Raw genomic sequence first — 72,089 nt, 5'->3', positions numbered from 1 at the left:
TGTTGAAGTGAGAGATAGAGATGGTCGTAGGGTAAGGAGTTTTTATTTACAACAAGAAAATGGTCTCTAAAATGTCTAGTAAAAAGGAATTTTATTTAGAATAAAATCGATTATAGAAACTCCAGGATTTAGTTTTAGTAACGCATATTAATTGTAAAATCTAAGAGCAAATTATAAAATCTAAATTTTTCGAAACTTCCTAAATAATTTTCTCTAAGAATTTTTATTAATTAAAACAAAAAACACAGGTTAGTTTGTTTTAGTATAGATTTCCGGGATACTGCCCCAGATAGAGAAAATGGTCCGAAGCAAAGTTCAGAATAGAGAAAAGGAGGAAAGAGAAGAATAAAATAACTTAGTTTATAGTAAATAAGCAGTTGTTTTCATTTATCAATTAGAAAGTATAATTTAAATAAAAAGGAGCTTAACCCATTAGAAAGAAGCCTGGAAGTATCTTAAGACCACATTTGAATGTCCTTCAAATTAAGAAGCTTCGTATTCGTTTGTTATTAGCAGGAAGTAGAAAGTTTGAACTTAAGTAGTCCAAGTTCAGAATAATATAACACTCCTCTTATTAAATAAAAATAAATAAATAATGTGTTAAAATGAGAGCTTTAAAAAACAAATTTCAATTTATTATATTAATGTCCTTTTATACAAAAGGATAAAAAGATGAGACAGTTTTTTAATTATGAATTAAATATCTTAAATTTATCAAGTGGTCAAAGTGTTGTTCCTCATCTATGCTTGACAATTACTACTCTAACAGATACAGTTTAAATATATTTGTTTATCCAATCTATATGCATTGAAATATTTGTAAAAACAAGGATATTCCTATGAGACTTTATGTATGATAATATGCCCACAACAACACATCTTGTCGAATTTTGACATACGGTTAATGGTCCTCCCTCATTATGGTCATCCCTTACTGAGTTTCTCGTTGTGCATAGGAAACCCTCATTTTTGCAAACCTTGTCCAAATAATCCGGCACTGTTTTGACTATAGAATAGTGAATACGACTTATTTTATAGTCATTTTGTACAATATTTGATCCAGTAACTGAAAAATACAAGGAATGTATTCATACTTATTCAAAATAATTATTATTTCACTTACAAGTCGCTTTTTTCCCCTCCTCTACTGGAAAGTTATCGCTGGAAAAGCAAATGGGAAGAACTTTATCATTCCATACTAAATTATTATTAAGGAAAATTATGGCAATGTTGTTTTCACGTGTAGTCATGTTGTAATTTTCATGTTGAATATACTTTTGAATTGATACTGCCTGATAACCATTTGATGGAAAGCGTCCACCTGATCCAGCATATACCTATTATCAAAATAAAAAGGCTATTAATGATTCTTTGAAGCAATATAATATATCATCATTAGAGCTACGTTCATCTAAAATATTACACTTACATCAATTACTTTTGAATGATAATATTGTGCACAATTAGCTGTAGTTAGCAGACGATTATGAGTTAATATAATTCCGTTACATAATTTTTCTTGTTCAGCTCTCCCTACTATAAACACATGCCAAGGGAATGCATCGTTTTCCAAATCTCCCTCTTCGCCCTGCCATTGCTTATTACATGAGATTGTTATGTTATTGGATACTCCACATTCTTGGTGAAATAATAATTATTTGTTGATATACTATTTCAATGATTACATGACACATACCGAAACAATTTTCTGGGCAATAGTCCCACTTACTATCACTATCAGATCCCTGGTAACACCAAGGTCTAGGTTCATCCTTTGAACCACTTTGAGTACAAATACTATGCGTCCCAGAATAAACGAACGGAAATTCACATTTGCCAGAAGACGTTCTACATTCTAATAATATTTAAAAATTAATTTGTGATAAATGTTTATTAAAATTATGTCATTGAACCTTTTTCACCATATGCTGCAGAAGTTACTGAGAGTATACAGATCCATGAAATAATCAGCTTCATGTTGCAGTCCTAGATTAGTTTTTAATGTTTGCTATAAAAATATTGGAAACTTTGAATTGAAATCGAAATACATATTTAGAAATATTTGAACCGTTTATAATTTGATAATGCTTAAGTGTTTACTGTAAAAATGACCTGATTGAAAAGTAATTATCTTATCATTAGACAATATAAGTATGACTAAACACACACTAAGAATATTTTATGAAGTTATATTATCTATTTTTCAATTTTTTTTATTTAAATACCTCATTCTGAACTTATTTAGCTCTATGACTCATTTACAGAATTTCAATAATGGCATTCCGTCCTCATTTATTTTTATTTTTTTAAGTATTTCATATTTTTTCTCATAATGTAATACAGGATGCCAAAGGCAGCGAGCCCTCCTTGGAATCAACTAAAGGAGATAACTTCACAATTATTTTAACTCTGGGACTGAGTGAAACGTTCGTTCTCAAGGTTAGTGTCAATGAGAACCCAGTGAAGTCCATCGGGGCAATTGCTCTAGAAAAGTGCTGTTCAGAGTCAGTTAGCTGTCTTTTAATTCAAAACCCTCATAACTACTTATACATGATGATGTAGGGCCGATTTTCACACAAAAAAATGCAAATAAAGCACTCCTAAATGCCTCTGATCAACCTCAAACACTCCCAAAAGCTCTTCAACCGCCTCGAGCACACACTTTGCCCAGACATACTCGGTTACTTCTGGGACATATATTATGGGCAGAAGTATCCAGGAAAATATTTGATTTAAAAAAAAAATCTTTCTTAGCTCTAACTTCATCCGAACGTATTGTCAATAGATAACCACTTTTGTTTTTATCCTTTATACGTTCAGTTTCACCATTAAGCAGCAAGAGGATAAACATGTATTTGCAATTTTTTGAGGCCTTCAAGGATGCTAAGAAATCAAAAAGTCAAAAAATATACCAGGAGCACCATCTTTAACGTCTATAAGGAACTGAAGAGTGGTTAAGGGGCTTTTCCATTCCTCATGTGGTTCACACGAATATAAAGGGTTCCATTCCCTTGAGTTAGGAAGCCGCCAAGAACTCGGCGAGACGAACATCAAGAAAAGCAAGAATTCTTTTGCTACTGTGACAGGGTGTTCCATCTTGGTCCGGATTCAAAGTCGGTCTTCATGATGCTATTGCATACCCAGGAGAACACTTTGGTATGCCGAAAACTGATTTAAGCTTTGGTGTTAACCTTCTGGCCCTCCTTGAAGATGAAGGGGGGTATGGCGTGACAAATGATTTAAATTTTTTTAAATCATAAATAAAAAGTTTACTAGAATAACTTTGTAAATTAAACACTGACATCACTTAGTCATTGGAGGCCTTTGACTATACTAAATGAATTATATAGAATCTTAACAGGGGTTTTAGCTAAACAAATCGAGGTCATACTTAAGAAAAGGTTGGGTTCAGAACAAAACCTTTTTTTTTTTAAATGACATATTGCCGATACTTTACAAAATATTCATGCAACTATTAATGCCTTTAAAATGAGAAAATAAATTGGTACAATCATTACCATTGACTTCAGCAAAGCTTTTGACTCTGTAAGTCATAATTTTGTCCTACAGATTGTAAAGAAATAGCTTCCAACAAGTTTTTTAATCCAATTTGTGATCTCCTGTTCAATGGAACTTGAATTATTGTTATTGATGAATTACAGAGTAACCAAAGAGTCTTATGAAAAAGCTGTCGACAAGGATGCCCCGTATCTTTCAAAATATGTACTTCAAAATGTTAGTTATACTATGGCACTATTTGCCTTTACGGAACAGATTAAATTCTCATAAGTGTTCATTTGAATTGCAGCAATCCAAGACGAATTAGCTAGAAGCGCAACCGACAAAGTCAAACTGAGACCAGAAGAGAGACTGCAATATATATTTTCTATCGCCTCGGTTCTTGTGCTTTTGTGCGAAAATAGAATAAATAAAGAAAATACAAAATGTGCTATAAACAATAAATTAGCTTTAATCAATTAGTAAATTTTCTGAGATTTATAGTGCAATTGCAGCGTTTTTCAATGATTTTTTAACGTTGCAAGGGTGAAACAGTTGTATCTGAAATCCAAATAGTAAATAACATCTGTAAAAGTAAATAAAAGAGGGAAGAGGTGGTGTAAATTATGGATCCAGGTATGCTACTAAGCTTGTCGGGGACCTATAATATGATATCTATAATATTTCTTAAGCCAGGTGATGTGTATTTACTATTTACCTATTTAAGAGTAATAAACAACTTATCAATTATAATTCTCGTCGCTGAGAGGGGTAGGCCCAAAAAGGCACCATGCACGCTAGTGACACACGAAGGAGGATGAGGGGTTCCCAATGGGAAACACAGGAACACCGAATGGAGGATAATAAACGATGATTAAATGCCTTACAACAATAGATTCCCATCTAGAACTGATTACGAGTTACTTTATCCAAATATATATATTTACAATATAAATAAAGGAACCAGTGAACAAGTAAGGGTTAGTGCGACTACTTAAGTAATAAAATATATAACACGGCGAGAACGGAGTTGATTGATGTGACGTTTTATGATCTTGCCGTCAACTTGTACTCTGAAAAGTATGCTTCCAATTGTATCCACAACCTTTCCAATCTTTCATCAATTTGTTGCACGTCGATTCATGAGGGAGCAATTGGGATAAAATAGTACCAAGGCCCAAGGGATAAGCATCCGTTGACAAGAATAGAGGCAAGGAAGGATTGAATTAAGCCTGGAGTATTATCGTCAGAACCCTTTTTCTTTACGAAGCTATCATTGGGTTGATTAGACCATAAAAAATCCACTTCTTTTTTTCAGGAGCTCAAGATGAGGCGCAGCACCACTCGAAAAAGTTAAGAATGAAATGTCCATAAAATTGGACATGTACCAAGAATGATTTGACATCAGAGACATTTGAAGGTAGAGGGAAATTTAGGACAGTGTTTACCAATTCAGGATCCAAAGACCTTCCTTCTTCGGATATTTGGAAACCGAGATAAGTGAGTTGCATTGGAAACAAAGAGCTTTTACTAGTTTTTAAATGAACACCAACAATTTTGATTTTTGAATAGACTACTCTCAACGTATTCCTTAGTTTTAGAAAAAAACCAAGACGTTGTCAATGTAGATTTTGAACGAAATCACAATATGGATTGGTTGACGGCAGTGCAAATGAAGTTTAAATTTTGTGACTTCGAGTCATCAAATTTGACATCAAGAGAAACTTCGGCATAAGTTGGAACTTTGCGTTCTTCAGAAACCTTTACAAAAGAAGACTTTTTTCGATTGCCTCCATCAGGAGTCATAGATAGGGCACGAGATTAGCATTACCCCCCCAAGTTTAGAAGAAATCTGGCTCTCTTCCCATGTATGGTCAAATATATGTGTGCTCGATCGTCATCATCTCGTTTAGAAAGGCTTAAGACAGTTGAGCAGGAAGGAGTAGGAATCCCCTAACAACAGGAACTAAAATGGTTCGCCTTCCTGCATTTAAGGCACTGCTTACCCCAAGCAGTACAAGCTCCGTTCACGAATTGGTGTGAAGTGTTGCAGAACTTACAAATTTGGGAGGGCTTGTTTGATATCTTGATATTCTTTTTTCCTCGTTGCAGGCCTTTAGTGACTTTGTACTCCGACATCGAAGCAGAAGCAAGAGTTTCAAAGGGACATGACGTCGTCAAAGTCACGGAGACCTTCCTAGAAAGCAGTTTGGCGGAGCTTGGAATATGAGGTACCCTTCAAAAGGGAGCCGAGGACCATGTCATCTTCATAAGACGCTTCAAACCCACGACAAAAAAAATTACAGAAGTGTGACTGCTTTCTAAAGCGAATAACGATGTCATCCAGGGACTCACCCGCACTTTGCTAGATTTCAGACAGGAGATGATGCTCACAAAAAACCAGCTCGACTGAAGAGAATGTATTGGTCATACACCTTACCAGAGCTGAATATGAGTACTCATTTGGTTTTTCCTCAATTTGCAAGGTCTTCCTCCACTGTTGAAACTCAGGACCGGCACAATGCAATAGGAAAGTTGACTTCCTATCCTGGGACATCTCACCCATTAACGACGCGTTGTTGTTAAACTCTGCGAGCCAGGATACCCACTGATGACCTCTATGTGGACCAGACATCTCGAAAAAAAGTGGTTGAGTCACTCCCAATGGCAAAACTGACGGTTCAACGACTCCGGGGCAGTCAACAAATAGATAAGATTTAGGATCAGAGCCACACTCAATAAGAACATCCGTTATCAAAATAATGAGTTCGCCTTTCTTAAGCTTAAGAAGCTACTCCTCACTAGAAACGAGCTCTATTGAGGTACATTCCTCTCAATTCTTTCAGTGTCAATCTGGGTAGCGTCTTCATCCTCGTCTTCAGATGATGTTTATTTACTATTTAAGAGTAATAAACAACTTATCAATTATAATTCTCGTCGCTGAGAGGGGTAGGCCCAAAAGGCACCATGCACGCTAGTGACACACGAAGGAGGATGAGGATAAACGATGATTAAATGTCTTACAACAATAGATTCCCATCTACAACTGATTACGAGTTACTTTATCCAAATATATATATATTTACAATGTAAATAAAGGAACCAGTGAACAAGTAAGGGTTAGTGCGACTACTTAAGTAATAAACACCAGGGTTTCCCAAACTTTACTATGCCAAGGCCTCCCTACAAATATACATTTTCTGGTAATATACGAAACATGTGTACTATGTAATGACTAAAAGCAATCCTCAATTCTACATCTTCCTGCCCCCCCGCTGCAAGCCTCCCTCACGCCCCCAACTTTGAAAACCAAATTTTTAAGCAACCTTATTTCTTCGGGCTATATGTACTGCGTGTATATCTACGGTAGAAACGGCCCTGTTTGTTCTTATATCATTTATTGGGCCCGAATTTCAAGCATTGTCTCTTGCTTCTTGTCTGTTACCAAACTGAGCCTGTATCAAATTTAAAAAAATTAGTTTCCAAACTTCCATTAGAAATCAAAGGTTCGAAAGCTTGTCCAAAAAAAATATCATTTCAGCAATATTTACCTGTTAAAAGGAATCTTATAGCTTAGTTATAAAGAAATTTGTCGTACACTTAAATATTTTGCAGAAGCGTCTACAGGATTATAAATAAATATGTTGTTTTTTTTTTTTTTTTTTTTTTTGGGGGGGCTCGGTTTTTTATTTTTATTTTTTTTTAAAGTGTTCAAAAAGTACAATATTTTGGGAAATTTTTTGAAAAATAAACCTTTCTAAAAAAATATATTGAAAAATTAAATTTAAAAACAAAATCAAATGAAAATTTTTTGGGAAAAAATTTCAAAAATACTCACTTATATACAAAAAAAAATTAATTTTCAATAAAAATTTCAAAAACCCATAGCTATTCTCAAAAATTAATTTTTTTGAAAAGTGAGATGTGTGGTATGGAATTCCTTGTGAACTGTCCCTGGAAACTAGGCTTTAATTTGGTGCGGGTCTGTCCAGACCCTGTCCTAAGTCGTCTTTTGGAATCCCTCACTCACTACAGGCCTACAACAAGGTATCTTGTGTCTACGAAACTTGAAATAAAGATGGGTGAGAGCATGGATCTAAGAAATTTTCCAGATTAATGAAGAGTCCATAGACTTTTTTATAGTTTCCATAACTTTTATAGTAGTTCATTAATTGATTTTAATGGAGCAATTGGGTCGCCTGATAAGATAACTGTATAGACAAAGAATTTAAGGGTCAATTATTTATCCATGAATCTTTTTATTGAATTATTACTATAGATTTATTCATACAGGCTCTTTATTGTTTGCAAGAACAGAGTCAGCATTAAAATATCACCCTGTCTAACTTCTCTTCAGGTATTAAATTATGAGCTGAACCCCGGTATATCAATAGAAGCTTTTCTCATAGTACAAGATATAATCAATATCTCAATGAAATAAAAAGGAGTTTTATACTTGGTTAGTTGCATTGAAGTAACTCATATCATACAATATCAAATACGTTACCAACGTTTATGAATAACGCTGCATAATTGAATGATTTTTTCTTGGAATTAGTAATAAAGAAATAAATAGTAATTGAATATTTCTAGAAATGTTTTCGGCTAGTATATTTTTAACGAAACCTTTCTGGTTTTTATTAACGATTATTTGTATCCCGAGGTATCTGGAGATTTTAATTTTATCCTAATAAACGTTAAAATTAATTCTCTTAATATAGTAGTCCTTATCATTTTACAATAATTTAGTAATCTAGGTTTGTGTGAACATGTCTCACAATGAAATATTATTAAGTCGATTATTTGACTAATTGTAATTCTCAATCTCCATTTTAGAGGCCGAAAAACTTCAGGAATTAAATATAAATTGGTCACTTATATTATTTACATGTAATCAATAAATAGTAATAAAGTAAATTGGATATGAAAGATATTAAAATTGGAATTAATTTTCCTGCATTTAAAATATTATTTAATCATTACAATAAGTATAGTAATGGACTTAATAACATTTAAATTTGAAACATTTTCACACAATCTTAAATTGCTAATTTAATAAATACTCTATAAGAAATTATAAAGTTGATCTAAAAAAAATCAATCAAAATCAAACTTTTTTTTTAACAATAAATCTTCTGAAATTGTAATATAAGTTTTAAAGGTCTACTGGATATAAAATTCATCAACTCAACAAATTTCAATTATATGTTATCATATTTCGATGTTCTCTCAAGTGGCTTTCACTCCTTAAAGGAGTTTGAGAAACCATCTGAGTCTATTATCGTATTAATATTGATGGTTCAACTTTTGAATAATAGGTCATTATTTCCTTTTACGCCACTGATCTTGCAGACAAACAAGTAGTATTCATTGGATATATATTTAAGGCAAAAAGTGAGAAAGCCCAAAAACGTTACAAGGCTAGAAAGAAGGTCAATAATGGCTCACTACCAAGAAAATAGGAATCCAAAATAGTGGGACTTACTTTTTGATAAAACGAAGATGGTATGTATTCACCTTTTATCTGTTTTCATCAATTGACTTTTGTATGGCTTAAAGCAGCTGACTCTACTTATTATAAACTCAGCTAGAGTACTACTTATGATTATTTTTTCCATATAAGTGAAGGACTTTGTGCTGTTTTTGAGTATGAAATAGAAGAATATACCGCTGGTTTTTCATTACTCCGCAAATCACTAATTAATTATTTGCTTGAGATACAGGTATTTCTAATTTAGCTTATTTTATAGTTTCACTCGTCTACTAATACTAATTAATCTGCAACAAATGTTGCTGACTAAAGGATCCAAGCTATGCTACAAGTTTTTCCGCACTCAGTCTCGAGGAGGGGGCTCTAACTGGCTCTCTTTACAAAAACAATTATTAAAAAAATTGGTCATTTATATTTTACACTTTGGTTAGCGCAGTTACAGAGAGAACTTACAGAAAAACTAGAATGGGCACTTGGTAAAGCACAAAAACTTTACTTAAAATCCTATTCCCTAACAATTAACAATAATTTCAGGTATCTATATCTTAATTTGTTCAAAAATTACTATTTTGAATTCACTATTCAAAATATATCATTTTGTATCACGCAACGTTTATAAATTATAATCACGCAACCTCCATATATTTTCTTCAATTATGGACTCAAGAAAATCTTTAACATAATCGACCTTACATTATAATTTTGGACTGACCATAAAAAAAATTAAAGACAGCATAAAATGTTCGATAACAAATATTTGAGACCAATTGCTTAAAACTGGACTTTAACGTTAGATTAGTTTTATTTTTAACTTTTTTCGAATTTCTGTTTTTGGTATCGCGGAAAAGCTTACAAAAAATGAAAATTACCTATGCAAAATTGCATTGTCCTGGGTTGTCATTTTTAGGTCGCACATCTCAATCAAGTTATGAAATAAGACAAAAACTCTTTTCTTAGCGAATATAAATACTAAAATATATTCTTAGTTATTTTGTATAAAATAGTTTTTATAGATCTCTAAAAGTGTAATTAAGTTTTTTTTTTTTTTTTTTAAATCATCTTCTTAAGCACAAAAAAGAGAACTTTTTAAAAAATTTCAATGATCCACATTTAGTGCACATCATTTTTGTAGAATAACTCCTATGGCCATCATTTTTTTTTTTTTACATTTTCAGAAAAGAAAGATCAATTTTTTGATGAAATTTTTTCTCCATATGGTAGCTTTAGAAAAAAACTTACTAAATATTTGTTATAGGTTGGAATAACTCCTATGGTCATGCATAAATGTAAATTAAGAATAAAAGCTGTATTTAAATCTTTATTGACGCAGTAAAAAACTTTTTTTCTCCTTTCAAACTTGGAACGAGATGTGTTAACAAAAGATAACATACTATAAAAATAAAATTTTGAATAGATTATTCCCTTAAAAAAATCCAAACGTTTCCAAACTATCCGTAATCCAAATTTGAAAAAAGTAGAAAACAAACTGGCATATTTTATTTGCAGTATAAGGACTTTTTCTAATTTCGACTTATCACTGCACGATAAAATTTACCTATTATAGAAAGCTGGCTTGTGCATATAGGCAAATGCTAAAGGCGCGTGACTCCTACGGGCGCAGAAATTGGGGAGGAAAGAAAATCCACTATTCTAAATAGTGGTTGGTTTTATTATGTTAGAAGAAGTTTTTTCCCCTTCAACAATTTTACTCGCACGCTTAGCTTGTTTTTTACTTCTTTTTATATATACGTATATATAGGCAAGGAATACTAAAACTATTGGAAAGGAAACAAAAATATCGTGCTCACACAAGAAGGCTGACTCTCTCTTTTCCTGTAACTACAAAAAGGAGATATGTCTAGGTTGATTTATGAACATTGATAAATTTATCCAACTCGTAACAGTTTATCATAATCTTAAATTAATCCATTTCTTAACTTATCCTAAATTATATTACTCCTTCAACTTAATCATTTCATTTTATACCCAGACAAATTAAAACATAATTTGCTTTTTACATTTATTTAGCATATATGTTTTTTTACATAATTATAAAAATAGTTTTTGTTTCGTATGTAATAATAAAAATATAATATTAGATGAAATACAGGGGAAACACTCAATTACAGGATTTATAAAAAAGACTTAAACGAAGAATTCAGTTTTTGCACTAGCTAGAATCATTTTTTCAAATAAAAATTTTACATTTCAGTAGTATCTGATATTTTAAATTTTGATTTTTATAAAAAGAGAAGAATTAAGCTAGAATCATTTTTTTAAATTTTACAGGCTGATATCTTAAATTGATTTATGTAACATGCTCACTATTTTTTCAAAAGGTCATTTCTTTTGTTGTAAGTCATAAAACCGTTTTATAAGTTTGGTTTGTCTTTCCGTAGAATTTTCCATTGGGGTATAAAAGTAATTGTGATATATATAAAATAATATTCCTTTCTTGTGTTGAAGATCCTCTAGATAAAGTACTAGATATTAAGGGGAAATTTCATATTGATCTACTTTCAGACATAAGGGATTTGATTTCCTGTATACTCAAATCAAGCTACTAAGGATCTCAATCTTATCTTTTTTCGGCTTTCTATAGGTGGACTTGAAGATGTGAATTGTGTCAAATAAGGAAAAGATTAATGTGAAACTAATATCCTTTAGACATTTGTTAAATAAAAAGTTTTTCACTGCACTACAACTCGGTACATACAATAAATTCATATTGTTAGGATGGGAAGAATTTCTCTGATGTGGCCAAAGTTGGGGCGCAGAGGGGGTGATCCAGGAAGGTAAATATTTGGACATACCAAGTTTCTGAAAACAATTATAAAGGTTTTTAAAATTGTAGACCGCTTCGATGAGAATGAAATGAACTCGCATTGAAATATCGCGAGGGGGATGAATTGAGGTCTGAAGATTACCTCCACACAGATTATGGATGCATAATTTTGGATTTACTGTATAATTCTCAACAGATAATGCCACAAAGAGTCCTCATGATGGGATTATACTGATTAAACAGGAACTCCGCTGTTAAGTTTACCACTGGGATGAGGGCAACACTGTATTTACTCGAGGCTGACTTGATCATGAAGGTGAGGACAGTTTTAGAAGTTTGATTATTCGTAGTTCCCACAAATTTTCCTCCAACAACCTCTACTCTTTGTACTAGTCATCAGCAAGGCAACTTCCCCTTATTGCTCTCTCACGTGCGTCATCATCATACCGAAGAAAACGTGCCTTTTTTCATGGGTTTCTAGCAACAGAGGTACTGATGCGTTGAATTATGATTTGGAAAATAAAAGTATATCTTGCCGTTTTTGCGATTTTTCGTTCTTATCTTGTTCTTTATGGAAAGTTATCCGCCACTCCAAAACCTCCCATCACAACAAAAGCTTAAAAGTCGTCAAGAAACACAAGATTAAAGGAAAAAAATTCTGGAGGACGATGGGTCGTTAACAACTTGATTGGGGTAGTATACCAAGGAGTTTTGAATAGAATAAAAAAATAGGTGAAAGAAAAAGATATTTTGGTTGGACTAGATGAGACAAAAGATCATCAAGGAAGGTCGATTACGTCAATTTTGATTGGACTTTTGGACGGGAATTCTGTGGGAGACCTTACCTTATTGACTTGATTGAAATTATAAACGCAAACAATGTCAAAAACATCGTCATAAGCTCAGTTTATAAGTTATTGGGAGAAGATTTTGTCCAGTGTAGACTTAAAGTTTTCATCTCTGATGCTGCCTCATATTGACTCAAAGCAGGAGAAGATCTTCGAAAAAAATTGATTCACATTACATGTATTGCTCATGGATTACACAGAGTTGCAGATATAGTTCAACAAAAGATTGCCTAACGAACGAACTTATTTCCAATGTGAAGAAGATGTTGTTAAATTCTGAAAGAAGAAAGAGAGTATTTACTGCTTCGTACAAAATTTCTCTACCTCAATTACCAATTATAAGAAGATAAGGAACTTGGTTAAAATCAGTGGAGTGCTGATTTGTCAGCAACCAGAATAGCACAATAAATAATTAATAATGGTTCGTTAAGAGAAGAAGTCGTATTTATATAGGAAATTTTTTGTCCTTTGGCAAACACGGCACTTGAGGAAAGATTGTCTCTTCTTATCAGCCTAACCATAGTAGAAAATCTGACTCAAGATTGGAAGAAGAGCCATTCAAGACCCAGTTAAAAGAAGTGCTTCAAAAGAATCCTGGCTATACAAAACTAAAGGAACTCTCAACAAGTGAAAACCTTGTGTACAAAAATACTCAATTGTGATGCTGAGAGTCTTTAGTATGATGAATATCATCAATACAAAAAGGAAAACCAAACTAAGTACTCAGAAATTGAGAGAATTGTTGATCACTAAATGGAATGATGAATGTTTTGTTATTATTTAATTTATGTCAACAAGTAAATATTAACAATATTTTTTAATAATTTGATACTTTATTGCATCATTTCTATTCTTTAGATTTCGTGCCAAGGTTATTTATTCATCCTTTATGGTCAGTGGTCACTAAGAAGTTATGAGTACACTTCCTGTAATGATGGGTTTGGCGTTCTCTAACTAACAATATATTTTGTCGTGCATAAATTTACAGAATATAGTATACATTTATAAAGTTATTTATAGGGAAGTTATATATTAATAATATACAACAATCCCTCTTCCTTCATGTGTAAATAAATAAATAATTTATGTCAAATATATATTCTAAACACTATTCTTTCAATTGGGTTAGAATCGATATTTACTTTGAACTCTTGATCCAGCGACAGATACAATTCCACCACTATCATATTTTTGACGTAATTTCCATGGACATTCAATGCATCGATGGGCAATTTATTCATTTGAAAATTTTGAATAGAGTTGATGATCAAATTTGAGTTTTCTTTTAGACGACACCTGCATACTCTTACATAGTGACCTCTCTTACCACATCTTGTGTATTCGATGTTTTTTTGCAGGGCAAACTTTCCCATTCTTATGAGGAAATTGGAAACCACACTCACTGTCTTCATAATATTCTATCTTAGCTCTTGTTCCACAATCGCCAACAGCTTTGACTTTTACGATATATATTGAATTCACATACCTTTGCATTTGCGTTAACACCCTTTGATACCAAATCATTTAACAGATTTTGATTATTCTTGGCCGTTTCTACTATTCTACATTAATATATACTTCAAATATTTTATTTGCATCATCAAATAATCTTAATTGTGCTTCTCTATACTTACAGACTCTGTTCAATTTATTAGACGTCATCCTTGAATGTTATTTCAAATAGAAGTTATATACTTGTATACCAGGTCTAACGTTGATTAGATATACTTTTTGAGCACTACCGAATGCACGATGTACTGATGGGCTTAATGTTCTCTAATTAGGTTTGGTCTTACGAGTACTAAGGAAATTGGGAGTTAGGCTTGAGGTATTCAAGATGTATTATTGTCCATATTTGTAGTACAGCACGAATTCAAACTTATTAATGGAAGGGATATTTGTAATAGTAACTAGCCATAGTAGTGATTCGTGTGTTATAGGCATTAAGGACACTAAAGGACTCTTAGCAAGAAAAGGGTTTACTTAAAGTAGGGCTTGACTAAAGGAGGATTGAACACGAAGTGTTTCAATGAACGATTTTCGGGGGCATAATATATTTTTCGTACAATATATTTTGTCTTACATAATTTACAGAATATAATATGTATTTATATATAGTTATTTATACGGAAATTATATATTAATAATAGGAGGATTTCTATTCTAGGGGCTCACACACTACCATTGCGGCATTGCATAATATGATACTCAACTTCTTCTTCGAGAAGTATAATTTGTTATATCCACCTTGGGTATTGATATCCCTAACCAAATTTTTATATTAAGACAATTAATATTTAATACTTTTGGTATCATACAATAACATTTAGACATTGTCTTGATAATATTATTTTGATTAAATAGTACTAAGTAAAGGTATAGTTTGGTGAAGGAAAGCTTCTAAATGTAGTAAATCTTCAAATAAGTTATAATGTTAAAAAAATCATAATTGCGATATCTTATAAGTAGGTTCGAAACTACCCATCACCCATCAAGTATGATTTATGAATAAAGGTTTGTTTATATCCGAAAGAAAACAGAGGCACCGGATAGTCGAAGTTATACATAAACACGATTCCCAAAACCCTACGTATATATGAATAAAGCTGATAATTTTGGTAAGAATACAAAAGCGTGCGAGGAGAAGGGAAGAAATACTTATGGCCTCATTGATCAAATAATATACATCTTCTATCAAGAACTTTATCAATTCCCGCCTTTATTATTCAATATTAATATAATATTAGATACTGATAGTCGATAGAGAACTGAATAAAATCCCTAAAATAACGTCTGGATTTCGAGAAATGGAGATCCAGGAATTTGGAAATACTTACCGGATGAGAAACAGATGGCTTGTCGGATTTGTGTATATAAATGTGCCTTCAGTCCCCTCTCTAGAATTAAACGCTACTCATTATCCTCATTTCATATCAAAAGGATGGATATTCATCTATAAAATCAAGTAAACGATGAATACATCAAGTCAGACTTTAACTTTGATATCACAAAAATGCTTATTGCATGTAATATAACCTTATCCATTGTTAATCATCCAACTTTCAAAAAATTTATGGAGAAATAAACGAGGAACCATCATTAAATTAATGGAGGATGTTGGTAATGATGTCATTTATAGAAATACCCCCATTGTAAATTGGGAAATTAAGATAACTTTCAGCATGCTTAGAGTCATCCACGCCAAATTACAAAATGGAACTTTGAATTTTGTACCCTCTACCAGTAAGTATTCATTTTTTTAAAAATATAATCATAAAATAGGATTCTATTTTAGCCAAAAATGTCAAGAATTATGACACACAACTCATGAAATAGCAAAAACAAGTGCCTAAATGGTCACAAAAAAAGGAGTAGTAGCTTTGGATGGTTCGCAGCTAGTTTGTCTGACATTAGTTTCTTCATTTAAAGACCTGGATATGATCATTAGGTTTTCCAATATTACATAGTCAATAAATATTACTTTTTTATCACTTAAGGATTAGCTATGGTTGATTAACTCCAAGAAAAGGTGTTCAGATAACTAATAAAAGGCAAAAATAACTGTTTAAATGGTCACAACAACGGGGGTAGTTACATTGGGTGTAGCATTATAATAAGCAATTATGTATATCCTTCATGATAATAGTATGTTGTTATATACGCATAAATAACAGGGGTGGGGGGGTATTCTTTGATGCCCTTAATAAGGAGTAATATCGACGATAGATATATCTATCCTGTACACAATTGTATATAGCAACTTCCACATTAGGAAAAAAGGGTGATGTTCTTTTTGATTAAACTCCACGTCTGGCCTGTGTTTAGCAACTAAAAGTTATGACATATTTAACTGAATTCATGTCAGAACAAGAAAATATTATTTGGATTAAGCAATTATTTCAATATTTTGTATTTATAATTTATTGTTATTATCAGTTATATGATTACAATTGTTTAGTTTTGTATATTTATCATAAATGTATGATGGTTTATTTTTTAGTATGTAGATTATATTTAATTTAAGCCTTTTTTTTATACTTGGAACTTCAAATATATTTTGAAATACTCTACTTTGTCGTTTCATTAGTTATTATTCTGAGAATATGGTTCATCATGAATTACAATTTCATGGATTGTGACGTTTTCAAATCTACTGTAACGGATAAAAAACGTTGTAGTATATCTTCATTAAACATTTTGCTAATAAATACTTTCGTTATACCCTCAAAAATCATAATAAAACAGGCAGCTGATAATCACATCAGTATTTTAAACAATGATAGCATAAGTCTTTCTCCCCCCCCCCCTTCTCCTTCCACGCATTTTTCTCTACAGAATTATCAACGGATTTATTACAGTTTTTTCTTTTTGGCAGAACAGTTTCTGAAGAATTGAGCTATTGTTTTTATTCCCTGAGTTCGCACGCTTTGTTTTTATTTTTGTACACTGTATAGTAGACGTAGTGTGACTATATTTTAAGTATGGCAAGGTTTATAGAAATACAGGTTTTTTAATCACAGTATAGACACAACATATTCGATTTAAAAAATTATATTTTACAAATATATTTTTAAATAAATTTAAAAAACTTCACACATCTATTTATTGTAATATTTTTCAAATGGAAAATTAGTTTATTCTCAAAACAAACTTATACGTTCCACTCATTTCAAAGATTTTTAAGCAAAACCTGCCTATCTTTCCAAGCAGTTGTTACGATATATCAAATTGAAAATTCTAGTAAGCCCGATTACATGATGGTATTTGTATTAAACTTGTACATGTTAAATTTTGGAGGGAGAAAAAGAATTACTCCTGTAAAAAATTTATTTATTTTCTTCATTTACATATTCCTTGTTGAAGTACAAGTCACCCAAATAAAAAGTATGTATTATTTTCAAAAATACCATTTCATATCCAGTTAAAAAGTTCTGATAGATTATATTGCCAATTGAGGGTAAAGATATACGTTTACAATAGGTCCATTATATCATTTTGCTATAAAATTTTGTAGACTGACTGATATTTTAATATGTTTTTGTGATTGGCAGGCTACATTCAATCTAAAACGTAAATAAAGAACATTTGTTCACATGTTTTGCTAAGGGCTTCTACATACACGACTGACTACATGCAAATATTAACCTAACATATACCTAAGGGAGTAAAGTAATATTGTTATTTTTAACGTCAATAAATAAAATAATACAAATTTGAAAAAGGGAATTTGAATTTTAAATACACATCTCACGTACCAGAGGCAATATGTCGTTTACACCTCTAGTTCTGTTACTTTTTATTGGAGTTGATATCAATGGGGAGTGTAAGTATAATTTAGTTCGCATTTTCTCTTCTTGTCCTTTTAATATTATGGTATAATCTTTCATTATTTTTTAATAAATCTTTTTACCTATATACGATTTACAAAATTGAAGAATTTTCAAATGCTCTTTATAATCCTTTAAAATACTATAGATTCTGGAATCTTTTTTTCCTTCTTAGTTAGTTGAAGTAGAATGTAAACCAATTAATTTTTTATATTTTTTGGGTATTATTTTGTTTATTTAGTAGGTAAGTGAAGAGACTTAATTTCGGGGTGCGTGAAATCAAGAGACTGGTTTGAATCAGAATACTATTATAATTGTAATGGAACGTGTGGATGTACAGGTAAATATGATAATAGTATATGTTCCTATTACATTAATAAAATCGTATTAGATGGTCATTGTAAAGATAGGATCGATACATGCAAAGAAACTCTCACTTATTGTTTTAATGAAGAAGATCAAGGTTATTGTGAACGGTCCTGTGGTTATTGTTTATGTAAGTTTTCATCTTCTTACTCGTAAATATAACATACGAGTATATACATTTAAATAATGATACTGATATTTTATGTCCTTTTTAGTAAAGAATTGTAAGGACTTACTTCACCCTAACCTTTGTAATTCGTATAAATACAATTGTGATGAAGAAAATGTCCGATACTTTTGTTCTAAAACCTGTGGAGTGTGTGATAGTAGGCATACATTCTTTCATTATGTTATAACAGTTTTAATTAATGTATCTATTTTTTTATTAGAAATATGCCAAAATGTGATGATATATGATAAACAGTGTTATCTTTTCAAGGCTCGGGGATATTGCGAGAACTATCATCCATATTGTAGTACAATGTGAAAACTTTGCCACAAGACATGCTCACCAGATTGCTCAGAATCAGGAAAAACAGCTTGTTATAGGGGTTATGGTCCTATGCCTGATGAATAAAACCAAGAATAGTTATATCGCCTTCCTTAAAATATAAGAATAAATCATTTGTAGTGTGCTTTCTCCTTTTTAATTTATCAAATACATAGTATAATTTCAGAATCCTTTATCGCAACGATTACTTAATAAAGCATTTACTTGTATAAAAATACGGTAATTTTGAATAAGAAGCTATTAAATAAATATAAATTATAAAATTATAAATGGTGCCCCGTACGTTTGCTTAAAATTATTTTGCCTCAAGAATAAATAAGGACGATTTCTTTTTCTTTTGACCTTGTCAGATATTTGTTGGGATTGTAATAAACATATTAAGTTACAATTATTTTTTTTGTCAGAGTTATAAGCAAAGGTATGTCTATTCGGCATTAAAAAGAAAAAAAAACCTGCTTGTGTATCCAAAGAGTACAGTCTACGACGAGGAGGGGTATACAGGAGAAAAGCCCACAAGCCCAAGAGTGATAAAAATGCAGTCCCAGATTCCTTTTAGGACTGAAATAGTCCTTAAAGGCATCTTCTTGGACTCCGAATAACGCTCTTTCCAAAAAACGCCAAGCAAGCCATCCAACTGTCTCCTGGGCCATAAACACTGATCTGAGGATGAAGACATATCGCCTCCGCAAAAGACATATCTTTACAGATAAAATGAAAGCCACTCAGGCTGTCCAACAAAGAAAATTGTTTAATGATTTCAAGTCCCATGGTAAACCAATTATCTTTTATTCGGATGAGAAACAATGGACGGTCGACAGAACCCAAAACATCCAGAACGACAGATACTAGGGCACATAGAGAGCTAATGCCTCCCATATTTTTAAAATCAAGTCTCCAGTCATCATCAGAACCCCTGGAGTCATTGGGAATAACAGTGGTAACATACCCCACATCTTCTTTGAGGCCCAAGATATTTGTTGTTATTATTTAAGGTATCTAAATGTGGAACGTAAACAATTGATTTGAAAGAGTTTGGAGACAGGCTATTAGAGTACAGAGCTAAACCACGTCAGTGTGGATACTCTTCGAATCAAATAGTCTATGGAAAAATATACGGTCAAAATCAATCTCCTTTAAGGATGACATTACAGAGTGAACCCGACTTGAGAGAACATCGAACTATGATATCATATATTTGAAATATGTTGAGTTGATGCATTTTATATCCAACAAACCTTTAATAACTTATATTACAACTTCAGAAGATTTATTGTAAAAAAAAAGTTTGATGTTGATTGATTTTTTTAGATCAACTTTATTATTTCTTATAGAGTTATATGTTTCAAATTGAATTATTGATGATAATAATTCTCTTATAGGTCCCGCTGTTTCACTTATCTTTAATGAAAATGGACTCAGTTGATTGACTAAGCCCAAGAAACTCCTAAAATCCCTAATATTTTTTGGATTCGGAAATTTACTTATTACACGCAATTTATCAGGATCAACTTCCGTGCCTTCTTTAGATATGTAATATCCACAAAACCCATTGGTGCTCTATTAAAAACATATCTACCACAAGGAGTAAAAAAAACAAGTGAGTCTTGATTTCTCTGCTAATTCCATTTGCTAATAGCCTGGTTTTGCATCCATTGTCGTAAAAAATCTTCCTTGTGTTAGTAAACTCAAAACAACATCTCTTGGATTCCTCATTGTATGAATTTGTCGATAAACTTGATCATTCAATTTTTTTAAATCAACGCAAAGTCTAACTTTCCCATTTGGTTTTGGAACTAACATTAATAGGTGACACCATACAACAGCCTTGTCCCCTACTTCACTTATCACTACCATTTTGTCCATGTGATCAATTTCTTTCTTTACATCATCTCTATAAGCAAATAGTATGGGTCTTGCAGAATGAACTGCATGAAGTAAATAACCATCCTTTAACAATATTTTAATTGGTTCTCTATCCATTGGTTCTAAGTTTTGTCCATTATAAAAAACATCATCGAATTCCCTCATCACTGACTTTTTAATTTGCTCCACATCTCAATTCATTTCATTTTTTAATGTTGCTATTCAAATCTGATTGGAGACATCCGCCGGAATTCACCAAAACTCTTTGCAAAATCTTCTTGACAAATATACTTCAGTAACATTTTACATACAATAACAGTTTCTTCTACTCGCATATTATTTAACACAAATGTGTTGAAGTTTGATTTGACCAAGTTGACCACTTCTCCTTTTTCTTATTGTTATTATTAATCTAGAATATATTCAGTAGATATTTGAACATTCAATACTTTACATTGGTGATCCCGAATTGACTAGAAAAATGCCCCGAAAGCAAACTTCACCGCCAACTTCAAAAACAGGCATGGTCGATTGAAACAGAAGAGGTGAATTTCGTAATGGCCGTTGCGGAACTCCGCCTTATTAGGTTCTGTTCTTAGGATGTTGTGAACTGGTTCTAGAGAATTGAACTTGATTTTGTGTGGTGGGGGATTTGTCATACCAAAGTTAAATGCAGTCTTATGTCGTCAGCATTGCCAGGTGAGGTTTTCAATATTATTCCTATTAGTGAGGAGAATCTATGAGGGAGCGAAGAAATGCATATTAGTCCGATTTGGGCATCATCTTCCACAAAGATAAAAATAATAGTCGACATGATGGTTGATACTTCTGGGCTCTTCTGGATGAGGAAGACCTAAACGATTTACGTGAAAGTTTGATGAAAGAGGTACTAATAAGGAATACTCTAAAGGAACAATAGGGATATTTGAGAGCACAATCAATATTTACGACAAAGAATTTAACAGATATGTGTACGGCTGCAAAGGAAGTCACAAATACTTCCATTTCTACTGTCGAGGATCCATCTTCTTCTCCCACTGTCGCTTCTTTGATTAAGAAGAGACCTAGTGAAGCATTTTCGAAGTCCTCAACATCTGCAAAATTTAAAAAAGTATGTTATTATCATTCAAAATTTGATTTGAATGCAACTGTGTGCTCTGGTCCTGATTGTCATTTTAATTAATTGATTAAAAAAAAAACTAAATTGTCCTCGGTTGTATGGGACCGAGGCATTAAATAAACCTTCAAATTTTTTATGAATAAAAGACCATATAAATTCCATTAATTTTCTTGTAGATACGGTTGCCCAGGTATCCGTTATGTCCCTGACGAATTGTAAAGATTGCATTTGTGTTGAAATGCCTCATATCCTTGGTTAGAGAGGGAATCCAGTTGAAGCTCTCTGTACTAAAACTCTAAGGGTACAAATAGAAAATCTAGGAATTTTCCAATGGAAATTTAATTTTGTATCTAGAGGACGCCCTATTTCAGGGGGCGATTTTCTTCATTTCTACAAAATTAATATTGGCCTATTCAACAAGAACATATTTCTTAATGGTCCATGTGTCATTCCAGAATTATCAGAAGTCCAATGGGGTCAATTTCAATACCCTGAAGTTTTAAATGATAAAATATCGCTGAATCTTATCCATATCATGGAATCGAATATCACATCGAAACTAAGGGTCCTCCCCGCTAAAAACGAAATTGATGGACTTCTAGAGAAGGGAATAATTCGTCCATTGCTTCAAATTTTTCATCAACAATTCATATGGTAACTAAAGCCGAAGGAGGCTGGTGAGTGTGTGGTGATTAACGTCAATTAAATAACATGACGGATGTAGATCATTATCCTCTTCCAAATTTAAAGGATTTCGTGGCCAACCTAAGAGGGTTAAAAATTTTTAGGAAAGAGGACATGCACAGAGCCTACAATCAAATACCCATTAGTGAAGACTCCATCAGTAAACATTGGCAGTCCATAAATGCAGTTTTGTTGCAGCTTAAAACTTCCGGTTCGATACTTTCTTTCGAAAAATGCGAGTTTTTAAGGGACTCTTTTGAGTTCCTTGGGCATTCTATTTCACCAAAGGGTTTTAAACCTCTTAAATCGAAAGTTGAAGAGATTGCTAAAATTTCATCTCCAAAATTGAAAGATGATTTACAGAGACTTTTAGGCAATACTCAATTCATCAAAAATTTGTCAAAATGGACAAATCCAGTTTTAGAAAAAAAAAATTATATGGAATGATGAATGTGAAAGAGCTTCACAAGGTAAAAAACACCGTTTATCCTCAAGTACTCAACTTTCATTTCGGGACAACTCGCTACCTTTGGCCCTTACAACAGATGTGTCTGATACTGGAATGGGAGCCGTTCGGGAACAGAAAGTGAATGGGCGCTGGTAACCACTAGCACTTGTCTAAAGCCTTATCTGAAACTGTCTGATACTGGAATGGGAGCCGTTCGGGAACAGAAAGTGAATGGGCGCTGGTAACCACTAGCATTTGTCTAATGCCTTATCTGAAACACGAAAGAAATATTCAACTTTTGATAGGGAATAACTTGCTATTAAGGAAAGCATTCAACCTGTTCTGTGGGCATTAGATGGACCAAATTTTAGAGTATTCGCTGATCATAAAGCTTTAGTGCTAGCGATAGACATCCGCAATCCCTCCTGGACTCCAACACCTTTTAAAATACTGAAAAATACGATCGTTATTTTCAATTGGACTTGGGAGCCTAAGTCGACAATGTCCCCAAATATAGGCTCTGTCCTGCCTTTGGAATCGCCATGATTCTACCAGAATCTCCCATTGTGCACTGTATAAGATCCATTTTATTGTTTTTATGTTTAAATCGTTTGTGTGATCTATTGTTTATTTTCTTTTGTAATAGATGATCAGAAAAAAAGAGAAAGGGAATTTTTCTTTCTTTTTCTTTTGTCCAAGGGGAGGGGGATTACTGTTGAAATTTGATTTGATAACCTTCCTTTTTCTTCTTGTTATTATCACTATTAATCTAGAATAAAATCAGTAGTTATTTTGACATTAAATACTTTACAAAATGTTAGTTGTATTATAATTCTCAACTTCGACCCATTGAAAATTCATAATTGTTCTTCAACATTGTTATCTAGCATTTTGGAAAATAATCCCATACTCTTCAGATTATCAATACCGGCAGCAGGTATTGATAACCCAGTATACGGCACAGCTCTTATCCTTTAAATTTTTGATTTTGATTTTTTGATTTATACATTAATTTGAATGACCTATTTTTTGACAGGGATTACATTTCTTCCACAATAAGAACATCTTTGAGTTTTTCTTATCGGCTCCTTTTTATGATTAGTTTTTAAACTTTATATCGAACAAGATTTTATTTACCAAATCTTCCTCCTGAATTTTACCTTTTTATTCGCTCCTGCAAATAGATGTAACCTCTAAAAGTGATTTAGACAACAAGTATTTTTTTCGTTTCTTCACTATTTATTCTAATTATAATTAGTGTTGATATCGAGTTTCAAATGTCATCTCACCATATCCAGTATTTTTTGTTTCCCAACATAAAGCCGTGTAAAATGAATCAAAGCACTCATCTTTACTCTGCTTCTTTCCCACTAACTTGACCCTTTCCAATACTACATTAATTTATTTCTTAGGGTCATTTTCAATAAGATCCATAATTTCTTTCAAATAACTTTTTCCATCCATTTCAATTGACATGGCATGCTCTATCTTATCCAGCATTTCCGGACAACAAAATGAATTAAGAACTGCCTTTTTCTTTATTCGAACTAGGCTCCTCTGTCCGTAAATACGTACAAAAGAATTCTAAATCGCGAAATTCAGGGTCCCACAAACATATGCACAGGTTTCAATGATAAACAACGGAACTGCCTCCATCCATCTTTTTGTTCTATCGATACAACTCAAGAAACAGCTCCAATTATGACTGTCCAGAAACTAGGCACTAGGTTCTACGATGTCGATGTGGCCTGTTGAAACCTCTACCCGGAGTCAAATGATTTCAATTCAACTTCTGTGTGACCATTGACCAGAATAGCAACACTCGCATAGGGTGACCAATTCTGTTATTTGTTGATCAATTCAGGGTTAAAAATATCTCTATTTGATAACTCTGACAGAAACCTTCGAACCAGGATGATATATAGAGTAAAATGAATTGAACACTTCTCTCCTTAAATACGTAGGAACATAAGCATGCTTCGATTGCATCGATGCCTTGCATATCAATTTAATACCTTTATCGAGCTTAATCTCCTTAAAATGACAAGAATCACTGAGATATTTAATCTGGCTATCGAACTCCTTTTCAAATTCTTGGACTCATTTTAACACCACCTACATACACTTGATACTACACGAGTAAAACAATCTGCTACCCCATTATCATTTCACCTGATGTATTGAATGTCTTGCACATTTTCAGTAATTATACTCAGATAACTTTGTTGTCGATCCGATATCGCTTCCTTAGAGCTTCAAAAATCTTCAGTCAACGGACGATGGTCTGTGAAAATTGTGACCACTTGACACTCAATGGCACTCAAATATGCCACAAGTAATTCAAGTTCATAAGTGGAATACTTCCTTTGAGCCCCACTATATTTGCTTAGAATAAAATCCTACCAGAACAGGTTTACCGTTAATAATTTGGTGAAGAGCTGCTCCTATAGGTAAGGCTGGGTATGTTTGGTAATAAATTACTGTTTTGTGATTAGCAAAGGAAAAAAGTTGTTCTTTCTTCTTTTTTATTCAACATCTATTAAAAATTGTTATGATAGCATCTTCCTTTGAATAAAAATATAGTTTGCCGCTTACCTTAGTGCAATATTGAATATAATTAATTTCAATTATCAAATGCCTTAAAAAAGTTCCCCCTCCGCCTGGATTGAATTTACTTGGTTCTCTATCTATACATTTTCCCTCGGAGTTCGTATTTTTTCGTTTTGATATCCTAGCAACTCGCCTTCTGATCCTCTCTTCATGTTCTGTTCAAGGGATCTAGTCTCTGTGTGCCTCATTCGGTAAACCTTATACTCTTTCATGGAAGATCACTCATTGTGCAGATGCCCCTTCCCATCCAGGTAAGCTATAGTGACTTCTGACCTCGTGAATCATTGCCTATATGCTCGAAAATACATAAATTCCTTCGAATCTTCTACGGAATAATCGTATACTGCTTTAAAAACTAATGAGTTCAATTAAAAGACAGAATAATCGACTGATCCATATCTGATATATATATTTATAAACCTGCGAACGCTTCTGCAAAATATTTAACTGTACGACAAATTTGTTATATCTAAACTAAAAGATTCCTTTTAATAGGTAAATATTGCTCAAATGATATTATTTCAGACTAGCATACCAGACCTTAGGAAGATTTTAAACAAAAAAAATGTCAGTTTTAAAGTTGAAAGTATACACAGTATACACTAAAAAAGAAAAGGAACCCTGCCCCAAGATGTTACTGGTTTTCCTTGAGTACTTTTTCAAGGGACATCTTGTCTTTAATATTTATTTGCCAAGCAAATTGAGATTAACGATTATGAAAGTTTGACATGAATAATTATGATTCAAACTTTTTATAGATGAGTGAACACATTGAAAATGTTGGAGATCCATCCTTATCTTTGGAGTTTTTTCAAATATCGTAGGGGGTGAATGTTGATCGGTGATGACTTCAAACTGCGGTAATCCACCAAGGTAAATGTGACACTCCTTTATTTACCATTTGATAGCACGAGACTCCAGCTCTACCATTGCATATCTTGACTCTGTGTCTTCACAAATCTCGAACCGTATTCAACGAATTTCTATCTCTCTACAGGTTTTTGTAGCAAAACGAATCTAAGTCCTTTAGTCCCTGAGGTATCCACTTCGAGGATCAAAAATTGCAAGAACAGATGTATTCATCAACAAGTCCTTCACTTCATTCGTGGCTTTGGTACGTACATTTTCCAAAACAAATTCATTTTTTGACTTTATCAGACCCCTTAGAGGTTCTGCTACTTTCATAAATTTCTATGAGAAACTTGCGAGCTAATTCGCTAAACAATAAATGATCTCAACTTTATTTTATTAGCAGGAATAGGGATCCCTTTTAACTCCTTTACGTCACATGCAATACCATCCTTATAAATCTTGTAACCGAGAAAATTGATATCTTCATATGCAAATTGGAACTTTTCTTTGAATAAGGTAATACGGTATTCTCGACTTCTTAACAAAATCTTCCGAACACTCTCCACGTCCTCCTCAAAATTTTCATCATTAACAACTGTATGAGTGCTACGAATTTCTTCTAAGGCTTAGTCGCACCTACGATTGTATGCATCACCAGTGGATATGAAACCCATATAAACACCATATTTGTTTAGGTATCTTCAATATGGTGTTATGAAAGTAGTGACCTTTTGTCTCTCTTCATGAAGAGCCATCATCCAGTATCCATTAACTTCATCAAATTTGGTAAAATATTTAGATTTTGGGCTAATTTCAGAGACTGTCTCTTTTGGCAATTACATGGAGTGAACTAATTTTCTTCCTTGAGAGTTCAATTTAGTTAAGGCTATTGTTGAAACTATCTTTCTATTAGATTTTGGTAGAACGACGATCGGATGACAGCACTATGTCAATTCATCCTCAATTTTCTCTATCACGTCCTTCTTCGCCATCGTCACCTCTTGACTTCCTCTTTGTAGCAAAAAGGGATTTGCCTCGATCCATGAAATACAAACTGCTTTGCTCCTCCCAATAGTTTTATTCTCTTTGGGGAAACTTCATTGTTTTAAATTCTTACATTTGAAAGCTCATCTTTCAAGTCATAGAAGAAATTTCTTTTAACTTCCTTGGATATTTTGGAATCTACGGTTCATTTGACATTGGCATTGACTAACGACCGATTTATCTATTCTTATTTCAGAGGTCGAGGGAAATATGGATACAAAAATTACATTCCCATGCATGCTTAGGGATAAACATCTCATCTTTGTCAAATCATTGACAAAATAAACAATATCCTTGTGCTGACGATTTCCAAGTCTAAATATCAACACAGCACCTTCTCCAACTTCCAATCTCGAGCCGTTCACACTGACAATTTTGGAGGTAGCTGATGAGTTCCTAGGTTCGCTCGATGGTAAGTCTAAGTCTTTAGACACTCGTAGGCGAGCAATAGAAAACTGTCTTACACAAGGTAATTGTGTCTTTCAAATTGAGCTGCAGAGTTTTTCTTCAAGCTTTTCTCAAACATCTTCATCCTTGACTCTACATGTGATCAGAGTGTCCTCTGATTTCATCTAATAGATTTGGGCCTTCTCTTTTAACATTTTAAACTCACAATAGAATTCGTCGATTGCTTCAAAATTTGCTTGCTTACGTCGCATCAATTTGCTTCTCAAATCTTTTATTTTTTTATTTTTTTTTGCTTTCAGATATTTACTCACGACTTCAAAAACATCATCTAAGGTGTTAAAAGTGTCGGACGGAATTTCGACGATGTACCGTTCTTATGGAGGAATCCATGTAAGCAACATGTCCATGAAATAGCAATTTGTCCTTCTTTCGTTTTTTTCTTTCAGATGTGTTAACTTAACATAGTTATCCCACGTCTCCATCCATTTCAAGAACTCTCAAGTATTTACTCCCGTCTTCAATTTGGTTTGGCAATTGGGCTTTGATATTTGGGTGACTTTGGCTCATAACTTTGAAGGATCCATCAAATCTTCCGATTGTCTCTCCAAATCAATGTGGTTGGAAATAAAGGTTCTGCATTAACTTCTGCATTCTCATTGGCTGAGCTGAGTGACGTCACAAATGTTGTATTGTATTGACTCATAAATGAAAACAATAATATTAATATAGCAACATGAATTGAGAATTTATCAAGGTGGTGGATGATATAACTCTCTTCAATGTCATGGTCTGGTCAAGGGATCTTGGCTTTCAAGGTGAGATCCCAAGAATAATTTTTTTCTCTGTTGATCTAATCTCCTTTATTGGAAAGATGGTGACTTGTCACTAGTGACTTCTGATCTCTTTAATAATTGTCCCTATACATAAATTCCTTCATATATCTTCCACGGAATCATCGTATATTTCTACTTATAAGAACAAAGGAGTTCCATATAATTTAGTATAATCGGCCGAGATACCCAGACAGGAGCAGAAAGAGTTCTCATCCTCCACTCACAGCTCCTTCTTTGAAATTATGGAAATTCAACTCTGCTTTGTCTCCTACTCTAAGAAAACTATTCCATCAGCAAGAGTCGTTCAGTGTCCTGAGTGGACAAGGTAAATCCGGAAGGAATTTAACGGCTAATTATGAGACTTGTATAAGAGAGTGAAATATTATTTTTTATTCATTTAAAAGCAACATTAAATGTAGAATGATTATTCGTAATACAAGCCTTCGTTCAAGATCATGATGTCGATACGGCACCTTAATGCCTTGCTACCTCGTGCAGATCCAGATACCTCATTGTATTGACGATGGAGGCCTTCAAAGCTGTAATGGAGGCATGATTATTCTTGTAGGCGATCCTCTCCACCTTGCCCACATGTAAAAATCCCATGGATTGAGGTCCGGCCTGTTGGCTGGCGAATAGAATGGAGGCCAAAAATCCAGCACATTTTGCCCTAATAACAATCTTGACCTTATGGTCTTGCTGGCATGTATATGGTTTCCCATCAGTGACCTCATTCATCCCTGGGATGAGCACGTCCTTAAGAATGTCCTTGTAACTTGGCCTCCCAAACTGATTACCAAAGAACCATAACCAAAGCCTGATTCTTTGTTTTCAGGACTGGTTGGACCTCATCGGGGTCCAAACAGATCCATCTATTGTTTCTACGGTTATGGTTGGCATCAATGGGGAAGATTTTCTTGTCCGAAAAAAAAACCGCACGTAACCACCTATGCAATTAATTTGGTTAATAAGAATTTTATTTTTTCTGATTCCGTCTGCCTGATTCTGTTTTTACCATCGACAAGTAACCCAGGTCAATATATTATTCCGAGCTGGTAATTGATTATGTGTTTTACAAAACATATAAACATACCTCTTAACTTATGTTAAAATATCTTAATGTAATTTAATTTAAATTCCCAAACTTATTGAGTCGAAATTATTCTCTTAACAGCCAAATTCCTTGTCACCATATTTAAATATTAATCTCGCTAAGATCTTGGATCTCAATACAAATAAATACATTATTAAATGTTTTCCATACTAGATAATTATTTGTTGTTTTCGGAAAACAATAGTTAAAATGTAACAAAATAATAAAGTGTCAATGATATTCTTCAAAATTGACCTTCCCTATTTATGAGTTCTCCGTTATTATTCTATCTTATTAATTAATTCGGTTTTATTTTGGACATGCTCTTTTGTTACTGTGATGGTAGTCAGACGACTAGAAAAGTCAAAATCCTTCCTTATATTAGTATTAGAACTATTATTGGTCTGTATTACAAACTATTGCTAGCAATCGTAAAGTGGGAAACCTTTAGAAAATTTGATTTCCAGAGTATTATTCAAAATTGTACTATAATATATATCTCTTTCTTGAGAGAAAAATAAAAATCGTAAGGAAACAGAGGCTTATTCAATGCATCATCTTCAGTTTTGTTAGCAAGATACACTCTATATGAACATAAATAACAAATTAAGATCTAGTTGTAAGTTTATTTTTTCACATGAGCGTTTCATGTTAAAAAATAATATCTAGTTCTTTTTAATTTATAATTGATGTCTTCGCTATCATGATATTTTTTTATTATAAAACTATACCTAATATTAAGATAATTATGTATATCGAAAAGAAAATTGAAAAATATTCGCAAATGATTAGATGTAGTTTTTCAAAGTTACAATTACAAGGCAACTAATTCTAAAAGGTGTCTACCGTATTATTTTCATAATTAGATAGATGTTCACCTATTTTTTTTTTAATACCTGCAAGGAGATACTATGAAAATAAAATGTAATTTCCCCTTTATATAGTGCCAGACCCTGTTAGCAAATAGCAAATCTTACATATTGAGTAAGATTCCTTGGAATCTTAGAACAAAATACAAGTACGGGCTAGTGTTATCCACACATATGTGACGTCATTAAATGGGGATTCCATTCTTCTGTTATAAAAGTCGTTAGCGACACACCTTTATGATCCATCACCTTGCTCCAAATAAACGTCTAATTGAGCTTAAATTAAGATGAGCTCTTCTTCCACCTGAATCAACTCATCTACCTCCTTTGTATACTCATCTAATGTTACATCCAAAAAATTGAATTCTCCCTCTGTTTTTTCATTATGAGTTTTAACTGCGTTCTCTACAGCTTTCTCTTAATGTCCATCATATTTTTTATCGAATGAATATCGGGAGAGGATTTATAGAAATTATGATAAAATCCAAGTTAATTACATACGTATGTAAACCGATTCACAAAAAAAAAATTAATATTTTTTCAAAACTAAAACGGCTCTAAGAGTCACATTAACTAATGTCGAGAAAACCCTCTAGTATCACAAACTCATTTAATTTCGTACATCCCAATGCCAGAGTAAGAAATTTGCAAATGGAGAATAAGGAACCGTATTGGTGGATATGATAAATTTTCTTTATTAGAGAAGACAATAGAATTGTTAACAATTCATCAGGTAACAAACATCGACCATCTCGTTTTTGATCTGTTGGTCCCGGAGTCCCAACAACTTCTAGAAAATGGATTAAAGACAGCTATCCTACATATGTTTCCACGTTCATCTTTAAGACGTTTCTTGGTTCACTTAATAGCTATTTCCTCATTACTTACGCATTCAAATGCATCCTATCAAACATACATCATCTCCGCCACGACAATGAGTAGTAACCCACAACATAATTCTCTATATGATTGAGGACTTGACTCAGTCCAATCCATTTTTCAATAAATTCTAATTTGTTAAAAATCCATTCAAGAGTAGATCTTATTCTGCTTTGAACTGACTTTCAGTTTAAACAAAATTTTTTAGGCTACAATTGAGAAACAATGTAGTGATCACGAACCCTTAAAACTAATGACAACTTTCTAGTTTTTGAGTTGAATACCTTTCGGAGACCATGATATCCAGTTAATTACCATGTGAACTATGTAGTTTCTCATGACATTCGAAAGGAAACTCATCTAAAATTCGTACAGTTCCAGAATTAAAACGAATGCATCATGGTGAAGGGAATGTCTAATTCACTTATCATACTTTTTAACCAACGAAATGAACACTACCAAGGCTATCACGCCCGACATGTTTTGACACGTTGATATTTCAAGATGAACTCATATATGTGTATCCAAATATTTATTCGTTAATATTTAATAACTGATCTTCTTTCTCTTTCCATCTCCAATTGTGCTGCTGCAATACCTCTTCAGTGCCGTCGAAGATAGCAGACACAGTGCCACAAAAATATAGATTAATCGACTCATGCTCCTGGAATCTTTTTTCTATTACAATGAACTCAATTTGATTGTAGGCACAAGGATTTTCTCTTTGTATACCATTTGGCGACATCGAGTATATGGGCATTGAAAAACGCTTCCATACATTTTTTATCCTTATTTTTTGGCATTACAAACTCCATTACTTTTGGCATTGGAGGAGCGGTTTTCTTCTTAATCAAGGAATGAGAAAGGAGGCAGTCTGTACACTTATATATTCTGAGTACACAAAGTGTTTTGTATTCCCAATAAGCATCCATATCTCCTTCAGCTGTAGGATCTACAGCTACCATGTTTCCTTCGGCCATATTTTTGTAGATTTACCTATAATATAATCACAAACATCATGAAGAGCTATACAAAAACAATACACTCAGGGATGGGACATTTGGAGAGTGCAGGAACAAGACTCATGGTATTACTGAATATAGTTTTAATTACGGCCTTGTCAACCCATTGAATGATTTTGTGGGAGAGTATGAGCTACTGCTGTGGAGGACAGCCTCTACGTTTAAAATAGCTTAAGTACAGGGAGGATATTATTATTAATTTATCAACATATATATTTGATTTAATACATGGAAGGAACAAAAAAGAGTACACGTACCAATGTTGTTTCCTTTTCTTATCACCAAACTGCGTTTTATCTACAAAAATCCCATCCCCACATATAATTAATACAGCCCACTTCTCCCCTATGGAGACCTTGTGCAATTAAATAATAAATTATAACTAAGGAAGAAACACTGGCAGGCAGAGTGGAAGCAAAAACCATGCAGACAAATTTCACAATAAGTTGAGAAGTACGAATTTGTAGAGAGTTACAAAAATGCGTGGCAGGCAGCTGGAGACGCAACTCAAATTCAAATTGGAAAAAGGAGTCAATAAGTCAGAAATTCCCCTCAATTACCTGTGATTACAGCAATCCCAGTAACCAGACAGGTTGAGCTTAACGGAGCCATACACTAACTTCTCCTTGAACCACTTTTGACCTAGCTCAATCACTTGCACCCTTGAAACACTCAAGTTCCCAATGTCCAAATAGAAATCATATTGGATGGTAATGTGAGTAAAAAAACAAGTTTAAATATATACTTACAGCAAGGATGCTCGCAATTTATGATCTGCACCTAAGGCGTCTCAATACTTACTAAGTGGATAGGAAGATGAAGAAATGAAAAATAAATGTGCGCGGGAACGATAGTAAAAAAGAAGAAATAAAAGCAAAAGAAAAAAAAAATAGTCAAGGCGAACAAGTGATAAAAGGAGGTAAAATACTTCCTACAATGATAGCCAGATGATCTCAACCTGCTCTTTTGCTATCAGTATTCAAAACGCAGTTCAATTTATATATATAAATAATATATAGTAATTATTCATATAATAAACATCCTTGTCTGGAACTTTTAATGCAAAATAATATTTGCTATGAAACGAAGCAACTAAATACGTAATATTATCAAGAATTATACAACAAACACACCATGAATGAGTGCCATAATATACATACATTTCGGGCTAACATGTACATTCAAGAGCCGTTGAGAACGATAGGAATAATCTCAAGTGAGAGTAAACATACTTAGTTTGCTTATTTTGGAGGGAAATCCATTCAACTACTTTTTGAAACTTTGCTTTTGCAGGGGGTGGCCCAAATTCCCAAATTAGGGAACTTTTACTAATTACTAAAGAATTTAATTTCTTAAATTATTTTCCAAAAATAATTAATTTTTTCTGTGAGGTTGTAGATTTTGGAATTACTTTTCCAAAAAAAAAAAATTAATATTTGAAATTTTTTTATATTTATTTAAATTAATTTACTTTTTTGTGTAAAGTTGTGGATTTTTGAGAGTTGTTATAAAAAAATTAATATTGAAATTTTTTTGCAAAAAATTTTATATTTGAAATTAAATTTTGATATTTATTTCCATTAATTAAATTTTTTTGTGTAAAGTTGTGATTTTTACAAGTTCTTCTAAAAAATTTAAATTTTGAAATATTTTTCGAAAAATTTTAATATTTGGAATTGAATTCTTTAACTTTTCCCACAAATAATATGGGAAAAATGAATGTTAAATTATTAAATGCAATATTTAATCGAACCACAATTAATAACCTAAAAATGGTTCTTAAAAATTGTATTGTGGATAAGAATTCCATAATGTAGTATCACCAACGGGAGGTAATATGGATGATAATGTCAATGATAGTTGTTATTGTATATATATATTTATTAGATTTAATCTATCATGTACTATTGTTATTTTATATTACGTTTGATGATAAATGATGCTGTTAGCTGGTGTATTGCTGAGTTGTATAACTAGATATGATACGTGTATGATGAGTAATCATCAAGGCCAATCATCACATGCTGGGAGCATGTGATGAGGTGAATTGGAAAGTTCTAGAACAACTAGCATTAGACCCTAAACGTCTATAAATATTTGTTATGATGGTTGTGGGAGAAAAAATCGCCAGATTATCTCCAAAGAACTAAGTAACAAATAAGTGCAGTGTGCAAACGTACTACGTGATTCTTATTATCAACCCTAAACTCCAAAACAACAACTTAAGGTAGGCCTAATAGTTATCCCATTGATCATAGCGGTGTTCTCTTTTGACTCCCACTAAATTGTATCCTGAGAAGGAATGCTTATTAAATATTGATCTTATATTAATTCAAACTAAAAAATATAAGTAAACTTTGTAGTAGCCTTTTCCACGATTGCTAAAAAAGGACACTACAATAATTTGCAAATTAATAAATATTACGAATGTGAAAACAAGATAAACTTGGAATAAAATTCGTGATCCAACAAAATGTCCTATTTATATTATTAATGATTTTAAGAAAATTTTCTATATGGATCAAAGATTGGTCGCCGGAGGATTTCTCTTCCTTTCTTTCAAAAGAAACATGTTTTGCCTTTGAACATAGTGATTTGGCACTCACTGAATTAGCAATATGCTTGCTGAAAAAAAAATGAATATTTTTTTACCAAAAAAGTTCCGTTGGATCCATTAGAAGAACGGGTTGAGTAATATAGAAGAACATTCGGATGTAATTTTAATTTTGGTGTTTGTCAGATTATAGAATTTGAAAAAATATTCGTACTAATAACTTAAAAATATACAATCACTTGTCCATAAAAGAAATTCATAAGTTTAACGAAGAAACTGACATCATCATTTGCGAAGAATTATAATCGTAATTTGAACTTGTAGCAGAAATATTATGCGATTCCAATATCTTTTTAGATACTTTTTATTTTAACAGCAAGAAATTGGTCTTTTTAGTCTGTGGATATATTTCAAAGAGAAAAAAATTGCTCTAGTAGTCTAGAAGAGGTTAATTTGAAAAGACAAAATAGGAATAAATTACATAGAATCACCCATTCATAAATTTTTGAGAATAAAGAAGACTATCTGAATATGGTTTTTAAGAGGAGGGATCACTAGTCCCAGGAACCTCATTTATACACAAGCCTTTTTTATAGATAGTGCGTTCAATTTATGTGTGGATAATAATATTTCTAAAAAATTCTTAATCAATTTGAGAAATCCACGAGCTGTTTTTCCTCGAAGAGATTGAGGAGACTTCGAAAATCTGCTGTATATAAAATATAATTATTCGATTAAAGAAATATGTACGACAATATCAAACAAGTTTTTTAATTATTTTATGAAAAAAAATAATTCCAATCATAATAGTCCCTTCAGAAATAATAGAAGAAGCATTATTCACGATAATCAATCGACAAGAACAACTTTGAAATTATGTTCCTCAGCAAAATGAACAACATATTTTAGTGGCCTCCATGATATTAAATCATTGTGTAATTATATTTTCTTACATTGTTTTTAGATAATAGAAAAATATCAATAGGCATACAAAAATACATTTACTTGTATTTATAAAATCTCTCTTGATCAAGAAGAAACTGTGTTCCTGTCCTATGAGAAATGGAGAATAAGTATGTGTAAGTTTTTAACTTACTACTTTATTTATTTATCAAAAAAAAAGTTATGATATAGCCTTGATGTATCAATTATCAAGGGAATCCTCACCTGACAACAAAATAAACTTATATTTTTGTGTTATTGTAGTATCACCAACTGGATGTATTATGTATGATGATGTGAATGATAATTGTTATTGTATATATATATTTATCAGATTTAAGCTATCATGAGTTATTGTTATTTTGATATTATGTTTGATGATAAATGATGTGTTGAGAGGTTTATTGCTGAGTTGTGTGTCTGGATATGATACGCGTATGATGAGTAATCACCAAGGCCAATCATCACATGCTGGGAGCATGTGATGAGGTGAATTGGAGAGTTCTAGAACAACTAGCATTAGACCCCAAACGTCTATAAATATATGTTATGATGTATGTAGGGGAATGAATCGCCAGATTATCTCCGAAGAAATAAGTAATAAATAAGGCAGTGTGCAAACGTACTACGTGATTCTTATTATCAACCCTAAACTCCAAAACAACAACTTAAGGTAGGCCTAATAGTTATCCCATTGATCACAGCGGTGTTCTCATTTGACTCCCACTAAATTGTATCCTGAGAAGGAATGCTTATCAAATATTGACACTACATTATCTAAGTAACGAAGTGTTGAAATGCATAGAACAGATGTGCGCATGTTGTCTAAGTATTTAGTATGAAGTGTTTATTGTTGTTATTTAAGTAATCAAAATTGTACTGTTGAGTTGAAAAGTTACATAGTTTGACAATTTGTTTAATATCAATATTTGTGGCTGTCTTGACCTCAAGATAAATTATTTTATAAAGTATTATATAGGAACATTAATTAAATAGATATTTGTCTTGTTGATAAGTCATTAAAGGATATGACTATATATTTCTGGAAATAGGCCAATTAGTGACAACTTTTAGGAGTCCATTAGGTGTAGGATAAACTCACATCATTCAATATTAGGGGCCATCTACGCAAGTTTCTGGCATTTTTTGTATCCTACATTCCACATGTTTGCATTTGGTACACATTTAGTTACCTTCATTCCTAATAAATTACGTAATTACTTCCTAACTTTGTTCGTATTTTGGACATGACCCAACGAGCAATTTTATCACTGCTTCACAAAACGGTGTAAGGACAAAATGGCATTAACAATACATGCTGCAATTAACGAAATTAGATCATTACATGAGTGTCAAATAATTTTTTTAGATCCGTTTTTCGCACCACAGCCAACCGCCTCTTCTTGATGGATCTTCACAAAGTGGAAATCACTGCTCCTGTCTAATATCATGATAATCCTTGTTCGTCAATCCATGAGTCAAGGGAGAATTAAATTATTATTACTTCTTCCGTTCGAACTGCTGTCGTGTTCGTTTGTTTTTTTTAAATCTTAAAATATATTATGTTGTTGATAGATATTACGTCAGTTTAAATGAATTTTGCCATTTTTCCCAGTTTGCCACTCTTCGTTTTTTCCCTCGTCATTTTTCCTAAAATCTACAAGAAAGTTACATTTCATTACTTCGCAAAATGAACATATGAAGCGTATTTGAATAAATATATGTATGTAATTGCTAAAAAGCCAACATTATCAAAGTAGTAATAAAGAAGTAAATTGATATGCATATTAATCAAAAACGTATTGCAAACAGAAATGGCAGTAACAATACCTTCAGCACGAAAAAACAAAGGATTTCAAAACACCACGTGTAAAGTAAACTAGTATCTACTACCTATATCTGAAATATAAACACCAATTTCTTTTGCGACGCCATCTCCTCTAGTCCCCTAGTAATACATGGCTATGAGTCACATTTTTATTCTCTCATAATCTCAAATAGTTTTTCATGTTTAATTAAAAACATCTTTTATTCGTATGTGTATTTATACTTATCAACTTACAGGGCGTGTAAGTGAATGCTCTCAACACAGTGGGGGAATAAATTTAGGGAGGACTCCCACACAAGAATATTATTCAATCCGACTTTTCTTTATCAGAGGTCCAAAATACTACTACTACTTAAATAATAAATATGTTACGTCATAGTCTCTTCGGGCCCCAGTCTGTGTCTTTTTCATATCATACATATTGGAGCACGTGTTTAAGGAACATTTCTTTCAGCCAAATACGCCTTTTACTTCAGGATTTGAATGTCCAACGCAACATCTTGAAAGTGCATGATGTTTTCTTTAGTTACATTCAATGTATAAAAGCATAGATTACATAACATCTGGATAAATTATTCATTTTTAAAATCAGGCAAGCTCTCTATTATAAACATTACTGCTTTGATTTAATAAGTTGTATTATTTATTCGTCAATTAGTTAAAAAGAAATGCCTTCAAATGGCGTGGTTCCTTGTTGCCACATTAATAAAGTCTCTAGACGAAAACTCAAAAATAATAAAAAAGAACTTCTTCCCATAAATTTCCCCAATCAAACATGGAAACATTCTTAATAAATGGTAATCAGCTACACCAATTAACTAGATACTACACAAAACTAAATACAATGTAGTAGTAGGCGGTTCGAATGTAGTTCAAATCCACAACCGACGCGTTTTTAAATAAAAAGGATGCTATAATACATTCTGGCCCATAGGTTGTATACATGAGCTGTTGTGCTCCGAGGCAGGTTAAATCATTTGGTCACTGCTTCCCTGAGCATCAAGGAACCCTTCTAGCTCCAAAATACACTCCAGCTATAAGGTTATTCAGGGATGTGCTGGGCTAGAAGGCCCTTTAAACTTTCCCCCCAATGCGTTTCTAATAGTCAAGGGCCTTTTCTAATATGCTGTGGTACACTCTGTCCCACGGAGTTTGCACAATCCATCCCTTTATATCGGATATGAATAATACTTCATTAGTCCAATAAATCATAACGAATAAACGTATAATACATACTTATTGTATTTCTAAGTACATAAATTTATATTTAATATCATACATCAGTCATCAAAGTAAGTACAAAGTACTTACTTAGAAGGAGATGGTGCACATTCCGTGGAACGGGGATGTGTGATAGTATATTAGCTACACCGGTAAATATGTTCGGTTCTCCCCTAAGGACTTTAGCGTTTAATAATAATAATGTTTATAGATTTTACTGGAATAAAGTCAGTCTGTTTTATGAATCTAAAAAGTAAGACTTCTTATTGAAATAGGGAATATATATATAAATGTAGTGGGGAGGACTAAGCATCCTTGATAATAAATTCTTCAAGCATTAACCACAAACATATATTCCTCTTAGAAATCAAATCAGAAACACTTTTAATCAATTAGAAAAGAGAGATCAAATCAATTCTACTAGAGGATAGATATGAATTACTTAAGATGTAAACAGCTTCATCAAGAGACACTCTTCTCCAATACAAGATAAATATGATGAACTACGAAGGAATTGACAGTCTCATCAATATGTCATGGATATTCCCTCAAAAAATGTCTTCCTTGAATGAGGTCTAATAAGAGGTCGTCCTTCCTCCATACTTACTAATAAAGGCAATCTACAATTAAAAGTTAGATCTGTTAGGAATAAAAGGAAATCTTGTATAAAAAAATGATCTCTTTCTTTGACAGAATAGAATCATACTTGATAATTGCTTTTGCAGGACTCTTTCAAGTTTCACATCCAAAAAATGAAATTTTTTGACAAAATCTTTCATCAGACGATCCACAATTCCATGATTGATTACATAGATCACCAATGAGGGTTTTGAATGGACGATCGGATAAGTCCCTATCTCCGAGCTCATGATTTATCACTTTTCAACAAGAATTAATTCTTTTCTTCTACAATTGCTATTAATTAGAAGAATTATTTGTTTAATAGGTTCTAATAACAAAGTTGCGGGGCTTGAGTTATCCAGATTTTAAGTAAACTCTTGACTAAATAAATACTTCCACTCGAATTTTTAATACATGTTCTTGAGTAGAAGATATCTTTTGTCCAGTAGAATGCAACTTCGACAATTTATGTTTTAAAAAACACTTTATAAAGCGTGAAGCGTATATGGGAGTGGGACTTATAAATTATAGTACTATCAGGGCTGTAATCACCAGGATGAGGGGACTGAGCCTCCAATAATGATTTTAGAAGTAGTATTTATCGATTTTATTAATGATGTGGCATCCAGTCATTCCATCCCCCTCTAATAACAAAACTGGGCTAACGGCACTCTAAATTAATATCCTTGTAAACATCAAATGTTTGTTAAAATGAATTTGTGCTGATAATAAGCATTACCACCAAAGGGAGAAAATCCTTCAACGTAGATTTTCCCAGCACTAGTGCTGGGAAAATAATAATAGAATTATATTCAAATATGTATACATATATGTGAAGCAATAACATAAAAGCAAGCTCGGATGCTTTTTTTTCAATATTGTGACAATATGATAAACGTATCCGTTGATATGAGTACAATAATTTATATTAGTTCAAAAAAGTGATAAAGCCCTTAGGAGCCACGGTTTTTAAAGTTTACTGAACCTGACAAAAATTGGATTTATGGCAACACTGACCAAATATACAGATACTGAGACTTCATGAAATGAAAATTATTTTGAAAAAAGTGTGTATAAGTATTCACGTTGCGAGAATAACGAACAAAAACCCAAAGGGATTAGCCGGTTAAGAACAAGCTTTACAAACTGAAATTTATTATATTAATGATATCAAAATTTGATTAATTTTTCAAATACTGCACAATCAAATTGACTGAACTTGTATATAATATGTTCATGTAAAAGTTTAAACAAATATGAATCATATTAATAACTTGTTAGACAGTTAATAGGTGGTTTAATATTGTATTTGACCCTTCGGTTTTTCATTGAAGACAAAAATTTTTAAGAGTTTTTCTCTGTTTCATCAAAAAAATCCCAGATTGTTTTCATGTCATCGCCACACATACTATAATTTACTAAACATATAAAAAAATATTATATCACAGTTAGGTGGGAATTTTTCTTTCTGTGAGAGATGTTGCCCCCACGAAAATCTATCAAAAATTGAACATAACTTAAAAGAAAATAAGAGTCGCATGTTAAGCTTAAATGGCCATAGTTATTATGTTAATTGTAAATACATTACATATAATTAATTTTACTAGATGAAAAGATATTATCAAATGTATATTCTGATAAAAGTGGTGTCACTGGATTATATATTTCTATAATCAATTTTTTTTCCAAAAAATTGATTTAACCATAATATGCGACTCTAAAGTTTAAAAAAAAAAAATTCAAAATCCAAAGCTATTTTCAAAAAATTTCAAAAGTCCACAGCTTTTGACAATTCTTTTTTTTTTTTAATTTCAAGTATTAAAGTTTTTGGATACAAATTTCAAAGTCCAAAGCTATTCCCAAAAAATTTCATAAATCTTCAGCTGTTCACAAAAAAAATATTTTTGTTTTAAGAATAAATTTCAAAAATTACATTTCAAGTATTAAATATTTCGAAAAAAATTTCAAAAATTAAATTTCATCTATTAAATTTAATGGAAACAAATTTCAAAATCCAAAGCTATTTCCAAAAAAAAATAAAATTCTTCAGTGGTTAACAAAACAATTATTTTTGTTTCGAGAATAAATTTCAAAAATTAAATTTTTAGAATTAAATATTTTTTTTAAAATTTCAAAAATCCACAGCTATTCTTAAAGAATTATTTTTTTTTACGCAAAAAAATTCAAAAATTCATAACTATTCTCAAAAAATTTAAAAGTCCAAAGCAAAATCCAATCCTATTTTCAAAAAATTTCAAAAATCTACATGTGTTCACAGAGAGTTAATTTTTGTGAAATTTTTTTTAAAAATCCACAGTAATTCACATAGAATTAATTTTTTTACAAAAAAATTTCAAAAGTTCATAACTTTTCTAAAAAAATTTAAAAATCTATTCAAAAAATTATATATAAATTTTTTGTGGAAAAAAATTTTCAAATATTTAATTTATGGAAAGTTACTCGAAAAATCAATTTATAGAAGTCTAAATTTTTGGGAAAAAAAAAAATCAAAAACCCACAGCTATTCATAAAGAATAATTTTTTTGGGGAAATTTATTCAAAAAGTCACAGTTATTCACACAGGCATAATAGAGCAAAGAAATTGCAACTCTTACAATTTACACAACATATCTTTATCCAAGTGTAATGTCACTCACTTAGTAACAGATATACAACATTGGGGAAAACACTGGAAAAGAAGACATCTGGAGGAAGAATCTTGCTAAAGTTTAATACGTATTTGTAACTAGTTTATTTAATGAGGTTGTTTTCAGTATACAAGAATGCTATGTTGGTATCGAAGCAAGCTTCGAGGAAAAGATTGCCGGCCTGATCACATCACTCCCACCACATGTTATCGGGAGGGCGCAAGGATTGATTGTAGACGCACAGGGATCAATGACAGAGAGAGGTACGCCGAGGAACGAGTCACAAATACTCAAAACTTTCTGGACCGGCTGGATAAGCATTTGAACAGAGTCGGGACGAAGGAAAGTGTGCTCTTGGAATTGGATACAGCTAATCAGAAGGAACATGAAACTATTCTAACCTTTTTTGCAACTTGCCAAAACCTATGGCAAACTGCATATCAAGAGAACTGGAAGATGTGCTGTATAAAGCCTTTCTAAGTGGTCTCTTGGATAGAAAAGTAGCTCGTCAAACAAGGTTCGATCTGGAGAAACACCCGGAAATGACAGCTGTTGAGGTAATGAACATGTCAGTGAAGATGGAGAATGCTATCACAAGCGACGATATTGCATACCAAAGGCGTCAGGGTGTTGGAGCAAGGGACCTACTTATAGCAATGAAGGAGGTAAATTCTCATCAGGGGAAAGCCAGGTAAAAAGGGACAAGGCTTACTATGGAGAACCCATGGAAGTAGACGCATTTGTTGCAACGACCCTACCACAACAACGGGCAGAACAACAAGGAAGATGTGTCTTACATCCGGACATGGGCCATAGTACCAAGGATTGTCGGGTAATACAATCGGCAATCCGGAAAGAGCGCGGGGAGTATGGTAAAACTAATGACAGGAGGAAGGAGCAGAAATGCTTCAAATGTGGAAAACCGGGGCATTACAGGAAGGAATATCCAACTAATAGTTCAAAAAACGCCTATGGGGGGCAGAACCCCCCTCAACGGAAGGTGAAGGCAAGTAAGGGATTCTGTTGAGAGTGGATGAAGAAAATCCTGACTCGGGTACCATGGTTCTAGAAGCAATCAACGGAGAGCTTGGAAATCAACCCGTATATATATGGTGCAGAATGGGTGGTGCTCGATTCCAGAGTTTGGTGGATACGGGGAATCGAGGAGTAGATCTAATGGATGAGCGGACATGGTCAAGTGTTGGATCCGGATATGAATTAGTGGAAGCTCTCTACACAGTACAAGCAGCGGGGGAAAACAAACTGGAGGTAATCGGACAACCTGCAGGACGGAAATCCACCCACCACCAATAGCATTGGAATTGGTCGATCCAAACAACAACTACCAAGAGGCTCACAAGTTATTGGTGGAGTATGTTGGAGAATCAAAAGTCAATCTCAAGCCAAGAGAGGAAGAAAATACACGACTGGAAATTGATTCAATGTTTGGAAACAAAGTACAGGAAAACAATTACTTAAGGAAGAATGTACGCAAACTAGTGGAAGATTTACTACTACTGTTCTACCTGAACCTCTCTACCGATTCATCCAATGTGGGAGAAACAGATGTGGTAGAATTTGAATTATACAGTGGGGAAAATGATCCAATCAAAGCCAAGGTTCGCCCAATGAATCCCGGAATAAAAGAAGCTTTTAAGAAACAATTAGAGCAATGGGAAGAAGAAAGAATTGTGGCTCCTACAATTTCAGATTGGGGATCAGCAATTGTGCCTGTTGTCAATCCAGACAAAACATAAAGGTTTTCAACGGACTATAGGAACTTAAATAAGATTACAAAAACTGATATGCGTCCGGTCGCGTATGGAAGCAAAACTCTCAATAATGGTCAAAGGAATTATTGTACAACAAAAAAAGAGTTATACGCAGTGGTAACATTTGTGGAACACTTCAAGTACTTTCTACTGGGAAGAAAATTTGTGGTTAAAACAGATCATCAACCCCCTCCAATGGTTTGTTAAATCAACAGCTTCAACGTGAATGCTTCATAGATGGCGCTCAAGGTTGGATGACTATGAATTTGAAATAGTCTACAAACCTGGAAAGAAACATCAAAATGCAGACGCTTTGAGTAGAAGACCAGACCAAATCAAGAAGGGGGAAATCAAAATTGATTTGACAGAAGAAGATGAAAAGTATCTGGAAATGCTGGGGCACAAAGCCAAAGTGAATGCGGTGGTAACAAGAAGCCAAACACAGCAACACAAACCAGTATAAGAAGAAAATGTTTCACAAGATGAAAATAGATCTCACCAACTGGAGAAAAATGAGTCAAAAGAAAAGGATGAATTTGGGAAAAAGAAGGACTCGGGAAGAAGGTTCAATGCAATAAACTTTGTTAAAGAACTAAAGAAAGACAGGTCAATTTGAGCGGTGCTTATGTAGATAAGCAAGAAGATGAAACCAGAAGACATTCGTGCAAAATACAAGAGATCCTTGAACATCACCCTGCAAGCATATTTAAATTTATTTAAAAAACTAATGTTAGCAGACAAGAAATTGTATTTGCAAGACGAAGATGGAAGGACAAGGATTTGCGTTCCGTGGACAGAGAAACGAACAGTGATTGCGACAATACATGCACACAATTTATCAGCACACCCTGGAATGGCTAAAACAAAATTTTTAGCAAAACAGTATTTTTATTGGCCAAGAATAGACCGGGATATAGAAGATGCTGTAAATGGTTGTGAAGTATGTATAAAAGCAAAACTGAGGAAACAACAAGCATCGGTAGTTATGGGGCAGACATCAACAGCAATAAGTGAAAGATTTCAAGTATTTTATATGGATATTGTTGGCCCCATGTTCAATGGATATGCTTCAGATCCTAAGTATATGTTAACACTCATTGATGGATGCACAAAGTTTTTGGAAGCGTTTCCAATCAAAGATATGACGACGGAAAGGGTACTTGACGTACTGGTGAAAGAAATATTTCCTCGTTATGACACAGGCATGAGGTTGGTAACAGACAACGGAAGACAATTCGTTTCCAAACTTATCAAGCAATTTTGTGACGAATTGGATGTGGTAAAAATGGAAACACAAGTATATCAACCACATACAAATCCATTGGAACGTCTACATCTGGATTTAGAACGGTCAATAAGAGTTCTAATGGTGCAGGAAGGATTACCTGGAAATAAATGGCATTGGTGCTTACCTGGAGCACTAGCTCAAGCCAGATTCATGGCGATACCGACAAGGAAGTATTCACCATTCTTCCTGGTAACAGGGACACACCCAGTGATCCCTGCGGTTCAATTGGATTCAAATATGGCAGCCTCGCCTAGGACGACATCCCCATTGGTAAAAGTGATATCGGAATCATTGGAGAAGATAAGAATACAACAACTTGAGGATCATCTCAAGAATAGAGGAAGTTATAATAAAAAGGTTCATGGAAATAATGTTTTACGTGGTAACAAAGTCTATCTGTGGGAACCTCAAACGGAAGAAAACAGAAAACTTGCAACATACACAATCTCTACGACTACTCTTCATATATCTAAACATATCAGTCGTCCAATCTCCTACATTGGACTTTGGGAAGGAATTCGGGTTGGTGGTTTATTAATTGGCAAACATCAATTGTTCTGATAAACTCTTCTGGGCAATCATTCTATTTAGGGTTATTACTTTTATGGTAAATATAAATGTAACTTTGTAGTGACTTTTCCACGATTGCATTCGCTTGAATGAAAGGGACACTGCACAAGTTTTTTTGTCTTTACAAGGCCAATTTGTATATAAAATGAACCATTACATTGAAAATCAATCGTAATAAATCCAATTTACTATTTGCATATACATTAACTAATAAAAATTCCATTTTTGAGCAATTAGAACCTATAAAAGTACTTTAGTGCGTGATTTTTTTAATAATAAAAAAAAATATATATACATATATAAGTATATTTTCTGATTGTCATCATTTAAACATATCGCCATTGAACAGCATAATTCTATGCACTCGGTTACTTGAGAATTTTTTTTTTAAGAAATTAAATAAAAGACATATAGCATTCAATCTTTTTTAATTTATATGTCACTCTATTCCATAACATTCGCACATATTTAATGTTGAATTATCTATTCTTGATGAATATTATATATAAGTGCTTTTTGTTTATGGAGCCAATTGAATTTATCAATAGCTCATATTAGAATCAAAAAAAGTAAACGTTTGTTTTTACAGGGGGAGGGGGTACATGTTTATCTATGAGGGTTGTAAAGTGAAGCAATTTCCAAGAAAATCCTACAGAAAAAAAGAATTGTTTCATTTATTATATTAGTTAGGAGATTACCAAATCCAAAAACATGTTATATAGTTAAAATCAACAATCAGGGTTTCTCAAATCATCATGCCTTGCACAGTATACATACATACACTAGCGCGTTCGTTAAATGAAGTAAAAAAATTGGATATCCCCCAAGGTTAATAGAAATACAAGGTTATAACATTACGCATGTACGACTGATGATGTTTGACTTCCACTATGCTTTTAATATTGACGTCATAGAAAATGAGTGGTTGCGTGTTTTTTCAAAATATGTCTTTCTTGCCCAGCAGTCGGTTTGATACATTAAATTGAAAATTCTAGCAATTGTGACGTCATAGGCTAAAATTCTAGTAAGCCAGATTATATGATGGTCTAACCTTGTATTCCTATTAACCTTGGATACCCCAAATGAGACTGCTAAATTAAATGGAATGTAGAAAAACGAGACCGCTTTCATGTATATCTGGAGCTCCAAAGCTTTTTTTGTCTTAAATGTCTATGGGAATCATAAAAAAAATTAATCAAACTCAAGTTATAAACATTAAATAGCTGAGTATATAATATAATATTTTATTTTCACAGAAGTAGAATAGCTACGTCTGTTGTGATTCATATCGATCTTATCTTAATCCTATATATAAAGATAGATTAATTCAGTCATAATTATTATTATAATCTATTATATATAACTTATAACCAACTCTTGAGTCATTGTAATAAAATAACAAATTTGAAGCACGTCAAACCGAAAGGAGGCTAGAATATTTGTTCTCAAAATTGAACATAGATTACATTTTCCAACAAATTATAGTTAATCGGACAAATGATTCTGATTAATTATTTGCAGGCACCGCTAATTGTACTTAAAGTAGCCAAAATTCACTGCCACAGTTATAGAATTAGGAAATTAATAAATTATATTTCTAAGACAATATTGGCCCAAATTAAGTCAAATAAATAAAACTATTTATCCCAGAAATTTGAATTCAATCCCTTTAATTGAGCGTAATATGTCTGAAATATTGCCTGTCATTTTAAAAATATAAAAGATTGAACCTTTGTATATATGATTCGTGTATTTTTCATTAAAATAAATAGTTTTAAAAAACAAACTAAGCCTCCACATGTAGGTGACATTGAGAAAATATATTGCAGCTTAGATTAATAGAAATACTATTAACCTTGATTGCAACGAGTACATATTATCTAACTCAAATATCCACTCAATGTGAAATACTTTAAATCCATAAGAAAAATCACAGGCAAAAATAAAAAACAAAGAGCGTAAGAATGTGTTTCAATGAGCACAAGATAAATTAAATTATTACTGCGTAAAAGGGACATGAATAATAGTTATGTACTTTTTAGAGTGGTTAATTCCCGACGAAAAACAGGAACGAGCCAGGGACGACGCTATCAGAGGGTTTGAACAGCAAAGTCAGTTTATGGACATTATGATGTGTAATTTTAGAAATCAACGTACAAATCCAGAGGATAAGCGCTACATAGCTTCGATTTGAGTAGCAATAAGGAAGTCAACATTCACATAAATCCACTATGGGTGATCAAAATAACATTCAAAAGAAGGCTGCATTCAAATCAATAAAATAGTATGAGGCATGTCAGTCTCTATAGACAAAGAAAATAAAAATATATTATAAAGCGTATAGAATTTACCTAAGAAAAGAAGGGAAACATGGCTTTAGAGCGTATAAAATTGGCGGTAAGGAAAGGCTTAATGCAAAAAGTAAAAAAAACTAAGGAACTACTAATCTCAAAGCTGCCAGGAATGGCTTTGTTAGAAGCCTTATCAATTTGCAGGAGTAAAGAAGGGTAATGTTAAAGAAGAGGCACTTTTGAGAGAAATCGTTTTTTCAGTATCCATAATAAGGAAGTAAATATCAAAAAGAGAAGAATCCCAAAGAAATAATCGCCCTTACTGTAGACACGAAGATCATCAAAGGAGAAAAATGCATACATTTACGAAAATATTGTTTAAAAATAGGACATTATAAAAGGGTGTCTAAGTTTAATAAGTATATATGTATAAATTGTGTACAAGTTGCGTTTTTGTACAAGTTGTACCTTGTATACTCAAATGGTATAAATTCCAACCCAAAAATAAAATGAATCAATATTAAATGAAGGACTTAAAGTACATGTAATAGGATTATACAATAATTGAATATAATTTTTAATTATTTTAATAAAAATTACTGAAATATAATTATTCTATGGCACATTATAAATTTCAAATGCCCACTGTTATATTACTCATAAATATATATTAACCATGTTATTTTAATAGATCAAAATGAAATGATCAAGTATCAATGAATAGTTTGAGCTGAAGTTACAGTCATGGGCAAAGATTGTATATGGAAGCTTGGATTGTGGAAAACAATGCAGGAAGGATATTTTTTTGTTAAATAACAACTTAAATCTATTTTGAATATGGCAAAAGTACAAAACTATGTTATATTACAGTATGTGACTGCATTATTGAATTATACTTATCTAAAAGAACTTGCCAAGAACTTAGATTAATTCCTACGAAGTTTCCTTTCCAAATTCAGGCAAAAACTTTATAAGGGAGCTGTAGATAATCCTAAACGAGTTTTGATGGAAGATCCCATTCAGATGAGACCATTTGCAAGGAGTACGCAAGGATAGGGCTGGACCCCCCAAATAAAAAAAAATTAAGGATTTTTTATTTTTATAAGAAAATTTAATATTCGAAATTTAATTTAGTTTTTTAATTTTTTTCCCGAAAAAATTAATTTATATGAATAACTACGATGTATGAAATTTATTTTCAAAAAAATTTAATATTTGAAATTATTTTCTCATGAATAGCTATGGATTTTTTAAATTTTTTCAAAAATATTTAATTTTTTTTCCCAAAAAAAGGAATTTTTCGAAATTTTTTTCTATAAATTTTGTTTTATGTGAATAGGTAGCTATGAATTTAAAAAAAAATCCATAAAATTAAATATTTTGAAATTTTTTCCCAAAAAATTCAATTTTTGATTTTTTTTTTCCAAAAATGCAATATTTTGTGGATAAGATAATTTTTTTCTTCTTCAAAAAATTCAAAAAAACAAGGCCCCCCCCAAAAAAAAAAAAAAATAATAATCCTGCGGACGCCACTGATTTGATAATACCTCAGTGTACCTGTTTGTATATCAAGGTAAACGTTATTTACATTAAGTATATGGAGTCAACTTATCAGGATACCCATATGTGGATGAATTTAGAAGAGTCCCATCTTGACGAGTGGCGTTACAGAAGCGTAGGAAGGAGATGGCCATCGGTTAAGGCGTTTCGGTAGTTTTAAATAAGAGGCAAGTTGACTGAGAGCCGTCATCACAAGTAAGGTATGGTGAAGTCTTGAGGATAATAATCCAATTGGTATCCTCCTAGTACAGATGAAAGGTTACCGAATGAAATTTTTATTTAACCATAAACTGTGATCCGTGAGTACATGGAAATAATTCCTTTCCGAAAACCCTACAACAGTCAGAAAAAAGAACACAATCATTATTATGGGAAGTGTAGGGAAGAAATCTAATAATATATAAATTAGAAGAAAAAGGATTTACCAGAAAGTAAAAAACAAACAAAAGTTATGAGTCAAAATTAGATATATGATTATTCGATACTCTGAGTACAGAAAAATTATTGCTAGAGGAAACAATATAAGAAAATATCAAGTCCATTTGGATTTGGGAAGGATAATACTGGAGAATATATATTTTAGAAAAAAAATGACATAGTTTTTTAAACCTGATAGAATGCCTATCACAATTTATCTTAATATATATTATATTATGTAAATACGTTTGTAATAAAGGCCTAAATAGATATTTTTCTAAGAATATAAGTAAATTTGTAAAACAAATTTAAATGTATATTCCTTTGTCAATGTTTAATTTCATCAATACTTATTAATTTATTGAATAAATTTAAATTCGACACTTATTTCTATAATTTGTATAATATCAGCACGTATAGTTGCAGGGAACTATAGGGGAAGGTTTCAGGTCCTCGGAAGAGTTCACGTGCCTTATATTTCTTGCTGGTTCAACAATCGACGAGTCTTCTCCAATATGAATGCCATATATATATGTGTGTAATTATATTATAATGTGATAATTAAGTTATTAACATTTTTCCATTCGAATTGCTGTCGTGTTCGTTTGTTTATTTATTATCTTAATATATAGGCATGGTAAAGGATTTAGGATCGAATAGATTTGAAGATGATAATTGATGTGCCTTTTCTTTTGATTTAAGTGATGTAAATAATTGCAATATTTATTCAATAGGAACGGTATAATTTGGTTTTTTTCAACTCAATATCAGTTTCATTTAATTTTGTCAGGTGATGGATAAAATGTGTAGGAATAATAAGTTTTATTCAAAATAAAAAAATATATATATCTTAAAAATAAGAGAGTTGAATACTTATTAGTCATTTTCACTTTGAAAAAATTATAAGAGGCTTGTTAAAAAAAAGAAACGGATAATTCACATGTTAACCCCAATAATTTGATGAATGTTTTGGAGGAGATCCCCTATAATCAGCTGGGATAAGTGAGGAAAGAGAAAGGTATATAAAATAGGACATTTGCTATAATTACTCCGATCCCCAATTCTACTTTGAGTCCAACAAGGACTTACAGTTATAACTCAGCAACAAATCATCAGGGTTACGCTCAGTAATATGGAAACAGTCTATCTGAGTCCAATAATACCCCCCCTCCTCGTGTACATACCGCATGAAGTTTGGAAAACTCTTATTTTCTCCACTTTGTATGTACGTTTACTTTTCTATCAATATTTAATTTTATAAAATGATCACCAGGGGTATCACTTGCCTCTTTGGGCGGGGGAGGGGGGGTTAAAGGCAGAGCCTTAATCAATAAAATATAATATATTTTTAAAATAAACCTATTTATATTAATAGTTATACTACAGTGTTGATAATTTTTTGGGGCTAAGTGTCTATTTGAATTGATGATTTAGAGAACTCATAATTACTTATCGATTTGAACTTGACAGTTGCATCGCCTGACAACTGTTCCAAACAACCATAACATTTATTATTGATTAGCCTTCTATCATTTACTAACAATACTACTTTTCACGAATAATGATAAAAAGGATAGTGATAAAGGGTTCAGGGGGTAACTGATTAAGTGAAGTACCAGGTGGTAAAAGGTTGGGGGATTCTTCCTCGGGGTTACAAAGGGGGGAGTAATTCTCGATTGGTAAGGTAATTTTCCGTAAATAACTATCAATTTTAGATTTTTTTTTTCAAAAAAAAAAAATTTTAAAGAAAAGCAATGGATCTTTGAATTTTTTTTCCAAAAAATTTTATATTTGAAATTTTTTTCTAAAAAATTCAATTTTTTATAAACAACTGTGAATTTAATTTAAAAATTTAACATTTTAAATTATTTTCCAAAAAATTTAATATTTTAAATTATTTCCCAAAAAATTTAATTTTTCTGAGAACAGCTATCGATTTTGATTTTTTTTCCAAAAAAATTTAATATTTGGAATATTTTATAAACTGTTGTGGTTTTTAAATTTTATTTTTTATTTTTTTGGCCAAAAAATTTATTTTTTTGATAGCTGTCAATGTTTGAAATTTTTTTCCAAAAAATATGTATTAGTTATACCTTTTCTTTTCAAGAATTTACCAGTTTAAATTTAATTTTTCGTTTATCAAACAATTTAATTTTTAAACTATATTTTCTAAATAATATATTTTTTGTGTTTTTTTAAACGAAAAAAAAAAACCCTCCTGCAAAAAAAATAAATAATATATTCAGACGCCGTGAAATTCTATTATGTCCAAAGATTCTTTGGTGTAAATATTTTTGATTAATAGTTTAATTTTTTAAATCAAATTTACATATATGGGAAGCTTAATTACGTGACAATTCGGTTTCAGAAGAGTTTCACTAATGTTTATGTAAATAAAAAAAATAATGCCTTAATAATTTGAACTGATTATTGTAGTATCATCGGAACAGGATATATATTGACCTACTATATATTCTATTGTTATTATTATTATATGGTTTTGTATAGATTTTATTTATTATTGTGTTATAAGTAACATAGGACATAGGACATTTGTTACATAGGAGTATTGTAGTATCACCAACGGGATGTAATATGGATGATAATGTCAATGATAGTTGTTATTGTATATATATATTTATTAGATTTAATCTATCATGTACTATTGTTATTTTGATATTATGTTTGATGATAAATGGTGTTGTTAGCAGGTTTATTGCTGAGTTGTGTAACTAGATATGATACGTGTATGATGAGTAATCATCACATGCTGGGAGCATGTGATGAGGTGAATTGGAATGTTCAAGAACAACTAGCATTAGACCCCAAACGTCTAATAAAAAAAATATAAGTAAACTTTGTAGTAGCCTTTTCCACGATTGCTAGAAAAGGACACTACAAATTGGCGCAGTCGGTAGGATGCTGTCAGTCTTGAGCAACTTTTGCTCTTGCTTTAGTTTATTTTTGTTATCGGCCGAAAATGGCAAATGTAAAGTAATGTAAAAGTAGATTTTGTAAACATCTCTCAAGATGTAAGTACGGTATAGGACCTAATATTTGAAAAGCCTCCGAGGAGAACGGTAGTGACGTAATCTTAATGCAGTAGAGGACAGGGGACAAAAAGTTTCTCAGTATTCCTTTAAAGTCAATGTGCAAAATCACTGTCCACCCTTCAGTTTAGTGCAGTAAATTTATGGAGGGTAGTTATTAGATCTGACTGTAGATTTCTTAAAGAAATATGTAATTAGTAACCCAAAAAATAAATTTAGGTCAATGATAAAATTTAATGTCGGTTAAAAATTATTGAATTACCATGTGACTTAAGGGGAATGGGATGAGTGGGAGTATATAGACAAATTTATATATGTTATCTCTTTTGTATACCCATGGCCAACGGAGTCGTTCTCTCTTTTATCTTTTTCAGGTATGTTACTTTCTTCAACGTATTTAAAATTCCAGGTAGAACTTTAACATAAAGTAGGATTAGTTGATGAAGTAGGGAAATAGAAGAGAGAATATTAATAAAGAACGACAACTGAGGTGTTAATGAATTTAATTATTTTGTGTTTATGTATTCAATTTTACATGCATATATTTATGTATGTGGGATCGAAGAATATAATCTGACATACATGTTCAGTCCGTGTGGGGCATCTATAGCAGATATATATTTGGAGATGAGTAATTAAATTGAAGGTTATATTATTAAGACGTGAGGGAATAAAACTAGGATGAGAGAAGAAATACTTATGGTATCATTGATTAAATAATATACATCTTCTTCTATGAATCAAGAACGTTATCATTCCCGCCTTTATTATTCAATATTAATATAATAATATTAGATGGTGATAGTCTATAGAGAACGGAATAAAATGCCTAAAATAACGTCGCCTTCTGTCTGGATTTCTGAAAATGGAGGACCAGGAATTTGGAAAATACTTACCGGATGAGAAACAGATGGTTTGTCGGATTTGTCGATATAAATGTACCTTTAGTCCCTTGTCAAGAATTACACGCCACTCATTATCCTCATATCAAGAGCATGCATATTCATCTAAAAAATCAAGTTAGTGATGAATACATCAAGTCAGACTTTAACTCTCATCTCACAAAGATGCTTATTGTATGTAATAGACCCTTATCCATTGCTAATCATCTATGTTCCAAAAATTTATGGAGAAACACACGGGTAAACCTATCCCTTCCCGAGGAACCATAATTTAATTAATGGAGGATGTTGGTTCTGATGTCATATATAGAAATACATATCAAAATGTTTTGAGTCATCCACCAAAATGACGATCAAGTTATCAGTAAAAAGTATAAAATATTAACTAATTTCGAAATGGAACTCTGAATTTTGTACTATGTAACAGTAAGTATTCAATTGTTTTTAAATCTAACCCTAAAATATGATTCTATTTTAGCCAAAATTATCAAGAATTATGATACTCAAATCATTCAATGGCAAAAAAAATTGCTTAGATGGTCACAACAACGGGAGTAGTAGCTTTGGATGGTTAGCAACTAGTTTTTCTGAGACTAGTTTCTTCACTTAAAGACTTGGGTATGATAATTAGGTTTTCCAATATTAAATAGTCAATAAATATTACTTTTTTTATCACTTAAGGCTTAGCTATGGTTGATAGGCTCCCAGAAATGGTGTTCAGAAACTCAGAAAGGCAAAAACAACTGCTTAAATGGTAACAACAACGGGGGTAGTTACATTGGGTGTAGCATTATAATTAGCAATTGTGTATATCCTTCATGATAATAGTATGTTGTTATATAAGAATAAATAACGGGGAAATATCTTTTTTGATGCTCTTAATAAGGAGTAATATCGCCGGACATAACGACATATTAAGCTTTTGCTCTAAATCTTTAAGATGGATTTATTTGTAACATGTTTTTTATTAGTATATTTATTGTCTAATTTTATGATTTTGACATTTACTTTATTATTAATAATTAGTTAGATCTCATCGGTAGAGATATATCTATCCTGTGCACAATTGTATATAGCAACTTCTACATGAAGAGGAGGGGTGATTATCTTTTTGATTAAACTCCACGTCTCGCTTGTGTTTTGCAACCTAAAGTTATGACATATTTAACTGGATTCCTGTGTCTGAACAAGAAAATATTATTTGGATCAATCTATTATTTCAATATTCTGTATATATAATTTATTGTTATTAGTTATATGATTCCAATTGTTTAATTTTGTATATTGAACATAAATGTATGATGGTATATTTTTTATTATGTAGATTATATTTAATTAAAGCCTTCTTTTTTAAACCTTGAACTTCAAATATATTTGGAAATACTCTACTTTGTCGTTTCATTAGCTATTATTCTGAGAATAAGGTTCATAATGAATTACAGTTTCATGGAGTGTGACGTTTTCAAATCTACTGTAACGGATAAAACGTCTAAGTCAATTATACGTAGTATATCTTCATTAAACATTTTGCTAATAAATACTTTCGTTATACCCACAAAAATCATAATAAAGCTGATAATCACATCAGTTTTTTAAACAATGACACCATATGTATTCCCCCCCCCCCTTCTCCTTGCACGCGTTTTTCTCTCCAAAATATTATCAACTATACACATAATAGAAGGACAGTAAAAGTAAAAGAACACAAAGGAGTAGAGATAATTAGTAAACTCATGTATATATATATATTTCTTTAGACTAAGCTGGGGTGAGACGAATAGTGATACGCCCATTTGATTCGAGTTTTGATTCTGAAATAAGTTTTGATTACGCTTTGAGGTCAGGATAAATAGTAAATCACTGTCTTGCCAAATTAAGTTTTTATAAAATTACTGACCTATTAGTTTTAACAATTGAAAGGATAGAAAATGCAGGCATCAGGCGACAATTTCAATCCATCAAGGTCACAGACCTTAACCAGGGAACAGCTAGAATTGTATATTGGCCAATAGGTCAATAATGCATCAAAACAATTTTAGGGGAACCAAAAGAACCCCTTGAAGGCGTATGATGGTAGTACTGACTTCCATTACTGGAAAATCGGTGCTTTGTCCAAGCTGAAGGATACAGGGTGGATGAGATTCTCATGTGTAAATGGGTGGTGGAGGCCATGTGTGGTCCCGTGGAACAGACAGTCTGGCACATAGTCATGGACACATATTTTACCTTTGACGAGAGTTTAGGGGTCCCCTGGAGAAAGTCAAGGGCGTAACACATTTAATGGAGCGGTTAGACACCGCCATTAATAGTGTTGGGGAGGAAAGAAGAGGTGATGGCGGCCTTCCAAATGAGTTTGCAGAGGACGGGGGAAGGTACTATAAAGTACTTTTTCATATTAAAGAACCTCTGGCTTACGGCCTATGGTCCTACGAAAGACATGGACCATAGTGCTTTTAAGAAGCAGTTTTTGCAGGGCCCGTTAAATAGGGTAATTACAAAAGCTACTAGGAAAATAAATTATGACCATCCTTAGATGACGGCAGAAGAAGTGCTTCGACATGTAGAGCACTATGAGAGGGCGGATCAGGTCGATTATGTCGACCACAAGGTATATAAGAGGGATTGGGGACGAGCTGTGCCAAGTAAAGCACCTAATGTAAATGCCCCAATGCCCCATTACGCTATGGTTGAACCCATGGAGGTAGATGCAATAAGTCTTCCCACGCAAGGAGACCATTGCTTGATCCACCCTCAGGGTTGTCACAAAATGAAGTATTGCTTCATAGTAAAGAAGTATAAAAGGGAGGAAGAAGAAAGACAGGCCGCTACTGCGGCACCGAGGGTTAAACAGAAACTGAAGTGTTTTATCTGTCAATAGGCGGGGCATATTAAAAGAAATTGCCCCTTGGCTAAAAAAAAGCCGGGAAACTCCTAAGGGGGGAAGAACCCCCTTAGGTATTATTTCCCAAAGAGACGCCATCGCGGACAGCACAAATACCAAAGGGGATATGACGCATCCAAAAGACTTTGGGGAAAAAACTACAATGAGCAAATTTGCTAAATCAAGTTTAGCAAGCTTAAATCTGCCAGGTAGTCAGCCAATTTGGTTCTGGGCCAAGTTGGGTGGTATGCGGTTTCAGGGATTAGCAGACACTGAAACCGGGCACTCGATCTTATTGACGATGCATTATGGAGGAGGTCAAATACTTGCAAGGACCTGAAAAAGGCGGATATTATAGTGGGTTCAGTAGGGGATAATAAGTTAGATATTATTGGTATTCCTGCTGAACCGGTTGAAATCATGGTGGAAAATTTAGAAGAATCATGGAAGATAAACCCCCTAGTAGTTCGTGGGATAGAGGTGCCATTGATACTATCACTGAAAACTATGAGACAGCTGTCAATATCATTAGAATTAGGCGAGGATATCATTGCTAGGGTTGGGACTAGCGGGACAGAAATTCGGTTAACAGAATATCTGGGTTCTGACGAGGCAATGGAACTTGTCTCCACTTTAATGTTAATTGACTGTGAAGAAGTTGCTGAGGTAATTATTACTGAGAAGACGGTAATTCCCGTAGAAAAACGGTAATAATTGAGGCTACAGCCATAGGGTACAAGGTAACTGATGACGGCACCTCAAATATTGTATGGTTTACTGAAGAAGATTGGAAAATAAATCTTGAGTCACAATTAACAGAAGTGAGGATGACGAGGCGGGGCGATAGTCGAGTAAAATTAGTCATTTCGACTGTTGAAGAAGAACCCCGGCGGATAGCTCAAGGAAGAAAAATAGAAACTATCCGACGATTGAAGCGTTACACGCCAACTCATGAAAATTTGTTAGCTTCAATGGAGATGGAGAAAATCTGACCTCCATCAGAAGAACTTGAAAAATTAGACCCTAATATTAATTATTCACTAGTACTAGATAAATTGTTCCAATATATTGGAAAACTTATTAAAAGAGTAGCTAGTGAGGCGGAGAAAATTATAAATGAAATTAATATTATGTTTGGGGGGAGAGTTCGAAAGAATGATTATCTGAGCGGTAATGAACGGGCACTAGTAGAAGAGTTATTATATAGATTTTATGGTATATTATCAAAAGACTCCTCCAATGTAGGCCGCACGAAAATATTTGTGGTGAATACTAGTGAAAATGAACCGGTGAAGGCGAAGGTTAGACCTATGAATCCAGCTGGGAAAGAAAGTTTTAAAGGACAACTTCAACAATGGATTGAGGAAGGAATAATTGAATCGACCATAAGGGAATGGGGATCAGCGTTAGTTCCAGTAAAAAAGAAAAATGGAACATGGAGATTTGCTACGGATTATAGGGATTTGAATAGTATAACTAAATCGGATGCATATCCTATAGCTCATTCCATGGAATTGTTGACAGATCCACAAATTAGAAACCCAAAGTACTTCGTTTCAGTGGATATGGCTGGGGCATACTTTGCAGTACCTGTGAAAGAAGAGGATATGAACAAGTTAACAATTGTTTCCCCATTTGGGACTTATAAATTCCTTCGGATGCCTTTTGGACCCAAGAATGCGTGCAAGACATATGCACGATTAATGCATCAAGTTTATGGTCCACAACTAGACCGGCGAGGACTCCTCGGATTCTTTGATGACAATCTCATTTTAGGATGTACGTTCATTCAAACACTATGTAGATTTGCTGAATTTATGCTCAGGACTGAGAAGACTAATCTCAGGGTAAAGGCTACGAAAACAGATTTGTTTACGCCTATGACGAATTGGTTAGGGCACGAGATAGGGGGAGGGCATGTTGCTCCGGCTGATAGACTAGTAGAAGCTGTTCAGCATTGGCCTATTCCTGCTAACAAGAGGGATCTCCAAACCTTCTTGGGCAAGACCTCTTATTATCGTAAATTTATAGCATCATATGCTAAAATAGCTGAACCAATTGCAAAAACATCTTCTTCACATTGGAAATAAGTTCGTTCCTTAGAGGAAACTTTTGTTGAACCATATCTGCAACTTTATGTAATCTATGAGAAATATATGTAATGTGAATCAATTCCAGGATTTTTTTTTTTTCAACTTTGAGACAATACGAGGCCGGCATCAGCTCTCCCCCCCCTAATAACTTATAAACTGGTCTCATGGCGATGTTTTTTACATTGTTTGCATTTGCAATCTCGATATCAATCAACTCAATAAGGTAAGGTCTCCCACAGAAATGTCCGTCCAAAGGGTCAATCAAAATTGTCCTTGATGATCTCTCGTCTCATCAAGTACAATAAAAATATCCTTTTCTTTCACTTCTTCTTTTATTCTATTCAAAACTCCTTGATATACTTCCCCCAAGCAGGTTGTTAACGACACATGAACCTAGAGAAGTTTTCCAGTATATTTTTCAATAAACTTGGAGAAATTAGGATGATCCAGAACATTAAAAGGGATGTTGGCGGGCACCGATAACTTTGTCACGTCCAAATTGAATGATGAACCGTTTAATTTTCCTTCGTCTCCTTGAGTCTTTTGAAGACTTTTAAGTCGTTTAAGTGATGGGAGGATTAAAAGTGACGGATTACTTGCCATAAAGAACGAGATGGGCACGAGAAACCGCAAAAACGGTAAGATATACATTTATTTTCAAAATCAAAGCTCCACACATCCGTACCTCCGTTGTTAGAAACTCATGAAAAAAGACACGTTTTCTTCGGCATGATGATGATGCACGTGAGAGAGCAGTTAGGGGGAAGTTGCATTGCTGATGATTAGTACAATACTGAGGATAATTTGCTTAGAAGATGCAAGGGTACAAACGTATCTTATTCCATTTTTATATAATCTCTTCCAACCAATCCAATTTGTTATTTTCCAACGATTCCAGCAACTCTAGTTATACCATAACGCATGTACGACATATGTTTGATTTCCACCACGCTTTTAATATTGGCACCATAGTAAATGAGGGGTTGCATGTTTTGTCAAAATCTGCTTTTAGGTGCCATTAGTCGGTACGATATGTGAAAATTCCAGCTGTACTGACTTCATAAAATATAAGTTGTTGTGTGTTTTGTCAAAATCTGCCTGTCTTACCCAGCAGTCGGTAAATACATCAGATTGAAAATTCTCGCAAGCCTGATTACATGATTGTCTAATGTTGTATTTTGATTAACCTTGCGTAGAACCAGTTCCTTACAATTCAGAGGAGACATCAGAGAGAGAAAGGGAGATGTTGATGATACTCACCACCATGAATTAAAGAAGAAAAGACGACATATTGGAAGTTCAATAAAATTATTAAAAACGATGATTAAACATCTCAACCCATGGCTAGAAAGATAAAGTAAAACAATTATTTAATATAAATCTAAAAAATAACAATATTATAAAATTATCCAACATAGTAAATTGTCGTGGGGGTAAGACAACCTTACCACTTGTCTGTCTATTCCAAACCCAAGTTACAAATACAGGAGAAACATAGTGCAATTTTTTTGATTAACTTTTTTTTCCCCAAGAACTGAATAATGTTGTGAAAAGAAAGTAACTTATGCACCCTTTCAAATTATAAAGGTACCTGGGCCATAGTTTGACAATACAAGGTAGATGTTACAAACATTAACGTTTTGATTATCTGAAGTTACACTTCGCTCAATTAGTGACACTCCCTAGAAAGGTTTACAGCTTTACAACCTGGGGGCTTATCAATTCCAATCGAAATTGAGTATGATATATAAAGACACAGAGACAGAAAATATTGTATTCTGACGAACTCGTCATTTTCCGGGGGGTCCGTTAAAATCTGAGTATTTTGCATATCTGGCCATATAATCAAACCTATTGGCAACCCTGTTTATATTCAGGTTTTTTCCTTCCAAAAAGGAAGGTGTTTTTTTGTGTTTTTATTATTATATTATATTATCGAAATAAAGAGCTCTCTACCAATACAAGTATGTTATTATTGTCCAGTGCTTTATTCTATTGGGATAAGTAATACACTCCAATAATTTAATTACCCTTGGTTATTGAGAGAGACTTAATTCCTCCCAGGGGGAAACCGGACACCCTTGTCTGCAGCTTTATGCGATCTCTCTGGATACCATTCAACAAGAAAGAACATTGAACAAAACTGCACAAATAGGGTTGAAGAAACGTCTTGGTAACTTTTTTGTACGGGCTGCAGGATAAATTTATGACTGAAATGTAGAAAAATAATTCCTCCAAGCTTGTTACTAAATCATGTTGAGTCAATAGCAGCCTGTATATGACTGGAAATCTCTGCAATGATCTTTTTTGTTGCTGACCTATCTTCTGATTTAATAAAAGTTTGATTTCTTTAGCCAATACGCCGTCCAATACTCTCCATTATAATTACCTTCAATCAAAAGTAAGGAATCGTATCATGACTAAATAGTCGAATAACAACAATAAATATAAACATGTTGATGCTAAGCAGTAAGCACTTCTTAATTTCTATTCTTGATGGGACATGGGATCTGTTCTGTTTACTTCATGTAAGCAGAATGTCTGTTTTAAGCCTTGAAATAAAGTCTCATTTTATTCCGGAGGAGTCTCACTCCTCAAGCAACGTAATGGCCATGGGGGATTATCTCTTAATGGTTCGAAGAAAGAGGTTAGGAACTACTTATTACCTTTTCAATCCAACGTGTTGGAAAAGCAGAAGAAGCTCTTCCAATGTGCTGAGACTAAAGTTTACTCTCCCACTTCGGCTTAAGAGCAGAAGTGGAGTGCGAGGTGAGATGATGAAAATATATTGGATCGAGGGGGGTATCCTGTTCTAGAGGTTAAAAACTGCCGAGAAAGAGTATTTCGATGACTATTTGCCAGGAATATGGATTCAAGCCGAGAATTTCGAAGATCAGGCCCTATTTAACATAAAAATAGGGGGAGTGTTGTATTTTATTCTGTATCACCCTCAGTCCACTGGTCTAGCAAATATTGTTTCATAACCAAGAATTCTAACTCATCAATTGAATAATATTATATATTTACCGTTACTATATAAAAATTATTCGCTTGAATGTGGTAAATCAACTAGTGAGGTGTTATTAATTTTTATAAAATAGAAATTTTTAATGCCCCTGGAAAGAAAGATGAGGAAAGGAAACATGCTGAAAAAAGAAGCTGTGCTATAAAAAACATGTGAAAAGAAGCACCCAAAAGAGCCCTGCTAAAAAGAATCACGCTGAAACGTATGACCGCCCTCTGATAAATATCACATTTTTTGACGAAGTAAAATATAAATGAGCAATGCTTGTTTAAAAAGATGCATAATCAAAATGGTGTCCAAACTCTTTGAAAGAAGTAGATATTCCACTAAACATTTTTAAAAATGAGCCTTCCATAAATTTATAAAAAAAAACTATGCATATTTATGTTAAAGTCATAAAATAATGAAACCCTCACCTTACAGTCACTAAAAAATATTATCATGCAATCGTTCAATTGTAGGTATACCTTTATACCTAAAGAAAAAAATAACATGCACCTTGACATACGAGTTAAATTTGTTTCTCTTTCGAAGTTTATAAGTCAAAGGAATTTATCCTAAAAGAAATAACTAAAAAAAATTAAGCCTATAGTGGCTTTCGCGGTCCTTCACAAACATTCAACCAGATCGTATCTTGATAAAAATTCGTATGATGTGGCTCTCGTATAATAAGGTATTACTGTATCTTTGTTTATACACTTTGTCATAGTAGACATTCATTGTTGCAGACTGAAGATTTTGGTATACTATAGCCTTACTAACATAGAGATGCAATATATAGAGTGCCTACGCGTAGCAAAAGGAAGCCATTATTATTTAAACCTAAACTAATTTGACCAAAACAATGAAAAATAGAGTTATTTATTTATCAATCACTTCAAATCGTGTATGGAATCATCTTATACAAACTGAAGAATTTCATAAAGAGTACTTTATGGGGAAAGACCTACTACCTCTGGGTCCGGAATTAATAATTATTTAAAATAAAGGATGATTACTGATGGCACCAAATTTACAAATACTTTTTATGGAAGGTTAATAGAAATACAAGGTTATACCACTGATGTTTGACTTCCACCACGCTTTTAATATTGACGTCATAAGTGTAGATTCGCTACACTCTTACAGTTTATAACTGACGGTTTTCATTGCTCAGGCCAAAGGCCTGTAATATTTGTATGTTATAAATGTTATGTTTTATTTAAGAATCAATATGTAGAATTGCCATGTATCGACTGCATCCTTCTCTTGGATTCAACAATATCTTATGCTACTCTCAAGCATGTCTTGGCTGTGGTTTGACGCCATAGTTATGATAAGGTTACGGTTTAAACTCAGAGGCTATGGTTGGAAGATCATCGGGATGAAGATACTTTTGGCCTTTGCTCATGTTCTTGGGGAAAAAAAAATCAGTTTTATTGTTCAAAATGTTAAAAACGTAAGAATAACTAAGGGACTGGAAAGAAAAAGGAACATCCTGCGAAAAAATATTAAAATGATAACCATTGCATTTCCTCAAGCTAAAAGCCGGGTTCCGCTACTTGTTTTAAAGATTTAAACCGCTGAAGGGGTGGAATATTAAAGAAAAATTAGCCTTTGCTACCCTAATTAAGTCAGGCAGTAGGTATTTTAATTTTTCAAAACCTGCAACTTCATTTCCTTGTGAAGGGGGTATTCTCATTTGCTGGTGATATAGTTTATCAAAAGATAAACAGGATTAATTACTATGTAGCAGATATGCTCATTATGGTATCCTCGGGTTTTTAAAGTGTAGATAATTCAACAATTATCAGAACTGATGCATCAACTTTTTGAATTAATTTCTTTTGTATGTGACTAAATGTGAGCACGTGGTATTAAATGGGATATACTTATATATCCCATTATTATAAAACCTAAATTATCTCATATATGTTGTTTCTTGATAGCAAACTCGAACCCAATTTTAGAAACTATACGTAAAATATGATTATCATCCCCTTACTCGAACTCGAGAATTTAAACTCGAATCCATCTCTACAGAGTACATAAGGAGCGGTGGAGAAGAAGAAAAATGTTATGTTATCAATAAAGTTGATAACATTGTAGAGAAAAACGCGTGCAAGGAGAAGGAGGGAGGGGAAATACATATGGTATCATTGTTTAAAATACTGATGTGATTATCGTCTGCCTGCTTTATTATGATTTTTGAGTGTATAACAAAAGTATTTATTAGCAAAATGTTAAATGAAGATATACTACGTATAATTGACTTTGACGGTTTTTATCCGTTACAGTAGATTTTATAACCTCACACTCCATGAAATTGTAATTCATTATGAACCTTATTCTCAGAATAATAGCTAATGATACGACAAAGTAAAGTATTTCGAAATAAATTTGAAGTTCCAAGTTTAAAAAAGAAGGCTTTAATTAAATATAATCTACATACTAAAAATATACCATCATACATTTATGTTAAATATACAAAATTAAACAATTGGAATCATATAACTAATAGAAATAAATTATATATACAGAATATTGAAATAATAGATTGATCTAAATAATATTTTCATGTTCTGACATCGGAATCCAGTTAAATATGTCATAACTTTAGGTTCCAAAATACAAGCGAGACGTGGAGTTTAATCAAAAAGATCATCACCCTTTTTTCTTAATGTGGAAGTTGCTAATTTAATTTAAGGAAAATTTAATGACGTCACTGTTGATCCACATAGCACTATGACTTATATAATTGTAAAGTAATTATTTTAAAATCCAAACTTAATTCATTATGAGGCAAGACAAATTATGTGAATAAATTAAATATATATATTTAGTACCAATAACACCTATTTATTTTCAGAAAGATACAGTAATATATGTTAATTGCAAATATCATGCTCATTACATTCTCCATATTCCAATTTGTGACAGGATTAACGTAGTAGTGTGCGTGCACGCATTTATTCCTTAATCCGTTCCAGTATTATGGAACAGTTTAACTGTACTCATAGAATTTATTTTTGTAAACTGAAAAAGGAACCCAGTAGTAAGTGTTCCGTCTTCATGTCTTCGTCCGCTCCTGGAGACATCAAAGGAAGCCAGACCTTCTCCCTCACTGTTACTCTCTAGCCTTCCTCAACCCTTTCATCCAGCATACCCCGTATCTCCGATAACTTCTGACAACACACGAAGAGGTGAGAGAACGTTTCCATTTTCCCTTTACAGAAACTACATTATTCCTCCAGGGTGTGTTTGGAATTCGTAAAGAGAAAGCCTGTTACCAATCGGTATCGAAATAGCTTTTGATGCGAGTTTGTGGAAGGGTTATTTAAAATACTGGCATTATTCATAATAGAGTCGTCAAGAGGACCGTGTCGATGAAATAGCTTTAATTACTTTAATTCTTGTCCTTGTTTTCACAAAGGGTATGATGATTTCTTTTGGCCACTTACGAGATAATTCAATTCGATGATCATGCAGCCTTTCAAATAGGTTTTGTGATTTTGCCGCCAATTATATCTCCAAGGTTACGTTACAATGAAAAGCATTGAAATGTGTTTACATCCTCTTTTGAGTATCCTCTTTGAAATTCTTTAAGGGACCTATAATTTTTGTTTCTTCGATTTTGGAGTAGCTCTTTTCTAGGGTGGTCCATCTTAAATTTCGTTTAAATTTCTTTGAGTTTAGTAACTTGGACGTGTTTTTGTACCGACACAGTTCCCTTATGGGAAAAGAAAGTTCTTTTACAATTTTTGGCATTTGCGCTCTCAAAACAAATACCCTTTTGCAGTCTCACAGCGGACTTCTTTTTCAAATTTGTAAACATGAATCTGAGTGCTTTACGTCTTGGTAAAAGGCTCTTCTTGGGACTCAGTGATCCCGCAACAAATTTCATTGAATCCTTCATTATCTGTATCTGTTTCCGAGTCCATAATGGTTTCCTGGACCTTACTTGCTTCCAAAAGTTGTTTATCAAGATTTTTCCTTCCGCAAGTATCCTTACGAATATCTGGAAGATTTGGGTTCATCTGAACTGGGAGAAGAAAAATAAATATAGAGTGAGGGGAATTAATCACTTTTTAATTTCTTCCTGGGCTTCAAGTCAAGAAGTTCAGCTTCAAGATTCCACTTAAAATCATTGTATATAAAATGTAACCACAAATCTTGGTATTCTTAATATTAATTGGGTCTTTTCTTCTGCAGACTGAGATCCTAAGACGCGAGAGCATCAAAATTTTTGGAGAAAATGCAAAATACGTGAAGGATATGATACTTTATGAACGCTTGTAATCTCTTAAACATATAAACAGTTAAGGGAAGAAATGTATACAAACAAGATAGTTTCACAGCCATACTATTTTGCTTCTACAATGTCTGGCCAGTATAACGGAGTACAGCAGAAATTGCAAGAATTGAAAGGACAAAATATGACATACATCCCGTGTCAGAGTCACCGGAGCACGGAACACATTAGTTCAACATGGGTGTACTGCGAGTAAACTAATTACTTTTACCCATACAATATTAGAGTTTTTATACACATTTTTCGCTGGTAGTTCCAAAAGGTAAGTATTCGATTCGTGAATGATTATCAAACATTTTCTATTTATATCCCCATATTTATGTATTTGCTGAATAACCTACATACTTATATGCTCTAGTCTTGCTCAAAATGTTATTGTTATCCTTATTATTGATTATACACATCATGATCAAACAACAATCAATTTAATTTTTTTAAAGACAGAAACGTTTTAAAAAGTAACAAAAGACATCAAAAATTCGTTGAAACTTCCTAACTTGTCAAAAACAATATGGCTCACTCGTTCTGAATCTGTTCGTGCTGTATATATTAGTTTTGATCCTTAAATTGAAGCATTAAGATTATTCTCTAGTTCAAATCAGTTTGATACAAAAACGACAAACCTATCAACATCTCATCTTTGCTTGGTAATGTGCTGAGCCTCAACTTCGTTATTTCACTGATTTTTATAAAAAAATATTAATCAGAGGATACACCAGATGACTGAAATATTACAATTGGAGGAACTTAACATTATTGGTGCAACTGATATAATAAAATCAATAGTCACAAACTTGTCAATGATAAGAGATGGAACCAACGTTATGAATGAAGAAATTGTAGAAGGTGTAATATTTTTGAAGAAAATCAGTGTTGATGATCCTGAAGCTGAAATTAACAAGATATATCGAGTCAGAAGACAACGTTCTCGATTTCATAAAAACAATGATACCACATTAAATTTATCAATGACACAATCTTACAGGAAATTATAGAATTTTTGAATGCCCTTATTGTGGAATACTGCAACAATTTAAAGAAAAGTATCGATGTGTTGAAACCATTTTTCTCAATTTAAAGACAACCTTTTGCAGTTCCATCAGTCGAAGATATGACAAGCTTCCTAAATTTTTTCCAAAGGAGTTTAATAAATATTCATATTCTCTTCAATCAGAATTTTACAACTTTGTTTCTCATGTAGCTTTTCTGAAGAAAGAACATGCGATTTTGAAAGATGTTGCCATCTTTTCTCACGAGAGGAAATCTATATTTCCAGTGTGTTATCATCTTCTCTAGACAATACTCATAACATTTACAAAGGACGAAAGAACATTTTGTAGATTGAAGCTTATAAAAACTCATCTAAGAACTACAATAACTGACAGCCATCCCTAATGCTTTTTCATACGATAAAGATTTGACTGATAAAATCGATTTATCAGTCTTTGAAAACACGTAGAATAAAGCTCCTTGAGGTTTAGTCATCAAATATTGTTTACACATTATAAGTTAAGATATGTAAATAAAACATAAGTTACAAATTATGACGGGTCTGATGGGTTGTTATTAATTTGCAATATTTGTTTACATATAATACTAATTAATATGCTTATTATTTACCAAAATTCATACAAGTGCGATTTTTTTATTACAAACTAAAATTTCCTTGCAACGGCTCTATTTACCCTGTTCTTGCGTTTTTCTCTTGTTCTTCTCTGCTTTTATTCTACCCAGGCTCCTTGAGATGGAGGTGGATGAAAGAATAGATTACAAGAAAGTCACCTATTTTTGTATTGCTCACTTTTGTGTCGTAAATGTCAGTTCAGTATTCCGTAGTGAGAGGAAAACTTTGGACCAAAAAATCCATCCTAACTTATATTCATATTTTTGTCTTCATCAGAGGTTTGATTGATGGTGATGTCACCTATTTGTTTGATTGTGATATTCAATTAATAAAAGCTGCTTAAAATACATGAAAAAATAATTGTCCCTTGAACAACTATATATATAGGTATAGGTATAGTTGTAAAAAATATTACCTCAAAGGTCCCAAAACTTTTTGTAGTTACAACCTGAAACGAATACAATTATAAGTCGCATATTTCTTTATTTCCTACGAAATCTTTTACATATTGACACGACGTAAATTTATTACAAAACTCATTATGAGTGTGAAACCCCAATTTAATAATATTGAATGAAATAGTTTTGTTAGCCAAATTATCAAATTATATTTCAAAAGATAAGTATAAATTCTTAAAACTATAATTATATCATTTGACATTTTTCAGTTCTATTCATGGGTGTATTTGCAGCACAATGAAAAGCCTTTGAAAATTCGGGTCTATTAGACAAAGGTCCAATAACACGATACTTGTTCGGAGAATGATCATCAAATATTTCGTTGAAAATGTGTTCTGGATTATATACAGAACACCAAAGATTTGCACTACTTATCCAATAGAGTTGTTCCTGGGTATAATTTAACCCTGGAAGAAGATCTTCATCATGGTCATCATTCTTGATGGCTGAGACTAGAAGAGATGATAAATAATGATTGAATTTTATGTAAAACAAGAGAAAACAGAATATTACGATATGCTTTATGTGCGACATTAATTCCAACATTATCTGCCATGTTCTCACTAAACAAAAATTATCCGTCTAAGGGTGTATCATCAGAATGTTCATAATTATTATACTGATTAATCAGACATTGCTTCTTGTCTTCAAACATTCTGAGTGTGGCATTGCTCCACCAATTCTCTTCTTCTCCTTCAAAGGCATAATATATTGGTTAATAGGGAAAATTAGTATTCTACGTACTAAAAATACCTTTTTCGTTAATTGTTCGTCCACGAACATCGAATGCATGTGTGATTTCATGGCCAGCGATGAAAGCGAGGAGTGCAAAGTTAATATATTTTGGACGATCTTCTGCATATATTATTCCTCGAATTATACCGGCGTAAATTTCATAAGCATTTACCAATGATCTATAAGCTCCATTACCAATTGCAATCGTTCCACTCTTTGTCCAGTGGTTTTTGGTGACCTGAAAAATGAAAAAGTTTTTTCACAAATAAAAATTAATAACATAATGTTTAAAAATACCGGAACTCGAAGTAATGAATAGTCCTTTGTTTTTGAGTAATGCATTAATGACAGCATATTTGTAAAGTGTTTGTCTTTTTCCAAAGATTGAAGCCCCTGATAGTATTTCTTGATTTCCACATCACTTAATAGTTCAGGTGGGTATCCTATAAGAATCTTCATTTTCCTCATTTTTACCTCAGCTCGCTTCTTGGTCTCATCGTCCATCCAACTAACCTCACTTAAACTCTTTAAATATTCATTTTTCAAATACGTATCAAGCATTACAGATAGATCCTTTGGTATTTTAGCCAAGTATCTTCGAATATACATCGAACTCATTCCTATTCCAATGGACTCTTCGACTATTTTGTAACAAACTTGAGTACGATCCGTCTCTGGTGCGTAGCCAAAGACAGGAGTTAAATAGTTATTTGCAATATCTTGTGCTTCCTTATTTAGGTATAATAAGGAGTCTTCTACAACTCTCCAAAGCATATAATTTGCTTGGACTCTAATTGGGGTCTTTAAAATTAAATTTTTCAATTTTTCAATGTACGAACGTCCATATACCACAACTTCTTCCTCCTTTTCCACCTAATAAATTACATAATTTAAGTATTGATAAAAAATTTTGAATGGTTAAATTTCAAATTAACTGACAAAAATACTAGAGTTTGAAATCATGCCGTTAATATAGCTTTGCCAATCAATGCATCCGTCTAATTTCCTTAAATCTTTAACTTTCATCAATTCATATTGATCCGTTAAATTTGGATCCTTAATAGATATATTCATTAAGCTTTTTGAAATTCAAAGACTTGAAGCATCTCTTTTCTGGCTTTTTCTTCCGTTGCTCCCAGTAAGACTGCCATATTTACCATATATTGAATATATTCCTATTCCATATAAAACTTGTTTTATAAATTTTTGTACATATTTTATCAATTAACTTACTATAATACTATCATTTCCAAATTGGAGTAAAAACTTGGAAAATCCTACATATGGCTGATCCAACGTTATAATTCTCTTGTTAGGGTTTTTGATATCCGTTTCGACCAAAAAATTAAGAAAATACTTTGCGGAAAACCCCAATTTTCTTAGTTTGAGGGTTTCATTGTACCATCGATAGGTTTGACGTGGTATAGACCAAGAGTCACATTCAATAACGGGCCATCCTCCCATTTGCTTTAAGATATCCTTCATTGGAGTTACACCTAATTCTTCTATTTTATTTTCATCAATGCATGTCTTGTAAAAGGTTTTCATATCCTTAAATATCTGTAGTTCTGATGAATTGAGTTCTTCATTCATTAAATCATTGATCTAAAACAAAAACAAAAAAAATGCTATATATATTAACATAATGGACAAATCAAAGTTTTTATTTAAATTAATATATTTCAAATGGCCACTACCTACAATGAAACATCCAATAACAAGCGTATTTCTTTGTTTATTTTAAATCTTTTGATTTCAATATTCTGTTTTATTAATATTGGATGCACTAGTCCATAAGCTCTGGTTAGTTTTTTATACATCCAATCCTGTTTTTAATACATTTTGATTTTTTCCCCAGTATTTTAACATTCTTATAGTTTTGAAACAACTTTTAAAAATGAAAAAAAAAAAAAAAAAAAACTAATTTCAATTGAAAATAATTGTATTTATTCTTTGGAAAATTTTAAATTTATATCAAATGTTAGCTTATATTTTATATGTGATCATTCCATTCTGAGAAAACACAATTTTAACGTTAAGAAGTCACCATATTTTAAGTGTTTTTTTTTTTTTTTTTTTTTTTTTTTTTTTTAAATAAAAGAACGCCTTGGTACAAAACAAAATTACAGATTTATGATGAGCGGGGAAGTGCTACTAGAATTAAAAATGAAATTCAAAAGAAAAAATAAATTTTGTTCACATGTTTGTAAATTGGTTTTTGAATTTGCTTATAGTCTACAAAATCACATTTTTCATTATTAAATCACTTACATCCCTAATTAATCCATCCTTGGTTTTGGTCAAGACGTTGACTTTTTCTTCGCCATTCGGAACAATGGTTTTGTTGATGAACCCTCCACAAGAAAATGCATAAAAATCATCACATGGGTTTACGGTACTGTCCATATTTTCTAAGATAGTTTTAGCTGTTTGTTGACAACCAATAGAATTGCAAACTTTATTTGCATTTATGAAGTCTTTGATTGTTGTAAGAACAATGATGAGTCTTAGATAAATATTCATTCTAGAGCATTATAATTTGAAAGGTAATGAGCAATTAGGGTAATTGTAAACTATATAGTGTTAATTTTGTCAGCCATGACTAAACGAAATGTATTCGACAAGAAATGTTTGTTAGTTTTTTTATGACGATTACGGGAACAAAGTGAAAATGAAAAATCAAAAAATATTTTATTTTATTGACGATATGAAGGCGAAACTACGTATACGAAATATAATGATGATGGGATGATACTAAACTTCTATA

At 32.6% G+C, this 72,089-nt stretch overlaps 2 protein-coding genes and 5 long non-coding RNA genes across 10 annotated transcripts in view; 3 read left to right on the top strand and 4 right to left on the bottom strand.

The window, feature by feature from the left end:
• Positions 1-613: 613 nt before the first annotated feature.
• Positions 614-2,989, bottom strand: LOC121130780 (chymotrypsin-like protease CTRL-1). The gene is made up of 5 exons (XM_040726463.2): positions 1,914-2,989; positions 1,697-1,855; positions 1,430-1,638; positions 1,124-1,337; positions 614-1,066 (listed from the first exon to the last, which is right to left on the bottom strand). Exons 1-5 carry the CDS (start codon positions 1,975-1,977, stop codon positions 777-779), a joined length of 936 nt encoding a protein of 311 aa, XP_040582397.1. The 5' UTR covers positions 1,978-2,989; the 3' UTR covers positions 614-776.
• A 14,796-nt stretch (positions 2,990-17,785) lies between these two features.
• On the top strand, positions 17,786-19,031 carry LOC121130779 (uncharacterized). Its single transcript, XR_011784051.1, has 4 exons — positions 17,786-17,945; positions 18,191-18,289; positions 18,341-18,445; positions 18,531-19,031. It is a non-coding gene; the product is annotated as an uncharacterized lncRNA (long non-coding RNA).
• Positions 19,032-31,321: 12,290 nt separating this feature from the next.
• Positions 31,322-33,574, bottom strand: LOC121130775 (uncharacterized). Of its 2 annotated transcripts, none has more exons than XR_005868818.1 (2): positions 33,112-33,574; positions 31,322-32,525 (listed from the first exon to the last, which is right to left on the bottom strand). It is a non-coding gene; the product is annotated as an uncharacterized lncRNA (long non-coding RNA). The 2 variants fall into 2 exon arrangements; XR_005868819.1 differs by having other exon boundaries at positions 33,301-33,574.
• Positions 33,575-35,743: 2,169 nt separating this feature from the next.
• LOC139907440 (uncharacterized) lies at positions 35,744-55,601 on the top strand. Of its 2 annotated transcripts, XR_011784047.1 has the most exons (4): positions 35,746-36,720; positions 53,688-54,641; positions 54,694-54,833; positions 54,897-55,601. It is a non-coding gene; the product is annotated as an uncharacterized lncRNA (long non-coding RNA). The 2 variants fall into 2 exon arrangements; XR_011784046.1 differs by having other exon boundaries at positions 35,744-36,720; positions 53,688-54,833.
• LOC139907441 (uncharacterized) lies at positions 36,877-51,142 on the bottom strand. 2 transcript variants are annotated; one of them, XR_011784048.1, is made up of 4 exons: positions 49,875-51,140; positions 48,031-48,298; positions 37,432-37,704; positions 36,877-37,365 (listed from the first exon to the last, which is right to left on the bottom strand). It is a non-coding gene; the product is annotated as an uncharacterized lncRNA (long non-coding RNA). The 2 variants fall into 2 exon arrangements; XR_011784049.1 differs by lacking the exon at positions 48,031-48,298 and having other exon boundaries at positions 49,875-51,142.
• LOC139907442 (uncharacterized) lies at positions 45,638-48,918 on the top strand. The gene is made up of 2 exons (XR_011784050.1): positions 45,638-46,032; positions 48,038-48,918. It is a non-coding gene; the product is annotated as an uncharacterized lncRNA (long non-coding RNA).
• A 13,110-nt stretch (positions 55,602-68,711) lies between the features above and the next one.
• Positions 68,712-72,089, bottom strand: part of LOC121130777 (neprilysin-2-like) — a 3,911-nt gene continuing 533 nt past the window's right edge. Inside the window, 8 exon segments of the mRNA XM_071893870.1 lie at positions 68,712-69,039; positions 69,101-69,280; positions 69,341-69,560; positions 69,620-70,195; positions 70,262-70,402; positions 70,405-70,497; positions 70,556-70,927; positions 71,594-71,846. Coding sequence (XP_071749971.1) covers positions 68,774-69,039; positions 69,101-69,280; positions 69,341-69,560; positions 69,620-70,195; positions 70,262-70,402; positions 70,405-70,497; positions 70,556-70,927; positions 71,594-71,846 — 2,101 coding nt within the window. The 3' untranslated portion in view covers positions 68,712-68,773.

This window comes from Lepeophtheirus salmonis, unplaced genomic scaffold (assembly GCF_016086655.4).
Source record: "Lepeophtheirus salmonis unplaced genomic scaffold, UVic_Lsal_1.4 unplaced_contig_1195_pilon, whole genome shotgun sequence".
Taxonomy (NCBI): domain Eukaryota; kingdom Metazoa; phylum Arthropoda; class Copepoda; order Siphonostomatoida; family Caligidae; genus Lepeophtheirus; species Lepeophtheirus salmonis.
This window is presented reverse-complemented; position numbering and strand designations above follow the sequence as displayed.

Bases quoted from the DNA above. Each gene is read 5' to 3' on its own strand.
- LOC121130780 (XM_040726463.2), bottom strand. From the start codon at position 1,977: ATGAAGCTGATTATTTCATGGATCTGTATACTCTCAGTAACTTCTGCA. The intron at 1,856-1,913 runs GTTCAATGACAT...AAATATTATTAG, and splicing joins TGCAGCATATGGTGAAAAAG to AATGTAGAACGTCTTCTGGC. The intron at 1,338-1,429 runs GTAAGTGTAATA...TTTTGATAATAG, and splicing joins ATCATTCAAAAGTAATTGAT to GTATATGCTGGATCAGGTGG.